We start from the raw sequence: 60,948 nt of genomic DNA, 5'->3' as shown, positions 1-60,948 counted from the left end.
TTCTCACCTAAGTCTGATTGAGCCCTGGGAGTGGGAGGCTGATTATCACCCATCTTTGGGAGCCAGTGTATCAATAAGTCAATAGTAGAGAGAGGGAGGAGAAGATGGAAACATGAGAAACATAGGCGAGAAAGGGAGCTGGTATATTTTCCTTATGAGGAAGTGGCCACTGGTTATAAGGCTATCTTTACAGAAACTTCCCCAACAATCTGCCCTCCAAATTTTGGCACAGGAAATCTCAGCCTTCCCTCTGAAAATAACAGTTCATATGAAAACTGAATGTCAGTGTTGTGTGTTATCTGAGTTTTGCATTCAGAAAGAAAAAAAGTCTCTTGCTATTGCCTGTGTCTGTTTCATTGTCCAGCTTTTGTAGCTCTGGTCTGTGAATGTCTGTGCCAGTGTGGATGCCTGAGAATGGATGCTTTATGTGCAAAGGAAGCAAGGCTTTTCTTTGGCTGGCTCTCTGAACCCAGCTGCCAGTCACAGGACTGGGTTCCTCAATCTACTCAAGTCTCACTTCAGTGTTCATCTCTGTATTGAGGAGGCTGCTAGCAGCCTTTCCAGGCAAGCCTACAGGACATTCCCTGAATCAAGTGTGCCCTGGGCCTATGGAAAGCCCAGGGCCAAGTTCCAGGCCACACAGGAAGGTCGTAGAGTCTGGTTATATCCTTCTTAGGAAGCAGTGGACAGTGAAAAAGGAGTCCAATAGAACTGAGTGACTCTATGTTCCCAGCTGTGTGATCTCAGACAAGCTTTTTGACGTCTTCTCCGTTTCTTCATCTGAGAGATGGGAAGAGCAGAACTGTTACCTCAGTAGAGTAGCTGTGAAGAATAAGCACAATAATGCCTACAGTCACATTTTGGGAACTGAAGGCTAAGTGTGTAAAGGTAATGTTTTGTTTGTTTTTGAGATGTAGTCTCACTCTGTTTCCCAGTGTGGCCTTGAGCACTGGGCTCAAGTAATCATTCTGTCTCAGCCTCCCCAGGAGTTGGAACTCATACCTGGATCCACATGTTGACTTTTGTATGTATGTGTGGGGGGAGGGGGCTAGGAATCAAATTTAGGGTCATATGTCAATTTTTTATGAATGTGATAAGAAGTTAAAATTAAAGCTTTCACTGAGGCACAAAGGTACAATGGCTTAACTGGGCAGGGTGGCTCAAGCCTATAATCCTAGATTGGAAGGTGGAGATTGGGAGGATCTTGGTTCTAGGCCAGCCCAGGAAAAATTCACAACATCCCATCTTAACCAATACCTAATATGGTGGCATATTCCTGTCATCCCCAGCTACATAGGGAAGCACTTTATGGACAGTCTGGGTATAAAGCAAGACTCTGTCCCCAAAATAACCAACACATAAAAGACTGAAGATGTGGCTCAAGTGGTGGAGCACCTGCCTAGCAAATACGAGACCCTGATTTCAACCTCTAGTATCACCAAAATTAAAAAAAAAAAGATACAACAGCTGCTGCTCTCCATAGGTTGGATAAGAAAGGCCAAGTGCAAAAGAACGATATCAAAACTAGTTGTGCACTTCTCAAAGCTCTTCACTTCTTTGGAGGGTAGAAAAGGATTGGGGTGTTGACATTTAGGGAAGAGTGTGTGAAAATGGCTTTGGAAAAGAGTTTTTGCCAGTCCTGACCTATGGGGACTCTCAAACATCTTGTTTTGTATGCCTTGCTGCTGGGGGGACACAGTGGGCAGGACGGAAATGAAACACAGAACAGGGGAGAGGATGTCACATTTGGACAAGCGCTTGGGGAGTCAGCCTTGGGTCATGGTGAAAAGGATCCTGTCAGGGAGGAAGGACCCGAATGGAGAGGCCAAAGGGGGGAATGGAATGAAAAACCTGCATATGTTAAGGAAGTTAGGGGGTCACAGGTAGTATACAGGCCTGTCTCCAGAATATAGAGCACACAGGAAGGAAAACACCAGCTTAAAACACCTGTCGGCCTTGAGAGGGCAGAGACAATTCACTAAGAACTTCCCCATCACCCTACCTTCTTTATCCCTGTTTGATTGTTGAAGGGACCAGAAATTAGGTTTTCATGCTAATGGAAGAATGGAAACGTGAGATCTCCAGGTTCCTGCTGGCAGCAGGCTTAGCAAGAAGAGGAGTAGAGATGTCCATAATAAATCGAGGAAATGTCTCCAACTTAAAGTACCACAACACCTTTTATTATCTAGCAGAAATAAAAAAACTCATGGACCTGTTCATAGGCTTGTTTAGAAACAGGGACAGATGGCACGCAGTGATGAGTTTTTAAGGGAAATTGGCGACAAAAGTAAAGTTGCTTTACAATTCCTGCTTGCTCATCATCTTGGATGCTTTATTATTATTTTTTCAACCTGAATATGCACTTAGCACTGTGCACAGTGCTTTATTCTTCCAAAATAACTAACTCATTTTGCAAAGGAAGAAACTGAATATCAGGAGGGTTAGATAACCTGAACTGGGTGCAGAGTGAGTGAGATGGAGCCAGGATTGGGAGTCAGGCTGCCAAGCTCTAGAGCTGGCAGCCTACCCTCTCCCCTTTCTGTGTCTCAGGAAATAGATCAGACAAGGCATTTGGGGAAGGACTAAAGTCCCTCATGCCTCCAAGTGCACTCAGCTAAAAATACTTGTGTTCACAGGAATTCTCACCAAATCCTTTGGGGAAGGATTTCAGGTGACATACTGTTTTGATTAGAATGACTTGGTTTTAAACATTGAGACCCACTCGAGTTAGCTTAAGGACAAAGAACATAATCATAAAGATACTGGGATGTGTTCTGAAGTCTGTCCCAATTCTCTCTGCCACCATCTCTCTCCTTACTCATCTTTCTTTTCCCTCTGCACATTCCTCAGTCTACTTTGCCCAACATGACTGCCCCAACTCCTGGGTTAAGGGAACATTAGCTCCTGCTGAAGGATGACCAATTGGCTGAATCCTGACTGAAAGTGTAGAGAAAGATGCAGTTAAAAAAATACCAAGTGCCTAAGACAGCCAGGCTTTATTTTAGGCACTTGGGATATAGTGTTGTGCAAAATGGGGGAAAAAAAAAAAAAAGGAGGAAATTCCTGCCCTTGTTTAGGGGGTGGGCATTCCTCCCAGGGAGATTCTGATTTGGTCTTCTTAGGTCAGCTGACCACTTCTGACCTAATCATCACTGTCTGGGGGTGGGGCCACAGAGTAGAGCCTGTGGCATGGCTCCAGTACCATGGAGGCAGATGGCTAGAGACAGGTCCCTGGGAGTCAGCCAGGTGTGGAATCCAGGGATACATGTCCTGGAAACCTTCTGGACCAGATTTCAATATATGGTGAGCTGGTTCTAGTCAATTCTTCCCTAGAGGTAGCTGCTTTCTGCAAGATCCTATTGGCTTTCTCTCTCAGGAGGGCCCATTCCTCATTAGCCTCTCTCCAGGAACCTTCATACCAGGAACCTTCATACTGGGTTAGACACACAGTTGTCTTTTATCCCACCCCTTGTTGTGTTGGATTAGCCATGTTGAATTTTTTCCATTGCTTTTTGTCCTTTTGTACATCCTGACTGAAACTTTTTAATGGGGAAATGTCCCCTGCCCTGGCACAGGAAGCAAGGAGATGACAGAACACACAGAAAGGACAGATTACACTAGCTGTTGTCCCCCACATGTGCTCCTCTAGGGCAGTGACACTGCTTTGTGCAGCTGGGCCTGGCTGTAGGAGCCTAACTGAAAGGGCCTGGTTAGAGTGTCCTTGTTTTTCTTGCCCTGCAAGCTGGTAGCAATGATGACCTGGACATTTTAGCTCCTTTTGTGCTTCCTGTTTGATGGTCACTGTGATCAGTTTTGGTAGTGCCATCTGCTGCTTTTCAGTTGGCTGGATTCTGGGCATCCTTGCCTTCCCACTATTTCTACAGTCCTGTTATTTTTTAACGTGAGCTACTGCACATTCAGAAATGAAATAGCCTACAGATACTGTGTTTCCCAGCCTCAGCGCTAAGCCACATGTCTCACTGCTGCAGCTGAGGATGCTAACCTGATTGTGTTATGATGGAGTTCACACTGCAGACACATTGTTTGGGATCCCTGAGTTTTGTTGGTTGAGAAGTATAACACTGTCTTTTCCTGGTTTTTAGACAGGAAAGCCCGAGTCAAAGAGACTAGGATTCAATCCTGCTGGGGCAAGTTTCCATACATTAACTTAACCTCAGGGGGGCCCAGTTTCTCAGGAGAATGAAGTTGATAATGGTTTCCTCACGGCATCACTGTGAATTGAAATCAGGATAATGTATGTGAGGGGTTTATATCAGGGTTCCTGGCACGTAGTAATGGCCCAATACCCATCAGCTATTGCTAATGTATTTGGTGCACTGCCTCTTGAACTCTGTCACACACATACTCTGCACGGCTATAGTTACAGTGTGCAGAAACAAGACTTCACAGGTAGACAGACTTGCAAAGTTGTGACAATCACCTATAACCCCCAGGGCTGGTATAGCCCTTCACACACATCTTACTCATGTAATCCTCTCAGCAACTCTAAGAGATAGGTAATATTATATGCATTTTACACTTGGGGAAACTGAGGCATTAAGTTACTGTCTCAAGCTACAAACTAGTGAGTGGATGAGGCAGGAAGTAGGTTAAATTACCAGCCTATTTTCTGTGAGGACTGCTTTTGTCTACTTTATGGTCTAAAGTGCCTGGCACTAATAGTTTTAAAAATGTGAGTTACATTTCTACATATTGCAGATGTAAACATGACAAGATTAAAAGGAAGCATGGAGGTTTAGGGCAATATCTGTGGGAATGATTAGGGAATAAAGTCAGAATGATTAGGGAATAAAATCAGTGCTATGACCAAATAAGTTTAAGACTACCTACTGTGTGCCAGGTGTTGTACTGAAGGCTTAGCATGTATAATTCACTCTAATCCTGAGAACCGTGTGTGTGAGAGAGATGAATTGGTTCTGTCTACTCACATCTCTAAGACTATCAATCTCAGATTATACGTGAAAAAAACATTGACCCCTATGGCCAGCCCCAATCAAATAGCAAACAGGATATGCAAAGATTTGAAAGGACGACCTTGTCACAGCCAAATTTCTAGCTTTATTTTCCACTAGTCCAGAAAAATACATGCACTGAGCAAAGCAGTCTTCAGTCTGGGAAGTGGAGGTGTCAATCAGCAGCTAGGAGGAAACAGATGGCACGCTCAAATTAGGCAGGATTTGAGGAGAGTTTAATAAAGGAGCTATTTACAAAGGTGAGGGAGACCCATGAGATATAGTGTGGTTGGTCCCTGGGGCTGGTGCCCAATGCTGTCACCACCCCTAAGCCTGAGGGGACAGGAGACAGAAAGCACTATGTGCAGGGGACCACCTGGCAAGGCCTTTGATGGAGGGATTCAGGCAGCCTATCGTGGCCCAGCAAGGCATAGGCAGGGGTGCAAATACACCAACTTCACCCTGACCTCGGATCCCCGTCTCCTGTCTGGGCTCACCATTGTTGAAGTCCAACCAGGAGTCACACGGTAAAGAAGCACCATTGATTCGGTATGCCCAGTCCAGCCTCCCAGGGTCACAGAACAGGCTGGCAGAGGGTGGAGTGTATGCAGGTCTGCAGAGGCAAAAGGAAGATTTTGGAAACACTGGAACCACAGAGTGGCCACTGTCACCTGGTAACTGAACATTTGCAGGGAAAGCCAAATTTGGGACCCCAGTGATTGTGGCTTCTTTCTGGGATTCAAGGTGATAGAAGCATGAGCAGGTTTGTGCGAGTCAAGCTGGAAGCCGACCTTGTCTTCTTTCCCTCTGTACTTGGGATGGATCTTTCAACCCACCCAAACTGAACAGTGTATTGAATCTAAGTGTTCTCTACGGTCGTACTCTTAAATGCAAGAAATAGCTGAGGAGGACTTTATGAGCTCAGAGAGTGACTTTGATTGCAAACTACTTCAACCCTGTCTTAAATTTCACTTTTCCCCTGGTTGTATCTGTTTTACATACAAAAAATAAAATAAACTTGTCCTTTGATATCTGCCAGGGAAGGATTGGTTCAGGAAGCAACTGTCCCCCCATACCAAGATCTGCTCATGTTCATGCCTTTTGCAAAATGGCATTGTATTTGCATATAACCTAAGCACACCTTCCTGCACACCTTAATCGTCTCTGATGACTGCAGTGCCTAATACAATGCAAACACTACATAACTAATTGTTTCCCTGTGATGTTTAAGGAATAGTGACAGGGAAAAAGTCTATACATGTTCAGTACAGGCAAAATTGTTTTTCAAATAATTTTGATATTGGATTGAATTCATGGATACTGGACTCAATGATACAGGGGGGCTAAGCATGTGCATTTAAACTACAGATGCCCTGCATGACATGTTTTATTCATCTCCGTATGCCCAGACCCTGACATATTGTGGACTAGCAATAAATATTCGTTAAATCTTTATGTCTCTGTAGTCCTCATTCCAATTTAACCAGCATGTATTAAGCCCCAGCTACTTTCCAAGCCCTGGGTCGGGTCGTTTTCATACTGATTTTTCTAATGCAATATTCTCAACTGGCTATAGTATCCCCATTTTTCCAAATGAAGAAACTGAGGCTCAGAGAAAAGAAAGAGGCAGAATGTGGATTTGAATAGAGCTCCGCTTCCCTGATCTAATGCTCTTTCCTTTTCTGCTCAGAAACTGTCCCTTGATTGGCCACTGAACAGTTGCTGCATGCATATGCATGAATTGACGGCATGAATGAGCCCAGTAGAGCCTCTGTGTATGTGTGCTTTGTGAAGCTCTGAGCCTATCATCCAGGGTCTGGCCTGCTTTCAATGCTGGTCTCACTTTCTTTTCAAACATTTAAAAATTTCAATTCACATATAACTGTACATGGTATTTCAATACCTCTATATGATCTGTACTGATCAAGTCAGGGAATTAATGTTTCCATGTCCTTATCTTCATGTTTGAAGGCTTCTAGATCCTCTCTTCTACCTATTCATAAAATCTATAGTAGGTTATTGTGAGGTATGGGACACTAGAACTCATTCCATCCATCTAAATGTGCTTTGGTAGACAAACTGCTCATCCCACTTTGATGGCAGCTGCAACAAGAGCATTCATAGTCTCCCCCAAAACCCAGCATGAGATCCAGGCAGGTGGATGCTGCTCTTGAACTTGGTTCTGAATTAGCCGCAAGGAGCCCAGCTCTGTCATACCCGGCTTGCTCCCATTCATTCGGGACACACATATTCTTTGAGTGTCCTCTGTGGAACAGTGAAAACATAAAATTGTTAAGTGCCTACCGTGTCACTGCTCTGCAATGCACTGGCAAAATTCTAATTGGCCAGTAAAATCCAGTTGTCTTAGAAGATCCCCAAATGCACAACAACTTTTCACAAGAGAACAAAAGTTAAAAGCTGGTCCTTATGTGTATTCCAGATGCCCTGAACTTGCTATGGTTCTCTCAATTAATCTTCATAACAGCTCTGAAGAGAGGAACTACTACTAGTTGTATTTTGTAGACACAGCCCTGAGGCTTTGGGGTGATCAGGCACTTGTCCATAGGTCACACAGGTAGGAAGTGGCAGAGTCAGGACCTTATGGCATACCTGAATGTCTGGTTCTGGTCCATGGACAAGATCAGCCCTGGGGTGCTTTCTACTGTTCTGAGCCATTGGCCTCAATCACAGGTAGCATCACCTCAACTCCTCACCATGTTCTGCCCTATTTTACTAAGGATTCAGGGCAGATTTGTATCTGGCCTAGAAAAATACCTTCCTGACCCCTCAGAGAGACAGACAGAGACTAGAATGTGTTTCTAGGCTGTTCTGTAAAGCCTAAGACAACTTTCATGACAACTACTTCTTCCTTTTAGGACACTTTACCTGCTCCTTTGATGACCCTTGTCACAGGCTGCCTTGTTCTTTTCTGCGCTATCTCCCTTTCTGTGTACAGAGCTGTCCAAGGGCAAGCCCACATCTGGTTCTTCTTGCCATTTGCATGGCCAAATTCTCAAAGTCCATCAGACATTTACAGAGTACCAATTGGATATGAAGTGGCAAATGAGACAGTCTCACAGCTGTGACTGTTTCCTCTTTAGGGCAGTTCACATGGAGTTGATTATAGGGGTGGTCCATTTCACAGATGAGGACTTTAAGGCTGGGAGGGGTGAAAGAACTTGCCAAGGGCCACAGAGTCAGTAAAGGTCAAAGCTGCAACTTGAGCATGGGCCTGCTTTACTCCACTCTAGTGATCTTTCTGCAACAGCACAGTTGCTTAATGAGCAGCTGATGCTCATTAAAAGGATGACTGAAAAAGGAAGAAGGTGAAGGGGGAAAGGGATATTGAAAAAAGTGTCAAAGATAGCAAAAGAAGAGAAGCAAGTAAATATTTCTAAGCAGCAAATTAGTGGAAGATTAGAGAAATGGGTCTAGGGTCTCACTCCCTCTCTTCAGAGGTAAAAAAAAAAAAAGGCCCACACCCAAGAGCAGAGAACAAGAAACACAGAAGTAGTCATTATTTTAGCTGCAGAGTGAATTTTCCACTGGGCTTTCTGTGAGAATGGAAACAGTCGGAGTGTAGTCACACACCAGCATACACTGTGTAGCATGTGTGCTCTATAGTGAAACAGTATCGTTCTTTGCAATGAACTTGGGTAATTTATATATACCAAAGACATACGCGCATGCTATACCTGTGTGAGTAGAGAAGTTGCTGCCCTTGGAGTGACATGACCATGGTTCAGATTCTAGGTCTATCATTTCCTAGCTGCCCAGCCTTAGATGAAACCTCCCATCACTCATCACCTCAGTTTTCTCATCCATAAAATAGGTATGACAAAATTCCTTACTCATGGGGAGAGGTTAGTAGATCGAGTTAAATGGTGACTAGAAACACCAAACAGGGCTTAATCCAATGTTTCCTATGTCATTCTATCTAGCTCATTTTTTGTGGTGCTGGGGTTGGAACTAAGGGCCGTGTGCATCAAAGCACTCCACCACAAATTACATCCCCAGTCCTAACCAAACTGGTGTCAAACCAGGAAAAGCAAGGTAGTTCCCTCTGCTACCAGCTTCATGTCCCCACCTGGGTTAGCACCTGGAGCCATTCAGATAGTGGGGAATCCACAGACTGGAGCCAGGATGTTGGGGTTTAAACCTAGCTTTGCCTTTCCTAAACTGACTGACTTGGGGCAACTTGTTTAACCTCCCTTTCCCTTGGTTTTCTCATCTGTAGAGTGGAATCATTGTAGCACCTCCATTTTAAGATTTCTTAAGAACAGTATAGTTCCTTGGAAAAAAATGTGCCTGTCGCATAGCAACTGCTCAGAAAAACTCAGTTATTCCAATACTGTTATCTTTTTGTGCGGGGTGTTTTCTTATTGCTGCATATCAACTGTTGCACAATCCCCTCCCCCAAACTCCAGCTGCACAGCCTGAGGACCCAGATCCCCAGGGCAGTGAGGGGAGTGCCTCAGCAGCTTGCAATGATGTCAGGAAGGCTCCTTATCAATAATGGGGCAGTGTTTCCAGGAACCCAATCTAGAGCGCACAGCACCCTGGCTACAGCAGGACTTGGCTGGCTGGTGTTCCCGGAAGGTTCCGGGCAGAGGGGGATCGTTATCTGGGTGCTGGTCTTGCCTGCTCTGTGGGTGTAGGAGTCTGGTTGCCTCCCATCAGCTCTTAAGCTCTGCCCCAGGTCCTGCTGTCATAACCCAAATGACCATCCCTCTTCCTCACCTGCTAAGCTCCGGTCAGGAGCCTGGAAGTCACTCAGAACAACTGCCCTCACTCACCACTTACTCCCAAGCCATCAGCAAATCCCCCCATCCTCACTGCCACCAACCTTGTCCAAACTGACACCTGTAGAAGCATCTCCTTGGCTTTTCTGATCCTCCCTGAACCCCTCCCCTCCCTCCACACACACATGCATGCACACACGTAGGCACCTGCACATGGCAGCTAAGACTAATCTTTGTAAAGTGCAAATCTGATCTTGTCACCTCCCTGCCTCTGTGTTGCTCTTAGGAAAATGCTTAGCCTCTTCACTCCTTCCTGAAGGCCTGTAGCCAACTTCTGTCCCCCTTCATCCTGAGCCCTCTAGTCTTCCTCCATGACCTTCATGATGCCCTTATCCCTATCCCTGTCCCTTTGTGCCCTTGCTCTTTTGTTCTCCACCATGCCTGGCTCTTATCTATCAGGCAGTTCTCAGATAATGTCACCTCCTCCAAGAAACCTTCCCTGTCTCCTACCCGAAGCAGTGATTTCATGTTCTCAGCCTTTCTTCCCTGCCATTGTCCCTAAGTATTTCTACCATAAGACCCATCCCAAGAAGAATGATTTTGTCAACCTGCCAGTTTTCTTATTTGTCATCTGTCTCTCCTACTAGAAGCAAGCCCCTTGGAGACAGATCCTGTCTGGTTGACTAGCTCACAGCCAGATCCTTGGGACCTCCAATAGCCCCTGGTATCTGGCAGGTGCAAAGTAGATATTTATTAAACAGACAGAGGTTGTGTGGTGGAGTGGGGGGAGACTGGTCCCCCAGCTGTTTACTGCTCTCTGTGACCGAGCACACTGTTGTAACTCTCTGAAGAAGAACTGGAGTCTAGCCCAGACCCTTCCACTCCCTTGCTGTGTGAGTTTGGACAGCTCACCAAAAATCCTCCTTTCCTCATCTGTCAAGTGGGGCTTGGACTTCTTGCCTCACAGAGAGTTGTCAACATTCCAGGAGACAAAGTGTGTGGAATCCACACATAGGTAGACACAATCTGGGCAGGGTGGTGGAGCCTGGGGCCTCTGAATACCATAGGTTTTTTTGCACTGAATAGGGTCAGAAAGATCCCTTTTTGCTCCACAGAAGGCAGAACCAGAGGGGCAAAGGGCAACCATCCAGCCAAAAATCTGGTTAAATGGCTCCCTACTTTGAAAGAACCAAAGCAACAACACCCAGAGCGTTCACATCCTCCTTTCAGCAAAGGAGGACTCGCTCTAAGTTTACCAAGTTTCCCTTTGGACAGGGTTGCCAAAAAGCTCAGAGAGACCTCGAACACACAACTATAAGCTTTTCTTCTTAAGTTTGAGTGTCCATCTTGCAAAATGGATATAATTTATGGTATAAAATTGGCATTAAGGAGTTCACCTCCTGCCCAGCAAACCCCTAGGAAAATAAGTCAAAATTCTTTGAAGTCATGATGTTTGCTTTGTTGGAGAGACTTTATCGTCACCTATTGGAAAAGATGATAAGAGGATATGAAAATATGTAAAATGCTTAGTCCCAGTGTCAGAGCTGGTAACGATAAGAAGAGTGCCTATAGCTTTTAGGTTTTATGGCCATGAACTCCCGGCTATAAAAACACCTTTACTGTTGGCATTCTTATAGGAAAAATTATTTTTGTTATTGTGACTCTAAATCTTTCTAGTACAGGCCCCTCCCCCCTTTCAATCTCATTGAAACCATTTATTTTATAACCATGACCTGGAAGTCATGGTTTCTCAGGCTGGAAAGCCAGAAAGGGTCATCGATGCTTGCAGATATGCTTCTGCCTGCTGGCTAGAATGCTGCATCATTGTTTTTTCTAGAGAAAAAAAATAATGTGGGAAAAGAACTTAACACAGAGCCTGATACGTAGTGCTTACTATGTATAACCATTATCTGTTAGGTTTCTCTCTTTTTTTTATACAAATGCACTTTATAGCCTCCATTCCTTTTTTTTTTTTTTTTTGAATGAGATTAGTACAGAAATTCTAGGAGTCTGGTGTATGTCTTATATATTGCCTGGATGGAGTGAATTTGGCTCCAATGCAGGTGACCCTGAACACAGTTATCCTACATCTATCTACCAGGTGACACCTGGCTGTCTCTCTCTCCTAGTACTGAGTGATAAGAAGTGCCCAATTGGATGGAAGGAGGAAACACATACACCTTAAGCATGTACCAAGCTCCTCCACACACCTTATCACATTTAAGATTCATGGAAGTCTTGGGGGGAAGAACAGGGAAGGTTCTCTCCAATTTGTGTATAAAGAAACTGAGTCTCAGCACAATTTAGCAGCTCACCAGAGGAGCTAGAATGTGGACAGGCTGGATTTGAGCCTAGATCTTTCTTGACTCTGAAGGCTGCAAGTCTCTGCCGTCTGGAATGAAGCTCAGGCTGCGGCTCTTTCTTTAGAAGCCTACAGGAAGTTTGAGCTTGCCAAGTTTGCATTTTTTTCAAAAGGACATCCTAAACTGTGACTTATTTTCTAGTGCCGGTTCCCTGTTTTGTGAGCAGCCCTGCCCCAGGCCTTTGACTTAACTGCCTTAGCTGGTCAGGCCTCTCATCTGTAACCCAACCCACAATCCTAACAGAATCCAGTCCAAGTAAGTTATCTGCTGTCAGAACTGCTTAAATATTTCATGGTGGCCTAGATCACTCTGTGTTGGGGACACACAAGGCAGCTAATGGAGCAGTCATAGGCACCAGATGTCCAGAGGTCAGGGATTGGTAGATGGCCCAGGGGATGAGGCAAGCAGACCATGGATGCTTCACACGCAGCATCTTGCTAAGGACAGGCAGGGTAGCTACAAAGGATCAAATTTGAAAATTCCCAGTTTAGGAGGGTCTTAGAACCTGGACTTGGAGGGAAAGCTGTTTTTATTACCCTTCTATCAACCCCTGTCACGTGATCCTTCATTTATTTATTTTTGTTTATTTTGTGGTAGTGGGGATTGAACCTAGGGTCTTGTGTATTATAAGCTCTCTACCTCTTGAGTCACACTCCCAGATCTTTTATTTTATATTTTGTTTTTGAGATAGGATCTCACTAACTTTGCCCAGTCTGGCCTCAAACTTGCAATTCTCCTATCTCTGCCTCTTGTATAGCTGCCATTACAGACATGTTCCAGCATGCCCAGCTGTACCCTCACATCCTCATGTGATTTTTTTAAAGGAACACCACACACACATACACACACACCATAAGGAGCACTCTTATCTGCAGATGCATAAGTTGAGTCTCACAGAATGGAAATCATGGGCTCTAAATGACCCTGGAGCTGATGAAAATTTTAGATCCTAGTCATCTCTGTCCTGATCAAAGGGAAGTAATCTTATCATGAAGATATTGGAATACAGAGATGGGGGAACCTGGTTCTCATGTCTTCTATCACCAGGTCACTTCCCTGTCTGAGCCTCAGTTTCCATCTTCTGGGGGATTTATTGAGTTCATGATGATGACATCACCATGGCTTCTTCCCTCCAGCAGCAGGTTAAGCAGGGACTGGTGACAGAGAAAGCAGAGAGGTGACCAGAGGGATAACAAGGCCATTCCAATTGACGTCCAGGATCTTGACCTGGAGGCCACAGTCATCGGTCTGTTTGTGTGTTGGTTATCTGTTTTTAAGAGTTCATCTGCAGAGAGAGAATAATGGTGGTTGGGAGAATAGCAGGGAGGTTGACCTACAAGAAGTTTTGTCTATTCACTGTGAAGCCAGTTGCTTCTAGGGAAATAAGGAGCCTGAATCCAAAAGAGGCTAATGAAGATTTCTGACAAGTGGTGTCTAGCAAACTGGACAGGGCTTGGATTTAGAATGCCAGCTGTCCATTTCTCATCATTCAGAAATGATTTACTGAGTGCCTACTCTATGCCAGGCACTGAGCAAAGTCCTGGAGACACGGAGTGAAGACACACACGTCCCTGCTCTGTCAGGGTCTAATGTCTCTAAATAAGAGACAGCTAATGAGTCCCAAGGCCTCCGCAGGAAACAGAACAGGGTGGGATGGAGTGAAGGACCAGAGAAAAGCCACAGATAACAAGGAAATGACAGGGAGTCACTTTTAGCTAGATCTGAAGGATGAGGTAGAACCAGCTTCAATAGAGGGTCACATAGAAAAATAGCAAGAGGCAAATTCTGAAGCTGAGTGTGAACTAGGGGACCTTTAGCTGGAAGTAGCAGGAAGGTAGCTTCTATGATAAGGTCAGTTTTCACCCCACCAAGCTGGGAGTGTTCCAGTAGAAGGGTGAGAAGTGGGAGGACACAGCTCTGCTCCGGTATCATAAAGTCCAAGGGCTCCTTCCGTGTCACTGGTCTGCTGACCCCAGTAGCATCCCAAGATTGGATCCCCTCATGGGACCTAGGAAAAAGAAGAAAACTTTTGCAGCCACTTTCTCCAGGTGTTCTCCAGCCCCAAATCCTTCAGACCGGAAGTGGCTCACAAGCCCAACCCCCAGCCATCTAGAACTGATGGGAATGCCATGGTCTGTTCCTATACTGGAAATCTAATTGGGAAGAGGTTATATAACCTCTCCTGGATGCTTCTATGAAATCAGAGTCCTATTAATCAGAAGGGAGAGGAAGAGAGTACTAACAAGGCAGGCAACAGTATCCAGTGCAAGCAGGAACAGGCTGGTGGGTGGAGGTGAGGTGAGATGGCAAATATAGAATAAAATGTCCTAGGAGGAATGAGGTCATGAAGGCAGGCAGTGAACCCTTAATTTGCTTGTGAACAGGCAAAATTGCTCAGCTGTGAGACATGAAGATAAGAACATACCATCATCGCTTGGTATCTGTAGGGGTTTAGTTCTAAGACTACCCATGGGTACCAAAATTAACAGATGCTCGAGTATCTTATATAAAATGGCATAGCATCTGCATATAACCCACACATCCTCCCATATACTTAAAATCATCTCTCAATGACTTATAATACCTAAGAAATACTCTGCAAACAGTTGCTACACTATTGTTTAAGGAAAAAAAATCACAAAAAGAAAAAAAAGTCCGCACATGTTTGGTACAGACACAATTTTTTCCCCAAACATTTTCCATCTGGACATGAAGAGTCATTATATTCTCTAAATATAAGGCAGTAACAATGATAGGCCTCACCGATCATTTTGTGTATCGTTCAGAAAGAACAGCCAAGTTCAATTAAACTCTGACATGTGACTAACTGTCAAACATGCTCTGATTTCTGAGATATTAAAATGTGATAAAAGAGTATGTGGGGACTGCTGAAATATGGCAGTGCCAGTTTCCAGAGCAGAGGAAGAACTGGAATTAAATCCTGGCCCCTTTTTTTCTGTTCCTTTGTTCCTTCTTCCAGTATGATGGCAAAGTTTCTGTAGGGTTTGTTGAGACCATACCTAGAGTGTGGTGCTGTGTTCATCTCAAACAGTGGAATGGGGAAAAAAAATGCTCTGTCTTAGAATGAAATCAACCTAAGTTTGACTTCCTCTCAGGTCCCCCCAGTTAGGAGAGGATGTTGGGCAAGTCTCTTCCCCACCAAAGATGTGTCCTCTCTGTCTCCTGTGGTTTCTGTGAAGATGTGTGTGCCGAGGATGTGCAGAAGCACAGTGGCACATCACGCCACACACAGGCAACTCCACCACCTCCCTTCCTTTCCCTCTTGCCACTGGGGAAAGATTCCAACATGGCTCCCCAGAGGGAAAAATCACCTTTGTCCCCCCCAACCCCAGATGCCCCAATGAAGCCCCCTCCTGCCTACTGCCTTTGTGTCAACAGTCCTCAGAAAAGGGCACCACTTTGGACCACTCTCCACCGTGACTAATCATCTCACTCCAATCTGTCACGTGCAGCCGGATGCACTTGTTAATTCAGTCACAGTCACTAAGTGCCTCCATCTAAACCTCCCGAGGCTACAAGGTACGGAATGTTTTGAATTAATTGGCTTCTATTTTTCTTCCTGCACGTGTGCCTTGGTGCCTTTTTAGAATAAGATTGACTGGAGAAGTCCTTCCTGAATTCTGGCAGGGCTGATTCAACTTGGAGTTAATTATCTCTAATATGCTGTACAATTCCCTTTGTACCTTTTATGACATGGAGTTGAGGCATAATTTACCCAAGTCTATCACTGGAGAATTTTTTTTATAGAAAAATAAAAATAATGTGTGTGCCTTCGAAAGAATCCATTCAGTCAGTCAGTTGCTTGTTCACTAGTGTTACCAAGGACATACCTCTGGGCCAAGCATTGCACTAAGTCCTTTATAACTCATCATCAAGTTCATGTCTTACCAGCCTCTCAGGTCAGTGTCATCTTCATTCCCAGGCAGTGGTGGAAATGCTAAATTCAGAATGGAGAATAACTTGTTGTACTGGTTACTCTTTATTTGATTTCTCCCTCTGCCCTCTTTGCCCTCTCTTTGTTCCTAGCTCTCTTGCCCTTTGGCTTTCTGCTGGGTTTAGTTCATGGGAGGCATCAGCAGGAGAAGGCAGAAGTTGAATTTTTCCTTACCCCTGCCTGGTTGGTACCACAGGTCTACCAGCCTGTGTCCCTCGGTGACCACCATTCCTGATAGACTTCAATAACAACACTTCTGTCTTTGTTCTCTTAACCCTGTTAGTACCACCTTCCTGCTGTTGCTTCTGCAAGCTTCACGATCCTTGGTGTTCCCCAACTCTCCCTCACCGCCCATTTGTGGTCCTCCTCCAGACATCTGCAGCAGGACCTTTTCCTCCAGGAGTGACAAGCTGACTAACACACTTGCTTATGCAAGACCATGGAGGCTGGGACAGTGCATGCTCCATCTGTCCAGGGGCCGTGTCATTCTGCCCTCCCACCCCTGTCACCCTGAGAACTTATTATTGTTGATTTATTTTTGGATGAGGTAAAGAGAAGCATGCGTTATCTTCAAGTTTCTCCATATTTTTATAGGTCCTTAAAAAAAAATAATGCCTTTTTAGGATCCAAAGCATGTGTTTGCTTCCAAAATTCTATTCAGGTTCACCCAATTAAAACTGGTCACCTGGTTCCTTCTGACAGACCCCTGTCCAGCTGTAGATGCAAACATGAAGCAGTATCGCCAGCTTGACTGCTCTGACAAAGCATCACAAACTGGGTGCCTGAAAACAGCAGAAATGCAGTGTCTCCCAGTCCTGAAGGCCACATGTCTGAAGTCAAGGTGTCAGCAGAGCCACACCCCTTTTGAAGTAAAATATTTCCTTGCCTCTTTCTGGCTTCTGGTGATAGCTGTCAGTCTTTGACATTTCTTAGCCTACAACTGTGTCAGTCTACTGCCTCCACTGTCACAGGGCAAACTCCCCTCAAGTGGATCTGGGTATCTTCTTACAACACATCAGTCATATTGGAATAAGGGCCCACCCTACTCCAGGATGACCTCATCTTAACTAATTACATCTTCAACAATAAGGTCATACTGCAAAGACATGGGGGGTCAGGACTTTAACAAATCATTTTGGGCAACACAATTTAATGTATGAAAGAGCTAGCACTGAAGAATGGCAATCCACTCCGTGGGGGGTCTGACTGCCCTTTTAGACGATTTAAGAAAACAAAAAGATCATGAGTTATAATAAACATTGAAGGGTAACCCATCTCTTTTTTCCTTTCCTTTCTTTATTTTTTTAATGACCACCCATGACATTGTTTTCAGAGCAAAACAATGTTATATAGACTGGTGTGCATGGATGACTGTTCCCATCTGGAGTGACAGGGATGGTTGTGGTAGAGGCCCAGGGAGACAGATGATTATCATTTTCATGAAACTAACAGGACCCATGGATCCTGTCAGTGTGACCATGTGTGCTGGTGACTAATGGATGAAGGGAAGCTTTAAGAAAAAAATTCCTTTCTTTGTCTTTCAGAGCAACAGTTCTGATCCACAGCAGCCTGTCAATCCTCAAGAGTGGGAGACCACAAGGGTGGAGAGGACACAGGCCCTGGGGGTAAGGGGAGAAGGGGCCAGAGGAAGAGAGGCTTTGGATAGGATTCTACAGAGAGATGGAAATCAGTACCCCTGCCTCCCTCTCCCTTGCTTCCATCAACTCCTCTCCCAAGCTCCATCTCCCCTCCTGACTGGCTCCCAACATGCACTAAAGATAGATTAGGAGTTAGAACTTGTGGAAATCACATGTTAAATGATTCAGCTAAACAGAAGCAGAGCTGGGGAGGGAGGTGAGTAACAAGGAGGCTGTGAAAATGTGTGGGGCTTGTCCTATTCAGCAATCAGGGGACATTGCCTGAGCTGGCTCCAGTCTGAGCAGGTACTTAATGAACAAATACCAAGACATCCTACCATCTGGGAGGGAACAGTGAGAGCCTTACCATGCCACTGTGTACTCTTTTCAAAACTTCTTTTTAGAGCCCTGCTTGGTGAATCCCAGCATTCTGGAGGCAGAGGCAAGAGGATCTGAGTTCAAAGCCAGCCTGGGCCACATAGTGAGATCCTGTCTCAAAAATAATTAATTAATAAATGAGCTTCTTGTTGGAGGAAAAAATGAGATTTACATTTTTTGTAGCTGTGAATTATATTAACGACCAACTATATTACCAAGAATAGCCTCAACATTTGAATTCCACTATTTTTCTTTTCTTTCTTTCTCTTTTCTTTCTCTTTTTAGAGAGAAAAATAGCTAGACAGTACCAAAAAGCAAATAGTGAAGCACACATTTCCTTTCCAGATTCCTCATCCCCAGAGACAGCCTCTATTAAGAGATTTTCTTTAATTAACTATCTTAAAAAAACAAAGTCAAGATCTTCTTTGTTGGTAGTGTAGTAACTGTTCCAACAGAAAGTGCTCTAAAGCAACACAAGAGAGGGTTTTTTTGTTTTGTTTTTTTCATCAAAAATAAAACTCCCTTCTCTAGGGACTGAATAAGGTTTTCTTCTACTAGGTTATAGCACCTTAAGGTTAACCAACAAGGCTAGGATGCATGACCAAATAAGCCTAGAAATACTTTGTGGGGTATATGATGTTAGTCTCATTTGCAGTTGCAGCAGTCCCATTTTACTGATGAGGAAACTGCATTCCCAAAGGTCAAGTGACTTACCTGAGGCCCTAAGACAGACAATACCTGACTACAAGTCTGCCTGGCTCTGATTCCAAGATTATTTCTCTATAGCATGGCTAACAATTTCCAAGTCGATGAATAAGTATATGACCAAGTCAATTAATTGATCAACAAATATTCATCAAGTACCTATTTTTTGTAATAGATGACTCAGGAGGATGTGCAAGTAAGGGATGGTACATACAAAGATGGCAGCCAAGTCTTTGCCTCCCTGAGTTCTATTTTGAATCCAGACTGGCTCAGATTCCCTTTGGCCAATAGAATTCAGCCTAAGCAATGCTGTGTAACTCAGGAGGCTGGGCCTTGGGAGATCTGAGACTTCCCCTCTCACACACTGGATCACTCCCTTTTGGAACCCAGCTGCCCACACCTCATGAAGAGATCCCCTGGAGAACTGAGTCATCCAGGACCAACCACAGCCATAAGAATGAGTCATTTCAGTGTGTTGAGCCTCCAGGTGTCCACAGTCGGAGTCCACCATGAGGATCAGAACTGCCCAGCAGAGCTCACTCAAGCCACACAGTAAGAGTGGATAACACATGGTGTCTATGTTTAAACTGTTAAGAGGGATGGCTTATTACGTAGTAATAGAAGACGGAAACATGAGGTATGTCCTTCCTTGCAATTGCCTACAAACAAAACTGGTTGGTTTTGTGTGTGGCTCCATATCTGTTGGATACATATATTTTCTGTTTACAACTAGAGTTCTGATTGCAGTAGGAACTCTTTGGCTGCCAGAAGAGTCATTTGAGGGCTTTTATGCCAAGGGATGTAAGATTAAGTCTGCCTTGGCCATAATAGAGGATAGTTACAAGAAGAAGAAACTAGATGCAGGGGACCCTCAGGAGGTGACTAAATGATGGTGGTGGCACTGGCGGGGGAGTTGCCAGTAAGTATGTTGAAGGAATATTGAGAATACAGACTCCACAAGTCTTGATGATCTGAAGGTAAGAGGAACAGGTGTTCTTTCTGACTCCATCAGCTGGGTGGATGGCAGGGTCCTTGACAGAGATGGAGAACCCTAGAAGAGAAGGGAAAATATCCACCTCCTCCTTTCCTTAGCAGTCGCTGGTTTCAACTCAGCTCTCCAACAATCTAATTGTGGCACATCGCTAAGACCTTGTGTGACGTCCCCATTTCTCTGGGATCCAGTCGCAGTTCTTAGTGACTGGCTTCCTACTCTTCCAGTCTCACCCACAGCCTTTGCCTTGGAATCCAGGGAACATGTCAGTCCCAGCATGCACCAGACTGGTGCCTATGCCTGGCGCTTTTCTCCCGCTGTTCCTTTGGCCTGTACTTCCCTTCTACTCTTTGTTTGACCGGAGAATTTCAAGATCCGGTCATCACCTCACCCAGAGACTTTCCACCTCAGGGAAGGAGCCAGTTCTCCAAGATCTATCCCAGATCACCCTGTTTATCTCTAGAGCCACTGTCATGGCTACTTCTATGTCTGGCTCTCCCACCAGACTGAGAATTCCCTGAGTGTCTGTGTCTTCAGAGTGTCGCAGAGCAGGCAAGGGCTTTCCCAGGCATTACCTCATTTCTTAGTGTAGGATCATCAGCTCCATTATTGTCATTACGATGCTTCTCCTTATCAAGGGAGTAATCCTGAGCTACACCATCCAGAGGACTCCAGGCAGGGTTTCCACGTGCATGGGGGTTGGGGAGGGTGAGGGTTTCAGAACTGAAAACCAAGGTAAAGAAAGAAGCCTCAAGTTCATACAAAATTTCTTCTGCTAGTGGCTTACACGAGCAGACAATTGGTCCCCAGGTAACATTTTACAACTCAAACAAGTCTCAGGGGGCACATGAGGATGCAGAAGAGTGTGAAATTGCTGGGGGGAAGTTGGGAAGCTTCTGGGCAGTGAAGCAGCCCAGTCTGTCCCTCCCCTATCCAATCCAGACCCCTAGCCCAAGCTGCTTCTGAATTATACCTCTTGTCTTGGGCCATGTCCCATACTGCAGAGAAGTGATTGCAGAATGGAGTCAGTGCTGTGGACCCTATGGGAAAACTCAGATTCTCTCTGCTATGGTCTGGTAAGTGTCCCCCCAAAAGGTCTACATGTAAAGTCTTGGTTCCCCAGGGTAGTCCTATTGAGTGGGGGTAGAACCTGTAAGAGGTGGGACTAGTGGGAGGTCCTTAATCACTTCAGGGTGTACCCCTGAACAGGATTGTGGACACTGGCCTCTCTCTTTTTCTTGTTTTTTTTTTCCAGTACTGGGGTTTGAACTCAAGTTCTCATACTTGCTAGGCAGGCATTTTACCCTGTAAGCCATCCTACCAGCCCTTTTTTGTGTTGAGTATTTTCAAGATAGGGTCTTGAAAACTATTTGTCCACACTGGCCTTGAACTGTGATCCCATTGATCTCTGCCTCCTGAGTAGCTAGGATTACAGGTATCAGCTGCCAGCACCCAGCTTTCTTCTTTTACTTCCTACCCTGAGATGAACAGTTCGCTCTGCTCCCTACCATTGCTATTGGCATGACCTCCAGAAACTCAAAGCAATGGTTCTGCCTGATCTGGGCTCAAAACCTCCAAAATTGTAAGCCAAAATAAACCTTTCCTCTTTATAAGTTAATTACCTCAGGTGTTTCATTATAGTGATGGAAAATGGATTAATACACCTTCCAAAAGCTCCCACCACTAGCCCTTCCTCAAGGACTCTTGGCTGAAGGTTTGGGGGACTACATGAGGGAATAGATGCTATTGGGTCCCACCATCAGCATGGGGTGAGATCAGAGAGTATGGGGACAAAATGCTGGCTAGGAAAATAGGTGGTACAAATAGGTGAACTGGGCCAGGTGTCAGGTTGTGGAGAATGGTGGGCATTGAGAAATACCTAGAGGACCTATTCTAAAAAGAACAGTCATCACTCAGCTCTGACAATCTTGCCAGTAGACAATGTCAGTCCAGGGTGGCCAGACATTCTCATTTTTCTTCAAATTAGGGGTCCAGCTGGTGACCCATCTTCTAGTGACATTAAAATCTATATCTGAATGTTGGCTAGGCATAGTCACAGAATCAGCTGCTCGCACCTTGCTGGATCTGATAACTGAGAACTCTGCAGGTGTCCGAGGCAGCAGAAAGATATGAGTTTGAACCCCAGCTCCACATTTCCTGGTGTTCATGGACTTTACTTTTCACATCTGTAAAATGGGAACAGCAATGGTGACTGACAATATTAGCAGCTGCCAAAAGTCACCCCCTTCCCTCATCTCTCACCCTTTCTTGCTAATAGAAAATGACTTTGTTCAGGCATTGGAGGAGCAGCAGTGAGCTCAAGAGGATGAACTGTGCTCAGTTTATGTCTAAGTTACTGCAGGGAGTGGAGAACCCTGTTCAACTTTGCCAATGATTTTTCTAGGGATAAACATGGAATACAGGTTTGGGCAATAGGTTGGAAAGGAAAGTCTGCTGAGCAGTGTCTGACATATACTTTCCTCCCTGACAAAAAAGAGAAAGTGTCGAGGAAGAAGAGCCAAGCTGTCCTTCCTGTTTGGGTCACTGCAATGTGATTATGTGAGGCTTAAAGCTGTGGCAGCCATTTTGTGATCAAGAGGGAAAAGTGCAGAGTCACAGTGTAGAGTATTATTGACCTGGCTGTGTGGAGCCTGCTTGCAGACATTTTGTTCAGAAATAGTAAATGTCCTTATGGACATTTAAACCATTCTTTCTCAAGTGTGAACATGTATAAGAATCACTGGAAGGCTTGGTAAAACCAAATTGCTGGTCTCACTCCCTGAGTCTCTTATTCAGTGGGTCTGAGATGGGGCCCAAGTTCCTGGGTGATGCTGAGATGCAGGTGAACCACGCTCAGAGTCACTGTCAACTGGAGAGCTACCACTTGCTGCTGATGCCATGCCACTTACCCGAGGCATCACAGACACAAATGGCGAGGTCACACAGTTCAAGCGAAGGCACACTGTTTATTTGGGTGGACTTCAGTTTCCTTGTGCCTTTTCCTTTCGTTTAGAGATGCTATCATCCACACAGCCCATCCTCACACAGGCCCAGCTTGAACCAAGGGTCTCCCCAAACCACATAATGATATGCTGCTGATAAAGACGATGACATTTCCATGGTGTAACTTCAACAGACCCTCTTACCTCACATGTTTGAGAAATGGAAAAGGCAGACAGAACTGGCCTCTTCCTTCAGTGCAAAGGTCAAATCAAAACACTGGGAAATTTAATCCAGCCCTGATTTTATGAAGCATCTGACTAGCTATTTTTCAGAAACCTCCCAAGTAGTGACCGTGGACTTGTCTTATAGACCAAGATACTTACCTGGTCATGTCCAGAAACCAGTACAAACTGTTCCTTTATCAGAGTTGGAGTTTCCTTAAAACTTCCTGCCCCAGACCTGCCCCTGGACTCCTGGCCTTCTGTCCCCCTGTGACCATGTTCTGTCTCATCTTTTTTTCCCATTTCATGGATGTCTTCTACTTCTATGAAGCCTTTCCCTACCCCGCAAGACCTTGGCATTTTCTTTTAGTATGCAGGGCTGGCCACTTTTTGCTCCATTGGAAAGACTTCAAGGGGAGGGAGTGTGAATCAGTAGGAAGAGCCTGGTGCAGCCACCCTTTTGAGGGCCCCCTGATCTACTTTCTGGGCAGAGTCAGTAGGTCATGCGGATGTGCCCAGGAGCCTTCTAGGATCCACCAGTCTCTTCAGCCTAGTGTGTGTTGTCTACTCCTGAGCAACTCTGTGAAAATGCCAGTTCTGTCGGGTGTGGCCTGTGACACTACAGGTGCCACTGCTGGAACTACTCTACAGACACACTATGAGTCGCAAAGTTGCAGCCTTGCCCTGCCAAATAAGATGCCTGCTAGCTGCCAGTGGTTGTTGATGCCACTTCTAATTTGGGAAGGGCTGTCAATGCAGAATTCGTATACTGGACAGCCCCCCCAAAACTAAAATTGCTCATGAATATTTTCCATCACTGAATACGTGCTGGAATATATTTTGCATATACAAAATAATTTCCTCTGTTTCTTTTTACTCCCCCTCCCTTTTTAAGAAGAATAACATGGGCTACAAGTGTCTTTAAATTCCATGCGTGGTTTGCATGGCTCACATGATATTTCTATTAGTATCATTACAGATCACACTCTTTGAACACCTAAGAGGGACCTTGGATGCCTTGCCTGAATAGCCATGAGCTGATATATGGGCAGTGCAAGCACTCCTTTCCTCAGATCTGTCTTCCCAAGAGGGAGCAAGCTGCCCACATGCAAACCTTGAAGACCATTGGTGGCCAAGGGTGGCTGTTGATGAGAGAGGTGTGGGCCATGGGGCTTGGGCATGAAGCTGGGGTGCCCTCAGGTATTCTTGCCTGCATACAGACCAAGATAGGAAGAGGAGTGGGGGCAGGGACCAGGCTGGGGGCTGGGGACCAGTTCTCCTTTGTCACCACCCTGAGGTCCAGAATTCCTACGTATGTGAAATTTCTAGATCTGATCTTGGCCAGGATTGTTAGGTGGATATATTTGTCAAGATAGGTAGATACAGCATATTTTATTTAACAGTTTGTTAGCTTGGTTTATAACTTTTAATTTTAGATAGGTGATATGTAAGTCTCTATTTGTGCTCTTGCCCTGGGCAAATAAGGTAGACATTCAGGTTGATATAGACTGGGAGGCAGAACGTGTATGGTATGCAGTCAGAGTCCAGAGGGAGGGACCTGCTCCACCTGGTTCAGTGCAGTCTTTGAATGGCAATGAACCTACAGGGAAGGGTCAAGGCTAAGGGACTACTCTTACAGTGGGAAGAAGTTAAACCTATTTCCCCCCATGGTAGAAAGGCAGGAGAGTATCTGAGCATGTGGCTGCTGGGTTGGGGACCCTGGAGATCAGCACAACCAAGCAGCCTCACCTCCCTCCACTCCCCACATCTGCACCTGTAAAGCACCCATCCACTTCCCTAGAGTGAGCAGAAAGTGGATCAAACACTGCCAGGGCCTGAGCTTGCATGTGAGCCTTTCACCAACCCTAGTTCTTTGCACACCCCTGACAGTATAGACTGGATAGACTCTGGCCCAGACTGGACTTTGAATTCCAGGTCTCCCTCTCTGGGTCTGTTTCCCCATCTGTAAAACAAGTTCTTAGGAAGATGAGCCCAGAGGCTCTTTAGAAAGGACTGACACAACGGTGCTCACTTGCTTAATTTACAGATGGTCACTAAGGAGAGGTGAGGTCATCTTGCTGAAAGTCTGCATCTAGTTTCAGGACCATGCTGAGATTGGAGCTCAATTCTCCTTCATTCCAAAGCCCGTGCTCTTCCTCACTGTCACACTGCCTCTTACCACAAGCATTTCTCCACCACAAAGATAAAGGCGTCTCCTCTTTCATGCGGGGTGCATTCACTGAGCTGCAGAGACAGCTAAAAATAACACGAGGTGTAAATCTGATCCTGCAAGAAAGGGCATGCTTTGCTTGGGGTGGGCAGAGTGAAAAAGCTCAGCTCCCCAGCCCCTCCCTGACTTTGTCCTTTGGTCTGAAAACACCCCACTCTGTGATGAGCTTCTGGAACCCGTTATGATAACACAGCAAGGGATCTTGCTGCTTTCTCCAGCCTCCTCTCCTGTTCCCTTCATGCACACGACACCTGTCTGGTCCTGGAAGACGGAGCACCAAGAAGAAGGAGGAGGCTCCCAAGCAACCTCCTGTGCGTGCCCAGACCTAGGCTTGTCCCACATCATTTATTGGCTCAAACTTGCCAATTGAGAGACCCTGCAGGACCACACTATCTTGCCTGGCCTCTCTGCCAACTCTCTGTCACTCAGTCTTCAAGCACATGCCCTGTTCTGGCCTGTATAGCACTTAGCACAGTCGGAAACACCTCACCCATTATGTGCTGCGCTGTTTTTTGGCCCTGTGTCAGTGTGGTCATTGCTGTGTGTCTGGAGTCCCACACTATTAGTCTTCAGAAGAGGTTCCTGAGTAGATAATGCATGAGAGCTAAAATGAACAAGGGGGCGGGGGCGGGGGGGTGGCAGGAGATGAAACCTTGGCTCTGCTCCTCACTGCACCACAGCTGTCCTCCCCTCTCTGGCTTTCACTTTTCTCCATTACAAAATCAGAAGGTTGCACCAACTTGGGAAATTTCAAAGGGTGCTTTGTGGCAACACTGAGCGCTTAGGGAGGAGGGCCATGTTTCATATTTGCAGTGAAAACAGAAAGAAAACCACCATGGGACTCAGTAGAAAGTGCGTGGAAGGTGTCATTCTGGAGCCCAGGGAGGGGCCAGGAGGCTGTGACAGATATACAGGCCAGAGAGAAATGAGTCATCCAGGCTCATCAGGAGACAGCAGATAAGGTCCATAAACACTCTCAAGTGACAAACTGCTACTGGGGACTCAAGCAGACCATAGAGTTACATACGTGGTGGTTGAGGTTACTCTCTCTCTCTCTCTCTCTCTCTCTCTCTCATGCATACACACACACTTACATCAAACCCCTCCACTTCGTTATCATCCACATCCACTAGATTATGTGTTTGTAGCAGCTTAAAAATGTTTAGAATTGAACAAGTCGTCCTCCCAATGAATACTTACATATAAATTCATTTGTTTCCATGAGCAACTTACAATAACATATATAAAATTATGTATTTACAATAAAATATTGCAGTACAATGCTTAAATGAATTAGAAAACAAACCGGGATTAGGGAGAGACCAAGAAGGAAGTGAGACTATAAACAAGCAAAACAAGATTTTAGGCTTTTATCAAAGGTGAGCCACATCTGTGGTTTTTGAGCTTCCTAGTGGCCAAAACATGATAATGTATGAGACATGAAAAAATGTGACGCTATGCTATTTACATCATATAAGAAGAAAGTACACCAATTTCTCAGAAGAAAAAAATAGCACCTAAGTTGGAAAGAAGTAACACACATTTTTACCATGGATAACACCATTTATTTTTACAAACATAAATAATACATAGGCAAAATTTTTGAAGGCAATACACCAATCAGATTATTGATCAGAGCTTTCTAGGTAGAAGGATGGGAGTATTAGTGACTAATTAACTCCTTAATATTCTTCTGACTTACCTACATTTTATAGCAGGCATGGATATTGAGTTTATAATCAGAAACATCCAGTGAGCTGTTTTTCAAATTTTTTATGGTGGCAAAATACTCATCACATAAAATTTGCCTTCTTCATCATTCTTCCTTTTTTTTTGTTTTTTGTGAGACTAGGGTTTGAATTCAGGTGCTCTACCACTTGAGCCACACCTCCCATGATTCTTAAATATATAGTTCAGTGGCACTAAACACCTTCATAATGCTGCACGATCATGACTATCTTCCATCCTAACTCTCCTCATGTTATAAAACTGACGCTGTGCACAAACTCAGCAACATCTCCTGTCACCCTCTCCCACAGCCCTTGCAATCACCGTTCTACCCTGTGGCTAGGATTCTGCTACTCTAAGCACTCGTCATGGGTTTTTATAGGGAGAGAACTAAGTGATGTCATGTGTATTTTCCGATTTAACAGCTATTAGTTGTATTAGCAATCATCTTACACGAAGAATGATATTGCTTCATTAAAAGTGACAGACATAGGAGAAAGGAAGACTAGGCTGTGTATGTCAGGAGCACATGTTTGAATTTGGGGGTGTAAATCAATCCAACAATTATGAGTGTTAAGGTAAACATTACCTCTGTGTAAGAACGTGAATGAAAAGACCTACCACTTACTGAGTCTTTCGTATGTGCTAGGCTGAGCATGTGGCCTAGACGAGTGTGGCCTCCGCTAGACCTGAGATAAAGGATGTACATTCTGTGCCAGAACTGCAGGGCAAAAAGAGGGCAATCACTTCCTGCCCTTCATAAAAAATGTCACCACTGACATCCCTGCAACCAAAGACAGTTTAACAAGAGAAAAGCCTAACACATTGACTTAATCAAAGTTTTACATGCACGAGAGCCTTCAGAATGAAGACCCAAAGGTCCAGAGTCAATAATCCACTTTTATGCTTAGGTTCAATGAAACAAGGACAGCTGTATAGACACAGGACTAAACAAGTGGCGAGTAGGGAAAACCAGCTAGTCCTCTCTAGATTCTTCTTGGCCTTCAGTTGTAGCATTTCTTCTCTCTGACATGGGGCAGAAACCATCTGGAATTTCTTTATGGCCAGCTGTTATGTAGAGAAGCAGAAGAAAGTGAGAGTGACATTTTTAGGCTTCACGGCTGGTTTTGGGAAAGGGAGTTCTGGTTTCCATGACCTGCCTTAGGATGAGGAATTCTAGTTTCTCTGGCTTCCCTCAAGGGAGAATGAAGTTGGTGAAAGACAGGAGGAAAGGACAGAAAGTGGCTTTGCCCCTGAGGCTCTCATTTTTGGGTATCACTTTCTGAGTCCAGCGGTCCCATCACTGCCCAGGTTTGGTCAGTTTCTCTGCCCTGTTGGAGATCATATAGCAATTACATTGATCCTTCTGACCCAGATCCCTGGCACAATGAGACTCTTCCTTTCTTGGGTTAACCTATTAAATGTGCTAAGGAGATGGGTAATGGTTACAAAGCCCATTTTGTTTCACACTAAACCCCAAAGGAAGACTCTTGCAGATTTCACCCTAGAATGAATACACAAAAACATCCACATCAATTTCAGAGGAAGCAACTAACCAATTCACCAAGATATAGCTGTAGTAACTTTTTACCCAGAAAGAAAGAAAAGAAAAACAGGACATTGTAAGGTAGCACCCCAGCAGGAGGAGAGAGAGGATACTCTCACCCAGCTCCAGGCCACCAGGTGCTTAACTGGTCTATATTTTCCCTGGTTTGTCTGTATTTCACCTAATGCCTGCTTTGCTAAAAAACACACACTTAAAACTGAAACTCCTGTTGTTGGAAGAAAACATCCACAAAGCACTTATATGTTCACTGACTGCAACACTTATGTATAACCTTTGGGTTCTTGAGCCAGAAAGTACTGAGTTCAGGTTCTGACTGTGGCCTAATTAGGATGCTGTGGCAATTTATTTACTCCCTCTAATAATAAGAGTGCTGACTCCATAGGACTGTTGAGAGAGTCAAGTGAGATGCTGGCTGGTAAGTGTCTTGCCCCATGACTGGCACACAATAAGTGCTTAATAATGAGAGTTATAATTATTCACTAGTTTAAGTTACAGCCCAGCCCTGAACCAGTCACACTGGCCAGGGATATCATGCAGGCCTGAGTCATGGAGCTACGTTCTGAAAAGATGATGCTGATTGTAGCAAGGACCAGGGGTTGCAGAAGGCCAGGATGTGGAGAGGGAAGGCAGCAATTCAGAGCCTGTTGGAGGCATCCAAGCAGGAGACTGGAGAGGCTTGAGAGGCTGGTGATTATGGCGTCAGAGCTGAGAACCAGGACTGTGCTTCTGGTAAACTTCAGGGAGTGAATAAGAAGTTCTCCCTGGCCATACTGGTAGCTTTACTTCTCCATAGTGACAGGGAAGGAGGGTCAAAGGTTGAGTAACACTTAGCATCCATCAGGCTCCCTTTCTGGCAGCAGATCAAGCTACCATACATTGCTCTACTGGCATCTTAGATTTCTAAGAAAACAGAATACACCCAGAGAGGGTGTATTGTTAAGCCAGCAGCAGGCCCAAATGCCCACTACTGATCATGCTCTCTGCGGGCCACGGGCACCTTTAATGCATAGGGCATGGGAAACTATCATCCCCCATCTACTACCCATCCTTGATTACAAACAAGTCGTGGGTTTCAAAACAGGAAGTAGCCCAATTTGGGTATTTGCTCTTCCTGACAGCTTCCCTTCCTGGCAGCTCCTCCTCCAGACAGAGGTGAGGCAGCTGTTCTGCAAAGAGCAAGACAAGACCTTTCGCAGAACTCCAGGGCAGAGCTGCAGCATGACCCACAGCTTCTGCACAAGCATATACAAGCAGGGAAGCAACATGACAGGTATTGAGAACTGGCCTTGGGCTCATATTTTATCACGTGCCTTGATGATTCTGAGAAGTGGGCATTTTGTCTCTTGTTGGACAGGCTCAGAGTTAGCACAGCCAGGAATCACACTTCTGTCTGCCTCCAAAAGTACGGACTTTTCGTTAACCACCTGGTAGTTTATACTAACATCACAAGACTCCAGCTGACTTTTTTCTTCCCTCCGTGTTGTATGAACCAATGGGAAACAGTGAAGATCACTCAACATCCATTGCCAGGAGTTAAGCACAACTTGTAGCTGTGCGTACATCACATACGCATATATGCATACACTTTGCATATTACAGTGGGTAATGAAAATGTTAGGGCTTATCGCTATGAGCAGCACTGCCGTTTCATCACACCAATCCTTCCTTTAAATTAGGATGGTCTGATTTCCTTGAAGTCAGGAAGCACCTCTATCAGTTTCATCTTGCTCACCCAAAGGATGGTGCCTGGTCACTATCTCACACACGGCAGGTGCTCATACCACAGTGCTTTAAATGGAAATAAATTGAATGCATTTTTTATCTGTGTTCCACAGTTCTTTGGAATTTGAAAGATTGCCTCATCAATGTTAAAGAGCTTTTCAAGGGGGGAATGCTTCCTTCAAACTCTGAAAGGGTTGGGAGACATTTGTTTGAAGAAGTGTAAATCTATGATATTTGTGCTTAATACACTAGGGTAGTCTCTCAGCAGGGGGTTTAATGTCTAATACATGCATGACTGTGCTATGTTCAAGATATTCATTTTGCTTCCCAGTTTGACTTACATAAGAGCCTGACCAACATCCAAAGGCCTCTCCCGCTTAAACTAAGGCTTATCTTGCCAGAATGCAAAGTTCCCACCCATTAATCAATGTCTAGTCCCTACATACCAAGAATAGCCTACTTGCCTGTAAAGATGTTCAGGAAACTGCCAGTGGCTTCCGGTAATAGCTCCTGTGAGTGGGAAAGACATAAATTATTATGAGATGGAGGGGAGGGGAGGGTAGGAAATGAGAAGTCATTGTCAATGGCTTTATCCAAAGCAGGGGAGTCCTTGTTTTTCTCTCTGTTCTATGAGGCAAGATGTGATTGCAACTGAAGCACATTGATTAACCCAAAATAACTTTCCCTCAATTTGTTGGATACTCGAGAATTCTCTGAGGACCCTGCTTTTGTTTTGAGTTAGCCATTTGGGAGTTTGGCACCAATCCTTGGGTAAGTATTCAAGCTGAGTGAACCAGAAAAATTTCAGGAACTATACAAGGACATATAGTACAGTTTAATTAGTTTAGAGAGAGGGTGGGTTCCCCCCTTCTCCCTAAACATCACTCAAGCAAATTGTTTTTTTTATGGTCATGTTAAAATAATTTCATGGTTGCTGTTTTGTTCTCATGCTAACTGAGCAGGACCGCGTATGTTATTAAAAAGGTAGTCAGCCTGGCAAAGGTGGGTGCATTCTCTTTGCTTTTAAAACATAGGGATTTAATCACCTGCTTGTGCAATGACATATTAAAGAGCCCAATCTTGAATGTCAGCAAAAGGCTGAAGTGCCTTTTAATAATAGTCACTAGCTAGGAAATTCTTCTGTGACTTTAATCAGAAATTTTCCATAGTAACCAAGGCTGCCCATGGGTAGCTGGGCAGAAGGGATTTTCATTCCATCACGCACATTGTGCTTGGCATGGTGGGGAGAACATTGCTTACTGGAACACGTGAGCAGAGCTGTGCTCTCTGCAACTGCTCTGTGCTTTTTGTTCTTCCTCCTAGGGACAATTTCTTAAAAAGACCAGAAAATTGTCTTCTTTCAAGGAAAATAGGTCACCAGTTTCAAAATATGGGTCTGTGGCGTTTAACACCAGGCTCCCAAATCTTCCTGGCATCTCTCTGTCTTGTGATATAAATCTTGTGGTTGTGAATGAGATGGGCAGTCAGGGCAACCCGTCTACTTCTTGTGGGAGCCCGGCTCTGACCGCAGACTTATCCCCCAGCTGAAGAAACTTCCATGTCTACTCATGACCCTGGTGATAAAATTGGGACTTTTTAGTTGGATGTTCAAGGCTGTCCATGATCTGGCCACAAACTGTTTTTGGCTTTGTTTCTGTTTCCTTATCCCATCGCACGAGACCCTCACCACCCTGAGTGGATCTGGGGGGGGGTTCCTTCACAGAAGCCCTTGCCTTTGCTTTAGAACATTGTTCCCCATGTCTGTTGGACAAAATTCTTTTCAACTTTTGATTGGAAGCTCAAGTGGCATCTCCTGTAGGGAGTCTCCCTTGACAGACGCCTGGGCAGTAGAGACGTTGAAACCCCTCAGTAATTCTTTGATTGGTCACCCTGGTTAGAGCATTTGTAGTCTGTGTATGCTGGTGTAAAACTGCCCTTTAAGACATTCCAGACAGAATGGTGACTCCCCAGAGCTTAGCACTTCATGTGAAGCATGCACATCTGCATCACCTGGGAGTCAGTGTACAGTCAACCTGCGGGGTTCACAGCTTTGACATCTGTCAATTTAACCAAGCAAATGGAAAATATTCAGAAAAAAAGTGTGTCTTAATGGAACATGTATGGACTCTGTTTTCTTGTCATTGCTCCCTAAGAAATACAGTATAACAACTATTCATATGACATTTACCTTGCATTAGATATTACAAATAATCTAGAGATGATTTAAAGTATGCAAGGGGATGTGCACAGATTCTGTGCAAATGCTCTGCCATTTTATATAAGGGACATGAGCATCTTCAGATTTGGGTATCCTCTCAGGGTCCTAGAGCCAATCCCCTGTGTGTACCGAGGGATGACTTATAATGCACAGTGTGGGCTCATGCTGGATCCCCTGAATCAGAATGTGCACTTTGACCAGATCCCCAGCGAAATGCTTTGTGCTTTGGTTTAAGAAGCACTGACCTAGAGAACCTGGACATCATAAGGACAATCTTTAATTCCTTCATGCCACATGGAATGTTTTCAGTAACACATATACCTAGGCCTTACCTGATTCAGGCGATCTGGTGAAGCCTGAGCATATGTGTACTTCATACTCTACAAGGGATTATCGTGCGTGGGTAGGATAGAGTTATTTACCAGAACCACCCAGAAGACATGTTCATACATATTGCTGGGCCAGACCCCTGAGGTCCTGATCCAGTAGGTAGGTCTATGGTAAGGCTTAGCATTTGCATTTCTATTAAATTTCCAAGTGATGTTTATGTTACTGAGTAGGGAACTAGGCTGTGAGCCATTGCCTAAAACATAGGAAAGCATTTGTTGGCTGTGTAAAAGGAAGAGAAGATTAGAAAAAAAAAATAGATTCAAGAAATGCCTACTGGTTTATTCACCAATTGCTGTATAACTAGGCATCTCACAACATAGGAGCTTAAGACAACCATGGTGAATCGTCTCTCACAGTCCTGGGGGCTGACTAGGCTTGGCTGGGTGGTTCTCTCTCTGTGCATGGTGAAGTTGAAGGTGCTCGCCTGTGAAGCTATCTTCCACTGAAAGCTTGTCTGGAGCTACAGGGCCCAAGATGACTTCCCTACCTTCAAGGTCCCTCCCTATGAGTGGATTCTTCCCCTGGGCAGTGTGCATCAAGCTTCCTCAGAGCACACTGCTGGCTTCCTAGTGAGAGGAAACAAAGGTCATCTGTCCTAAGGCCTGGGTCAGGAAGCTCCAGGTTTATTATGGTCACATTCTATTGGTATAAACCAAGTCTCAAGGCCAGCTTAGATTTAAGGAAAGGGAGATAGTGTTCACCACCTAATGGGAAGAACAACAAATAATTTATAGCCCACACATTTAGTGTATTGCAGAGGGAAATCAAGGGAGCTAATAAGTACCCAAATTCCACCCATCCATCATTCGGTCAGATTCAGGATATCCACTGCAGCCATCTGTTGCTTTCTATGTTGAATCCACACAACTGGGAATTCCAAATGGTTGTCAGCTTCGCTCAGCATTCCTGCCTTCCTAGTGACCTTATTTTTGGGGAGGATCCAGGTTTTCCTGCTGTTTCATCAATTTTACCAAAGATGGAAGGGGCTTGGGAGAATAGCTCTGAGTATAAAACAACACTTCACAGAGTTCTAAGGGGCTCAAGTGCTGAGGTAGAGAATTAAGTTCTAATTAAGGCAATAAAACACTGTGATGAGTCTTTACTCTTGACCATGAGGCAGATGGTTAAAAAAAGAGAGAGAGAAAGACAGGAAGAGAAAAAGCTCAGGGAACAAATGAAAAGGAAAAACTACAACACAGAACACAGTACTCCATCCATGATCCATTCAACTGGAAGAAGTTATTAATAATGACATTGGTTTGTCTTTGACTACCTCAATAGCATGTTATTTTAATAGCTTTTGGTGCAGTTTATGAAGTCCTTTTTTCAGGGAAGTATCACATCTGATCCTTTGTAAGCATTCATCATTGCAGATGAGGAAACTGAGTTACTGAGAGTGGAAACAACCATCAGAATTCACACCCTGGACTTCCAGCCACAACTCTTTCCACAATTCTATTTCAGGAAAATCCAGGAAAGAGTTTGTTGAAAATCCTGTACTCTACCTAACAGATCAGAAGGAATCATAATATAATTTAGATCAGCCTGACTTAAAACATCATTTGAAAGTTTCTTGGAAATGCTAAATCTTAGGCTTTAGCCCAAAGTTGAGGAGTCAGTATGAGCATTTGAATAAAGTCTCTAGGTGATTTGCATGTACAAGAAGGCACAGCTTTGGAGCCACACAGGCTGGGGTCAAATCATGCCGTTGACAGTCACAAGCTGCAAGCCTTGGACAATGTTGTTCTCTGAACTGTAGTCTCTTTATTTGTAAAATACTAATTGGAAAAAATAACTGGCTACCCAAGGTTATAGTGAACATTCTACAATTCAACTCACATAAACTGCTTAGCAGACTGTGTGGCTTGGAGTAAGTGCTCAGCAAATGGGAACTACTAGAATTTTGTTAGAAGTAAAACCTTCCTGATCAGCCAGCCAGATGATCTGTGATTTTCCCGTGACCAGAAAAATTCTACACACACACACACACACACACACACACACAGCAAAAGAAAGAAATGATGGTGACTTTGCCTTGAGCAAAGCAAATTGCTCTTGCAGCAATGAGAAAGGGAAAACTAGAAGCTTAGAGAAACAGACAAGCAAGCTTCCTCTGCAGAGCATCCCCACAGAGCCTCCCACCCTGGCTGGCTAGATGAGCTGTGTGATGAGGTGTCACAAGGAGGAGGAATGGTTCTAGACTTTGTTAAATAACCAATGAGTCAGGGGTGACAGCAACCAAAGCGTGAAAGTGGAAATACAGTACGTACTTTCAAGACTCAGTGTGGCCATGCCTACCAGGGAGCACTGCCTTCTCTGCCTTCTACCTGGGAGAGCACAGAGAGGAATGAGGAGCTGGAGGCAATACCAGAAGGTGAGGGGGTAGTGTTAGGGGTCAGGGTTGGTCCTCCCTGGGGCAACAAGAGACACTGGGGCTTGGGAAGATAACTAAGTTAGGACCTACAAGCTGGGATCTTATCTCCTGGGGCAAGAAAAATGGTTTCCAAATGGGGGAGGTCTATTATGGTACCATAGCTGTCAAGAGTAGACTGGTGAGAACTCCTGGAGCGGTCTCAGAGTGAAGGTCAGGGTCCTGAATCATTTACAACTTCATTAAGTGTTTGGTATTTGACTCACTCTATTTTCCATTACTATAATGAAATTCCTCAAGCTGGGTATTTTACAAAGGAAAGAATGTTTTTTGCTCACAGTTTTTGTAGGCTGAAAATCCAAGATCAGGTGACCCCATTTGTTCTGTCTCTGTCTCTGGTGAGTGCCCCAAAATGTCATGGCTGATGGCATCATGGTAGGAGTGTGTGAGCAAGAATTAACCAAGATCCTCCTGTGAGAACTTCATTAATTCCTTCCAAGGGGAACAGCCCAGTCCCAATAACTTCCCACTAGATCCCACCTCTTCAAGGTTCCACCACCTCCCCAATTCACTATAATTCCAAAATACACTCAAGCCATATTCAAACCCTCGCAGTACCTGTAGCACTTTCAATGTATCAATTTCCTTCATTCTTGTGCCATATGCAATTGGTACCCTACAAACAAGGAAATTGAGACATAGAGATGCTAAAATATTTGCCAATGTCACACAGTGAGTAAGTGGCAGAACCAGGCCACTTGGTTCTCATAACTAATACTTTGAATTATTTAACTAGACTACCAGCCAGTCCTCAATGCTATTTTTTTAGTGGAACTGATTTGTGAGTGGGTCTATTTGGTTTAAAGAACCTGGGGAAGACACTTGGGATGACTCATGGCCCTGTCTTTTGAGAAGATACCAGCCTAGAAATGAGCTCACCCTAATTTCATTTAGTCTCAAGTTTTAGTTGACATCGGCCAGACAGTGACTAAGTGCCCATTCTGGATCACTCAGTGTGCCAGCCTCCTGGGAGACATGGTTGGGTAAGGCACTGTCATGTTTCTGAGGAGCTCAAGATCTCATAGTTATAATTGGAGCAGTATAGGTCAGAAAGGTGTAAACCTGGAGAGTAAGGAGAGGATGCTGTGGTTGCCACTTCTTAACCAGTGGCACTAAGATGGCAAAGGACTGACACCATCCTTCCCTTTTGGTTTCCAACTTCCTCTGTATCCTGTGTCTTTGTGACTCTTTCCCCCAAGTTCAATTCAGCTCTCTGATGCCTCCCCTTCTCACTTCTCCCATTCTCTACACATGTCTCCTAGTTTATGAAGATCACAGATTCGGTTGCAAATTAGGAAAACACTTTGATCAAATCTCAATTTCTTCAGCTGTGATTAGAAATAACCTGTGTTAACTTTCATTGCTGCAACAAATACCTGAGACAAGCAAATTATCAAGCCAATAGGTTTATTTTGGTTCACAGTTTTAGACATTGCAGTACACATCACTTGCTCCCCATGTTTTGGAGCCTGTGGTGAGGCAGTTTGTCGTGGTAGGAGCATGTGGCAGAGCAAAACTGCTCACTTCATGGCTAGGAATTTAAAAAGGGAAGAAGGGACTGAAGCCCACAATCCCCTTTGAGAACACACCCCCAATGTCCTGAAGACCTCCCAGTAGGCTCCACCTCTCAAAGTTTCTACCATCTCCCAATACACCAAGCTGTGGACCAAGCATTTAATACATGGGCCTTTTGGGTGCCCCAAACAAGCCATGAGATGTCCTGTGGGGACTGGTTAGCACCATCTGGGTAAAGAGGCAAGATGCTCTACACAGTGGTGGGAGGAGACGTGGATGTGGCTTGGAAGATCTCTGCAAATAGTTCTGAATCCTATTAGCAATAGGACTCTGCATAGTGACCATATTTAAGCCTAACTTCTCTTATGCAAAAATCTCTCACTTATCCCAATTTCCTTTAGAGATCCTACATGATCCAGGCCCTGCTAGCCTCTCCAGGCTCAGTTATCACAACCCTTCCATTAGTTAAGATATATTGACTTGCCAATGACAGATGAGCAGGGGCTTAAACCACAAGAATGTCTATTGTTCACTTATTGAGAAGTCTGGGTGTGCATGCTTCCAGGGTTACTCAGCAGTAGCTTGATGTCTACAGATTTGGTCTGTGTCTCTCCAAATCTCTTAGTCTTCTCTTTGTTGTGACAAGATAGCTGCCAAAGCTCCAGGCATTACACCCACATGAGTGCTGAGCTTTCTTCATGTAGTTCTCTGCTTTAATCGGGAGTTCCTAAGGAGACATCTCCTGGCATCTTTCAATATGACTGTGTCTTATAACCATGCTAGCTGGCAAGGGAGGCTGGTAAAGCATACATCTTCCTTTTGTTCTGTAATGTAAGGCTATTGAGGGTAAACTAGAGTGCAGAGGGCCACCAAGTGCCAGGCAACACTGTTTTCTCTATCCCCGGAAGAGATAGAGAGATTTTATTCCTCTGTCACACGATCTGCTCAGTATCCCCCCAGCTTCTATGCTTTTTCTCATGCTGGTTTCCTCTGCCTGGAAGGTCTTTCTTTCCCTTCATCTGGCGAACGAACCCCTACCTGTCTTCTATAACCCAACTCTTTGATACCTTCCTTTTATATCACTTTTGATCTCAGGTCTGGGTTAGATGGACCTCCCTCTATGGACAGAAAGTATCTTTTATTTAAAGACAGTAGAGTCTAGCGTATGACCATATAAAGCAGGGTCCATTAAATGTTCAGTAAGTAAATGAATACAGAACACAGTTGCCACCTTCCAGTCAACATAAAGTTGAAAACAAGATCATATGTGAAAAGTAATATAAATTTTATCAATGAAAATTGACATGATGACATTATTAATTTCAGCTAGCATCTATCATATGCGTTCTATGTGCCAACCACTGTTCTAAACATCCTACACAGCCAAAATCAAATCTTAACAAAAAACCCCATGCAGTAGGATAATTAACTAGCATACATTGGTTTTGCTAAAGTCAGAATTCTTAAGGCTCAGGGGTGTATATCCCAAAGCTATATTTCCCACTTATGCTAAGGTTCTTTGTGAGGTCAGGGGATCTCTAGTCATTGTAATCACTCAAACTGACCATCTGGTGGTTGTAACATCCAAGGCACATGGTTTGTTCATTAGTTTTCTGTTACTACAACAGAATACTCAAGGTAATCAATTTACAAAGAGAAAAGGTTTATTTTGGTTGAGAGTTTCAGAGGTTTCAGTCCATGATTGCTTGGCTCAGTAGCTTTGGGGCCTGCGGTGTGGCAGCACATCAAGGTGGGAGCAGGTTCCAAAAGAAGTATGTTCACTTCCTAGTTAGGAATGAAAGAGAGAGGAAGAGGAAGGGTCCAGGGTCTCACAATATCTTCTAAGGACACCCCCATGATGTAGGGACCCCCAACTAAGCTCTATCTCTTAAAGTTTCCACTGCTTCCCCATAATGCCAATCTGGGGACCAAGCCTTCAACACATGGGCCTTTGGGGAACATTTTAGATCCAGCATGGTAGAGGAAGATAACCTGAAAGACCCATTTCTCTGTCTGAAAGGGATGCACATTAATTCTAATACTTCATGGCTCCAAGAAAGTCAGATATTAATGCCCACCCAAGCTCAAAGAAATTGTTGGTAAGCTGGTCAAACAACAGGGGTGGAGGGTATCTGATAAATTGTCCAAGGTTACACAGCTGGCAAGTGATTGATGCAGGATTCAAACATGGTCTTTGTGATTTAGGGGAGAGGGTCAGAGAGTGAGTATTTTAGGTTTTGCAAGCTGTATGGTCTCTGCCCACACTACTCACCTCTACTGTTGCATGTCAAAAGCAGCCACAGACAACACATAAACCACTAGGCCTGACTGTACTGCAATGAAACTTTATTCACAAAACTGTGTGGTGGGCCATGATTTGTTGATCCCTAATTGAGAGGCTTTGCTTGTGACCTCAGGGTTACCCTGAGTTCTGAAAACTGTGAAATGATGAAGGAATGTGAATTCTAATCATTTTCTACTGAATATCTGGAACAACATTACCTCCCTAGCTGATCAGAGTTAAATGATTTCACAGACTTTAATGGGTCACTGAGCTGTCATGAAGCCAAGGTCAAGGGTAACCAGCTTCTCACTGAGGCCTGGCTAATTATTACTATTCAAGTTTAAAGAGGATGACTGGCAATTTTCTTCCTAAAAATGCAACAGGAACCCTACCAAGGACTAAGCAAGTCACTATTAACCCCCCATTAGCTATGTGGGGTCATTTCTAATGGCACATTCACCAATAGGACAATTGTTCTGCTGGTCTGTGCTAACCAGCAATTCAAATCAGTGGGAATCTCTGGGCACCAGAGCAGGTTTTTTCTGGGCCACCTAACCCAGACCTTGTTTTTCCAGCTGACACTCTGCCCGTGTCAGCTAATTCCTGCATTCCAGGGCCAACAAAGACTTTAAAGTCACACTGTTTTTTCACCATGTTATTAAAACCCAAATGGTTTTGCATATTCCTAACATGACCAGGAGATTCCCGGCATAGCTTAGAAATTGCTCGAATGTCACAGAGTCTGGATTTCCCATTGGGAAGACCAAGTCCAAGTCCATTTGTGGACTTGCTGTTTCTAAATGGCTCAAGTTCTACAAGGACCAGGAAGTGAGTAAGGGGCAATTGGAGGAGAAAACAGAGCCCACCATCGCCCGGGCATGCATGGACATCTGCAAATCTGTCAGACAGCATTCACCCTTACCAATCTCACCAGCTCCGGGATGCTGGGTCAATTGCTTCCCTTCCCAGAGCCTCAGTTTCAGCAGGTGGAAAACTGTGACAGTGAGTCTAACACCACAGAGTTGTCAGGAGGTGGCCACGTGTAAGGGCCCCAGAGGCCCTCCCTGAATGGCAGTTGGCATGGAAGCTGGAGGGCCTTAGGTTTAGCCAAATCAGAAACAGCAGAGAACTGACTCTGGAATACGCAAACAAACCCAAGCTAGGCTCCACAGGGCTAACTGGGAATCAATCAGTAGAAACAGCTGGAACAATTAGCAGAATGAGCTCATGGAACCTGCCCCACTGTGAGTCTTGCTCTTTCTGGGATGGCACCCAGTCCTTCCTAGGCTGGTCCACAGCTTCCTGGAGTGGGAGGCCTGCCTGGTGATGGGGGTTAGGGTGCAGAGGGAGAACTTGCCCCATTTCAGCTGCCTGTCTTCTCTGCCATCAATTCTTAGGAATGCTGCTCTGACCTTACTAGAGAGAGCAGCTGGGGCCACCCTTCAGTTGGAGGCCTGGGGAAACCTGTGATGTGGCCCCAGCAAGTGGGGCACTGAGGTACAGTGTAGATGTACACATTGCCCTGATCCCCAAATCCTTAGTGGCAGAGCTGCAACCCTGGGGCCAGAAGTTTACACTTTCTGGATGTTTTAGAAGCATAGTTGGACTCTCTGAGCTCATTAAGACTTTACACCCCTTTTTCATACAAGAAAACTGAGGCTTGGCGATGGATGCTTAGTGATTTGCTTAAGATCACCTAGATAATAGGGTGATGGCCAGGCTAGAATTGAACTTAAATGTCTTCCTGCAGCCTGTCTACATTGACACCCTTTAAAAATGGGGCAGGGCTGGGGAGTGTAGCTCATTGGTAGAGTGTGTGCTTAGCATGCACAGGCCCTAGCATCAATCTGTAGCACCACACACAAAAAAAAGACAATTAAAATTTAAAAAGGCATATCCTCAAGTGGAGAGGCTGAGGCTTTGCTTGAACAGAGGGTACAATGTAAGGTTCAAGCAAATTTCTAAAATCTGAGCTATATTCAAGGCTATTATCTGTCCCCACTAAATAATACAGACTTTAGAACAAAGGGCCCTCCCATTCCCTACCCCAGACTATATTTAAGGCAGAGGAAAGGTTACCTCTGGATCCAAAAGACTGAACACAAACACTATGTTTGCCAGATTTGTTTTGTAGACAATTTTCAACTCCTGGCCCTGCCATTTCCTGGCTGTGTGTCCTTGGGCGGATCACTTCCCCTCTCTGAGCTCTATTTACTCCTCCTTCCCCCTTGCAAAACCGAGGTAGTGGGAGAAGTAGATATCTTTTGTAACCTGCAAAGCAGCTTGTTTATTTATTGGTAAAGCAGATCAAGGAGAAGTCCCAGTTGGTAGCAGGTGTGTCTTCATTGCTTTAAAAGGGATAGAGAACAAATGCCAGCAGTTATTCTACAAAGCCTGGAGCCTCCTTCCTGTTTTAACAACCTCCCTGGAAACAGTCAGGGGGGAGCAAGGCCTCCCCGGCTGAAATCCCAGTCAATTGCATTCCAGGCAGACTCACCAATCATTAGCTATGCAGTTTTGTTTATCTTGCCCCAGCCTGCAATTTGACCTCTTACAAAATTCCAGCTACAACACAGAACAGGTTGGACCAAAACTGCTCAGTGAGCAAGGAAGGCTCCAGGAAGAAGGCTTGGGGAGTGGGTATTAAGGACACCAGCCCAAGGCCCGCCCTCCAGGCCTGGCAGGTGCCAAATGACCTTTAGGCTCCCTTGATTTAAGAGTCTAAGTAGTGACCTGACCCCCCCAGAGAGGATAACTCCTTCCCAATTTGGAAAATTATCTGGCTGCAGCCCAAAGTCAGGTCTCCACTGTCAATGATAGCAGCAAACTCGCCTTCACTTCTTTGCCCAATGGGGCACTGTCTGTAAGGCAGGGATGGTGCAATCCTCGTTATTTCTCTGTACAGAAGCAGAAGTTGGGCTTCTGATCCATTGAGTCACTTGCATAAGGTCCCAGGGAAGGTGGAGCCACTGCAGCTGCTTTCTGTATCTGCCTGTATACCTCCCTGCTTCTCTTCCCTTTCTTGTGAGAACAGAGGCTGCTGCCTGTCTTCATGGACCGGGCACAAGAGCCAGGCTAATTCAACAATGAGACCCCAACCTTCTGGCCAAAATAAGAGGGACACATGACCAAAAAGGTCCAATCAGATGCTGGCACAAGGATTTTGCCTCTAAGAACACATTTATGCCTCATGCAGCAGACTGAATGTTTGTGTCCCCGCAAATTTGTATGTTGAAATCCTAACCTTCACAAGGCATGGTGGCATATGTCCAAGACTCTGAGGCAGGAAGATTGAAAGTTCGAGGCCAGCCTAGGCTGTATAGCAAAACCCTGTCTCAAAAAAGAAATCCTCACCTCCAATGTGATGGTGTTGGGAAGTGGGGCCATTGCAAAGTGGTTTGGTTATGAGGGATTAACGCTCTAAGAGACACTGTGAGAAATAAACTTGTGTTGTTCATAAGCCACTCTGCCTATGATAGTTTGTTATAGCAATTCAAACTGACTAAGATACATTGTAGCAGCTCAGTGTTATAGATCCCCATTTTACAGATAGACAAACCAAGACAAAGCAAAGTTAAGTATATTGCTTAAAGTCACCAGGGCTAGGATTCCAACTCAGCAGCCAAGTGCCAAGGTCTACGCCTACAACCACTGAGTTAGTCTAAGTCTAGTGTGTCTTTTGTTCCACCACACATCAAGACTCTTGGCTTTTATGAAATGTCCTGACCCTCCTCTGTTCTGTGTCCACTGTCATTTCAACAGGTCAGTCAAGTCAATCTGAGTCACTCTCATATCCTATTGGATCAAGTCCAAGTAGTGGACCAGCCACGGGATTGGTTCTGCCTTCCCTCCACAGTTCCGCTTTACAAACACAGACATACACACACACAAACAGACACACAGACCCCAGCCTTGTAGAAACATCAGATCACCATGGTTTCTGAAAAATGTCGGCTTTCCAGGATAGCACTATGCTTATGTGCAATGCAAGCCACACTTCAAACTTTGTACTAGCCACATTAAGAAAGTTAAAAGAAACTGGTGAAAATAATTTTAGTGACCTATTCAGTATGATTACAGTCTTAACGCGTCAGCATGCAGTCACTATAAAACAAGTTATGAATGCGTTTAATTTGAAGTGCTGGTGGCCTGGCCTGTATGTTACGTTTTAGTTTGGAACAGCCATGTTTCTAATGGAAATGTTTCAGGCCACAGCAAATGTGGGAAGTGATGATGTTTGTATGGTATCTTGGAGTAAATAGTTGACCCTGCTCTGAGTCAGAGACAAAAGGAAAGATACCCCCACTTCCCACCCTGCCCTCCAAACAAATTCCCTTAAGGGCTGGATGTTTGGAGGTGTTGTGCGTATAAGGAAAGACAATGTGTTAGGAGATTTCAGCCCCATTTCCCCTTGAAGTAGGAGCTAGATATCCTTGTTCAGGGCACAGCCTGTATAGTTATCTTCAGACCCCACTGAGGGACAAGGGATCCATTTCTGGCATACATATATCCAGCAGTGGTATATAAGCTGGTAAGTTCTCAGCTGGAACTTCTGTTGCTTTTTTTTTTTTTTACTTCCCTTTCCTTTCTTTTTTTCCTCTACTTTTTCCTTTTTCTCTTCTCCTGTTCTACTCTTCCCTGCCCTTCCCTTCCCTTTCCTGCCCTTCCCTGCCCTTCTTTTCCCTTTCTTTTCTACTTTGCTCCTCTTGACTGTTTCTGCCAGGTTCATACAGTCCTCCCTGTTGTCTCTTAAGGAATAAGTTAGGTCAACATTTCTCAAATCACAGTTCCCAGAATAGTCAGTTACAGCCATCTATTAGAAAAGCATGTTCTCAGGCCCCATCCCAGACTGACTAAAGCAGAAATCTGGGGAGGGAGCAGGCTTTAACAAGCTTTTGAGAGATCCTGACTTCTCCAGGCAGGATGGTGGTAACCTCTCCCCCCTACACACTGTACTCTGGGAGTTTTCCTGAAACAGTCATTTCCCAAATGACTGACAGCCAATCAGATGGCCATAACTAGCTCCATGTTGCAGAAGTGGAAACTGAGGCAGAGAGATGTGTAATAATATGCCCAGGCCACACAGCTAGTATATGGCAGGCCAGGAAGAGACTGGAACCGCGAGCTCTTAGCTTCAGAGCCCATGCTGCAACTGCTCTGCCATATGACTTTCTTCTCTTTCTTCCATGCTACTTGATGACTTTGGCTTTAAAATATGTTGTCTTAATCTCCCCCCGCCCCCAATTCATTCACTCATTTATTCATTCCAGATTAGGCTCCTAATCTGTGCCAGACCCATACTGGGCACAGGGGCTCCAAAGAACACCAGGGAGCTCATGGAAGCATCGACTTGGCCATAGGGATCTGCAACAAACCAGGAACAGTCTGGATTAAGGTGGACAGAGGCCAACAGAATAGCTGGGAGTTATAGGGGTAGAGTTTCCTAGTAGGAACATGTGTGTTAGGATTTTTCAGGGTGGGGCTGATTATGGTTCTCCCTGTAACTATTTCTTCATCACTGATTTCTCTAGAAGCAGAGTTTTCATTGTATCACTTGAATGCTAACTTGGCCTCACTTTCTTTACTTGTCAGCTGACCTCTGAAAGGGCAAGGTTTGAGTGATTTCCCTGCATTATGATAATTTGGGAAATAGGAAGTGGTGCATGGTAGCTGACACTTTTGTAGGATCAGATATCCATTCAACCTGGATGACTACTTGGCATTCTTTGCCTCTTGGGAATGGCTGGTGTCTGTTAGGAACATCTTTGGCTGCACGTCACTGAAAACATGACTCTGTGGTTTATTCTCCCTATTTTTGACAAGAGTATAGAGTGGCACTGGGTGCCTTGGTTCAGCAGTTTACGAACACCAGGATTCAGAGTCCCTTGACCTCACCCCTCATGTTTGGGTCTCAGAATCACATGAAGCCCCCTGGCACTAGGCCACATATTTGTGTTCAAGGCAGGATGGAGGGAAAGGTGTTATGACAGGTAGACCATTTTTTGTAATTTGGGTAAATAAAAAATCTCAGAAGACTCCACAAAATACTTTCTCTTAAGCCTTATTGGTCAAAACTGTATCACATGACCTCAAGGAATTCTGTGAAAATATTGGTTACAACTGGCTCAAACTCAGTGATTTATCATAGAGGCTGGCATGGTTCTGTTGGCAGGGAACAGGAGAGAATGGACAATCTGCAGAAAACTCAACAGTGTGTGCTGTTTTCCTCATCTTCAATGTCATCATCTTCTATGTCACCATCATAACTAATACATAAGGCTCCTTGCCATGTGCCTAGAGTGTCTTACAGGTGTCTCCTAGGAAGTTAGTTCTCTTATGATGACCTTAGAGATAAAGGAAGAAGATCACATGGGAAGTTGAGTGACTTGCTCAATGTCACTCAGCTCCCAAGTGGGACAAAGTAGATTTGAATTCAGACTATACTTTGCCAGAACACACATTATTTACCACTTCACTGGGCTGTCCCCAGAGCAATGGGCATCTCTAGGAAGGAGAAGCTCAGTGTCATGGCCTTGAAAACCCAAAGCCCCTCTGCATCCATTTTTGTGGTTTCTCTAGAGCTGTGTCCCCAATAAAGCCCCTGGTGTCTCCAGTGGCTCTGTACAGCTTAATGCTTATTTTATGTCCATTTAGGCTGGAAACTGAGCACTGCTACTATTTTTCACAAAATACCAGCTGTCAAGAAGCAGTTAGTTAGTTGAGTAGTCTTTGCTGAATATTTAGGGTCAATGAAGGACTACTTCAGAGTATACAATCTTCCACCATCTTGCTGGCTCTTAAAGTGTCTCTTTCCCATCTCTGTTGCTTCCTCCCTCCTTCCCAGAATTCCCCAAGAATTCCAAATTCTTTTGCCTCTGTGATGCAAAGTAGTTGGATATTGCCATGGTTTGGGTGTAGTTAGAATGTATCCCAAAGGTTCATGTGTTGGGAGCTTGGCTCTCAGTGTTATGATGTCAGAAATAGGGGCGCTTTAAGAAGCGAGTCCTAGTGAGAGATTGTCAACCATTGGGGAGAGTTAACCCCAGAAGAAATTAAGGTAGTTCTTGCTGGATCCTGTTGAGTACTCACAAGAGCCCCTTTCTGCTCTCTGCCTTTCTGTCATGAGATCCCTCTCTTATGCACACTTCTGCCATGATGCTTTTCACCATGATGAGATACAGTCAAGAAGACCCTCACCAGAACCAAAACCATGCTGTTTGGACTTCTAGCTTCCAAACAGTGAGCTAAAAAGACTTCTTTCCTTTGTAAAGTACCCAGACTCAAGTATTTCTTATACCAATGATAAATGGACTAAGACATACCTCTTCTTCCAAACATGGGTGGCAGGAAGTAGCAGCTGGTGTCAGGGTGAATGGGAGCTTATAAGTCATGTATCCTCTGCATTCTTCCTGTTGTCCATCCTTCTGTGGGCTCCCTGGTCTGATCAGGTGCCTAGACTTGCACCTGCTGAGGCTAACTGTTCTCAACTGGCCTTTGGGTCACAGCGTGACCACCCATTGCTGAAGTCCATGGTTTTAGCTGTTTGCCTCTAGTTCTAAAGTCTACTCACGCCAGCCCTTCTCAGTGACTCAATCCCCTGCTGGGCCACTGGAAACTTGCAAATGCCTCGCACATGCATACTAGCCCATTTACCCAGCTGCTCTCTCTGCACAAGCTGTACTGTTGTCCCTGCCCCACTGGACATGGCCTTGTGTAGGGCTACTCTTCAGCTGTGCAGCCTGCTCACCACACCCAGGGAAACATGCCACAAGCTCCCATCCTGCTCCACCCATCTGTGTTCTCAGGATCCTCCTGGATGTTCCCACATGCCCTCCCCAGGTTTCTTGAACTGGAGAGCTAACTTCCTGAGTGGGTGCCCCCTTCATTCCCCCTGCCGCCTCCCCTGCAGAATACCCTCAGTGGGCAGAAAGAGCAGGGTTCTACTTCCCCACCTCCTCTCAGCTCAGGACTCATGCGAAGTTGAATCTTCTTTATGCTGAGTGACCTTTACCTTGTCCCCTCCCCTGAGGGCACAATAGACAGGTACTGTGAGTTGAATGTGTCTCTCAAAATTTCATGTGTTGGAAACTTAATCTCAAAACTTATATGTTAATGTTACTTAAGGGTGGGACCTTTGGGAAGTAATTAAAATTAGATGAGGTCATGAAAGTGGAGTCTCCACATAGACACTAGTGGCTTTATGAGAAGAGGAAGACACACCAACGTGTGTGTGCTTGCTGTGTGTCACCATGTGACACCTCTGCTATGTTTGACACAACACCAGGCCCTCAGCAGATACCAGTACCATGATTTTGGACTTCCCAGTTCTGGACTTCCAGAGCTAAATAACAGCCAAATAAACTTTTAATCTTCTAATCTGTATAAATTACCTGTTATAGCAACAGGTAATGTTTTGTTATAGCAAAAAATGCCCAAGAGACTAGGGTCCAGTCAGTCAATAAGAACAAACCCCAAACTTCCTAATCAATATTAGAAGATCCACAAAATTCTGTTTTCAGTTCTTTTCCAAACTTTTTAAGGTGCTTGGACAGAATAAGGGATCCCTTGTCACTCTCTTGGAAAAGTAGCCAGAGTTGGAAAGTTTCTCTCTGTTATAGTCACATTCAGTGGTGACTATTATAATATGATTATCCACTTATCCAAGAAGAGAGGTAAAATACAAACAATGCAATTAAGAAATGCACTGAATGTCCTCTTCTAGGTCTCCTATTCCTCCTGCACCTCAGTGAGGAGGTCCCTCCCTGTTCCTTATAGGGAGAGAAATTGACCCCTCCCAAACCCCACACCTCATCAAATAAGTGCAACCAAAATAACCATGCAGGACCAATTTGACCTATTCTGACAGAAAAGATAAATTTATCATAGCCTACACCTTTGGCAACGACTTGGCAGTGAAGAGTGCTATTAAATGCTTACAGCCTCTGACCGAGAATTTATCCTACAGAAATCATTCCCAAAAGGAAAAACCGTCACATCCAAATTCGTTATAGCAATAGCTATAGTGGCTCCAAATTGGTAACCCAAAATCGAATGACAGTGAAAGGAGAAGGCAAACACAGTACCTGTAAACAGGGAAATATTAAGCAGTCATTAAGAGCAGTGGGAAGATTATGTAGCAACACCAAAAGTGCTTGCAATTTTATGTTCTGTTAAAAAGGCAGAATTTCAAATTGCCTTTGTGTAGTTCTTCCAAACCCTCATGCCTTACATTCACCTGGTCTGCACTTTCCTTTCTGTTTTCCTCTCCAGCCCAGTGCAGACCCCTCCTTACTACTGCACTTAAGGCACACATGGGGATCTGCCTGTGATGATACAGAAGATAGGGAGAAAACATGAAAAAACGAGGTGGATCTGTTGGGCTGTCATGGAGTGAGATGGTGGGAAGGTGGGTTTTTTTTCTTTTTCTTCCCTGTTTTGTTTATCTTTAAATGTTAAGTTGTATTGAAAAGAGAGGAACCTAAGTAGGTTCCAAGTCCTTCTGGGGCTGAGTCCCATAGCCTGAGCATTTTAAAGGGAGGTAAGCCATGTTAGTTAACACTTCTTTCTTTATCTCTTTTTTCTTCACCTTCCTTCCTTCCTAACTTTCTTCCTCCCTTCTTAACTTCTTTCCTTCCTTTCTTCCTTCCTAATTCCTTCCTTCCTAAATTCCTTCCTTCCATAATTTCTTTCCTTCATTCCTAACTCCCTTCTTTCCTTTCTTCCTTCCTAACTTACTTCCTTCCTAGCTTGCTTTCTTTTCTTTCTTTCTTTCCTTCCTTCCTTCCTTTCTTCTTTCCTGAGGATTGATTCCAGGGCTTAATGCAAGCTAGGCAGTGCTCTACCACTTGAGCCACATCCCCCAGTCCAGCTCCTTTCCTGTGTCCCTGTTAGGGCCCAGAGGACACTCCATTCTAGAGACAGAGTTATGTGTAAGACCTGCCCATGGAACAGAAAGAAAGCATTGTGTATGGTGGTCTGCTGGTTAGTCAGGTTTACACAGCACAGGTTTGGTTGCTTGCTCACTCTTGCTGACTTTACTTCAAGCTGCACAGTTGACACTCCTGCACTGGTTTCATCACGGAGGTGTGTGTGATATGTGGCAAGGAGAAGAGGAGGAGCAGATGACAGTGCACCCTGTGGACACAAACGATCATGGAAATCCCAAGATTCGGAAGTCTCAGACTGTCTCTAAATGAATTTAAATAAAATAAAATTCAAGAAGGTATTCATCACACTGTTTGATGTTTGTGTCTTGTCTCATTGCTATACCACTCTGCTTGTGGGTTATGAAGTAATGTTTTTAATAAATCCTATAAATATCTTGTAAATACTGCATATTCATATTGCTTTGTGATTTTTTCAGTGTTGAAAGCAAGAATTTGATAAATGTTTAAAATAAATTTCAGTTTTCTTGAATTTATTTCAGCATATCTTCGTAAAAGTAAACCCCATGAAACTCACAATTTGAAGTGGCCTGGCCCCTTTCACTCCCTGAGAAATCCAGGACCCAACATCTGAGCTTGACTGGGACAGAGACTACCTCATCTTGGAGTCTTCAATGTGCTTGGAGATGGAATCTATTCTTTATCTTTAAAATAAGATAAAAGGGAAAAAGGAGAAAAGAAGACAAAGCAAAATCTAGGTGCTAATCAGGCAAAGGGGAACTTCCATTTTAAAATGGAAATCAACCCTTTTCATTTATATCTGCCTTCCTCCAACCCCACTAAAATTACTCAGAATAAACAAAAAGGGAGAAGTTTAGCAAGACAAAGGCAGTAGGAAAACGTCAGTTAACTTTTTTTTTCAAAAAAATTAACTTTTTTCTCAGAAAAGGGATGGATGAATAGTAATTTACTTGGTCAACTGGAGATAGCTTTAACCTAAGCCAGGAGAGAGGAGCCAGAGGACCCTAGAGCATCTCAGAAGTTGAAGGCACCAGGCACCCACCCCATTCCCACCAAGTGCGGTGGGGAGTAAGGTTGAAAACAGAAGGAATGGTTGAAGAAGCAGAAGATACCAGTGCTATCATCACCATCACCATCAGCACCATCACCACTATCAACACCATCAATCACCACCACTGCCATCAACACCATTACTAACACTACCACCACCCCCATACCATCACTATCACCATCACGACCACCATCACTGCTACCAACTCCACCATCATCACATCACTGCCATCACTGCTACTAACAGTGCCAACACCATATTACTGCTACCATCACCATTGCTTCATCATTACCATCACTGTTACCAACACCATTGCTGCCAACACCACCATCATCATCACTCCTTCCCCCAACCAGCAAATCCAGCAAATGTCCCTTCTCTATCACAACAAATTACAGAACTTTTTCTTTGCAGGAAGATGATTTAGATAGATACTAGGCACTGTCCAGGATAGGGGCAAAGACTATTTTATAGGACTATCAAATGATAATATCCTTAAATGAGATCCATACTGACTACAGGATGGTCACCCCCAGACAGGACTCTGGAAAGGTCATTTCTAGGGAAGCTGACCAGCCTAAAAGCAAAACTAGTTTGCTACTTTTTCACCAATATTGATGCTCACCAGTCAAAAAGCCCCACCCACAAGCTTCCAAATAGCCTTCCAGGGGCTGGTGAAATGGCTCAGGTGGTAAGAGCACCTGCCTAGCAAGTATGAGGCCCTGAGTTCAAACCCCAGTGCCACCAAAAAAAAAAAAAAATAGCCTTCCAACTCTTAGCACACCAGCTAAAGTCACTAGATACTCAAGCAAAGCCTCTGGAACAAGCAACAAAAATGACAACAACAAAACAGATAAAAGCAGCCCAAAGGTGACAGAGACAATGCTGAGGACAGAAGAAAACCACCAAGGAGCAGGATGACCAGCTGTAATATGCTAAGAGAAGAGTGAATATGAGGTCCCTCAGATAAGAGGCTATAAAATAAGAGATCAGAGACCAAGAAAGAGCTCTTGTGACAAAAGAGAACAAAAAGAGACTCTGAAATCCCTTTGCTCTGCCTGAGTCTAGGCAGGAAGACATGTTGGCAAAAAGGAACTCTCAGTGGACACAGAGTATCTCATTTCCATCCATCTATGGTAGAGACACATTTGAAAACTGGTAAATTTGGCTACCAATTTAGGCCCTAGTATTCATTGTGCATTTAACCTCCACAACAATCCTGCCATGTTTGAATTGTTATCCTCATCTTCACATAGTATCTTAAGAAGATACCTTATTAGATTGAACCATATGAAATAGTTACAGAACTCAGAAATAGCAGAATTCCTGCAATTCAATGATTCAACCTAATACATGGCCCAAGGTTGCTCTGCAATTTTTTTGGCTAAAGATATCAAATATTATAAGTCATCATCTGGGGCCTTGAGTGTGCTGCATTTTCACATTACCCTTGAGTCTAAAAGGAAAATAATAGAGATTGTCACAGTGGCTATTGGAGCCCTCTCTCCTATGTGGGCTGTGGTCAATCTACAGCAAAACCATACAGCAATGGTAAGTGTGTGTGTGTGTGTGTGTGTGTGTGTGTGTGTGTTTGTGTGCTTGGTGAAGAATCAAATTATATCCCCCTAAATGACAAAGAAACAGTATGAGCATTTGTGGGAGTGTGGGTTGAGAACAGAAATCCCATTGTTGGTTCACTTTGTTAGGCTAACTATGTAGGAGTAGCTCTTTATAGAAAAGAAGAATTTCTTAGGTTCCAATAAGGAACTTAAAAAATGACTGTTCTTATAAATGCTGGCTTACTCACTTTCTCCCTGCCCAGTTAGACAAAATCTTTGAGTGGTACAGACTCAGTCATAATTTCTTTGGTCATTCACCTTAGAGAATAATAATCACTTACAATATCAAGAATGGTCTCATTTCCACAGTAAATTTCCAGTCTTGCTGGGCATGGTCATGCACCCCTATAATTCCAGATATGTGGCAGAGGGTGGACGAGGGAGGTAGGAAGATCAAAGTCTGAGGTCCACCTCCGGCAAAAGGGTGCCTGCCTTAACAAGTGCAAGGCCCTGGTTTAAAACCCCGGTGCAGAAAAAAGAAGGAAGGGAGGAAGGAGGAAAGGGAGAGGGAGGGAGGGAGAGAAATTCCAGTCTGGGTAACCAGAGAAACTGCCAGTCATATTGAATGTGAGGTCATGACTCATATCTTCTCCCAAAGAAAAACACCCACTGTTTAAATGTGATAGAAGAGGGACATTTTCCTGGATTTACTGTTTGGGAGGAGTGGTGATGGTGGTGGTGATGATAGTGGTGGTGGTGGTGGGGGGAGCTGGGGCTGAGTAGTATGGGGCTGCTGAGACCCACATGGGGAAAGGAGAGAGGGGTCCTTTTACTCTCCTGACTCCTTTGGGTAGAGTGGAGGGTGGGGTTGAGGAGAGTGGACCTCCCTGATGCCCATGGAACCTGGGCTTCCTCAGAAGTTGAGGCCTAACTGTGTTTTGGGTACTCTGTGGGTTCTCATAGACCCCTGGAATTGGGGATCTCCCAGCTGCACTTCCTGGAAGGCAGGAATTCTTTCTTCTGTCTGGCTGTATACCAGTTCCTTCACCCTATACATGCTCCATCTTGGGATCATTGCACCTGGGTGGCCTCTTGGGGCAAATGCAGCCAGGTGTGTCTTGTGCATGGCCCACATTCGCAGGAAAGTTGGTCAGGCACTCTCTGCTCAGCCAAAAAACAAGCAGAGCTCCTGAGCAGCTGAAATGGTCTCTGATGGTGCATTCATGACACTCATGTGCACAACCTGTGTGCACTCTACGGTCAGCCCATGGAGTGCTGATCATTTCCAGCTCAGCACCTATCTCCTGCCAGGCTGAGCAGCCGGCTGGCACAGTCTCTTGTGGGTAGAGCTTTTGGGTGGGTGCAATCCCCAACCCTATATATTTCCCCCAGACTCCAGGGACACAGGTCAAGCTCTCTGGGATATCCTTTATAGATCTCCAGCTACAGGCTTAAAATGAAAAGGACCTGCTTCCGTATCATGCCCCAAGATGAGACCAAGAAAAAATCAACAGCATTCCACTAATTTTTCCCTAGAGCTCTTCCTTCTCCAACCTCTTCCATCTGTTTTCTTCAGCATAATGTCCTCAGGTTTCATCCATGTTGTAGTATGGGTCAGAACTTCCCTTCTTTTTAAGACAGGAAACCTTGCATTGTATATATAGACCACATTTTGTGGATCCATTCATCTGCTAGTGGACACTTGGGCTCTTTCCATCTCTTGGCTATTGAGAATAACACTGCTATGGACTTGGATGTGTAAGTAAGTGTTCCTTTGGACCATGCCATCACACTTTCATACCCCTGTGTGTAGGGTTTGGGGCTCAGGGTTGAAAAGCTAGGTTTGGCTAGCTTTCATCCTGTGTGGATGAAGTAGCATCTAACCTTAATGACTATGCTGTGGTTTAGTTTAGGCTTCTCAGGATCTCTGCAAAGTTACCATGGAAAAGGTCCCAATTTCACTTGTTGCTATGTAAACCTGCTAAATTTGTTGTAGGAGCTTGGTGGTTGTGGATAATGCGGGATTTGTGTGTGGGCCTACGGTGCCTGCAAAGTATGTAGGGCCAGCATCTGTGTGTGCATCTGTGTGTGCAAATGATCTCTGCGGGTCCATGCATGACACACGTGCGTGGTTGTGTTTGCATATATGTGTGAACAAGTGCTGAATGTGCACACACACAGCTCATCTGTAAACACCAAACCATCAGTTTCCTCCATGACTCCACTCACTCTTGTACACCAGGCCCCCTCCGCAGCCTTGCAGGCCTCTGCTAAGTTGTGGGAAGCAGCAGGTGCCAAGGCCAGAACATGGGCCCTCATCAGCCAAGGCGGGGAGCGGTTCCCGGGCTGTGAAGGAGCAGACAGATGGTGAAGGAAATGTGATTGCAGCAGCCCCTCTGTAGAGTCAGGCATTGACTGTCCCCCCTCCCCACTGCGTAGACCTGGAACAATGATTTGGCCGTAAAACCAAAAGCCTCCCTCCTGACTTTGCCTCATAGCTGAATGCAAGGGGGTGTGCAAGAGATTCCTGCCAAGACTGTGGCATTGTGAATCAGGACTTTCCCCATCCTTGCACAAGACGCACGAGCGGCCCATGAAAGGCTTCAGTGCCCACTTTGTGACTCACTCACTCTCCTGTCTGTTGTCACAGGGCAGTTTCAGCATCCACTGAGGACACTGAGTGCGTGTTTCTGGACCTCAGGGTGGACAACTGGATATATGAATGAACATTGCTGGAATATATCTTCCTGGAGTGCCAGGGGCCTGTTTCCATGGCAACTCACAGAGAAATCTAGGAATCAGCCAGCTGTTGCCAGATGCTGTGGTCAGGGGCTGGCTGGTGACAGTGCAGGAAGGAGAGAGCCCAGCTCAGTGGGCAGGCTGGGGGGAGATTTCTTCTCTGCTGGTAATCAATTTGCTCGTCGTTTTGCTGCATGGAACCAGCAAACCAAGTCCTGCAGGCATGAGTGTTTGTGCTTACACTGCCCTTTCTCCAGCATACTCAGGAGCCCCCATGGCACCCTGGACAAGCAAGTCTTGTTAGTAAAGGTGACAGCAGGGTGTTGGCTGCTAGGTTGCTCTGCAGGAGATCTGTGCAGAAATGGAGAAAGACCCAGTCCCTCTACCCAGGAAATCCACATGGAGCAGTTGATCTTGTGGTTATCAAACAGTCATGCCCTGTCTCATGGGGAAGACACAGTACCACGTGCTTCAGCCATTTATAGACTGACAGCTCAGGAATGCCACCAGGTCTTGGCCTCTTTGAGGTTGGGCACACTGTGACTGTTCTTTCACTCACTCACTGGACACATACTGACTGAGAACCTACATATGCTTGACACTGGGCTCTGGAGATACACAAGTCAGGAGCTCATGAGTCAGGCAAGGGCCCTGCCCTCTTAGATCACACACTTCATGAGAGCAATTAGACCATGAAAAAGATTAGTGATATTTATAGCATAACAGATGGTGATAGGCACTATGGACAAAAATTACAAAAGATAAGGGGCAGAGAGGGAGGCAGGGATCAGTGGAAGGATATGACTCCCTAAAGAGGGGCAGAAAGATCTCTCTAATAAGATGACCTATGAGTAGAGATGTGAAAGAATGGAGGTAGAAGGCTGTGGATGTATTAGCTGGAAGAAGATCTGAGCAGAGGGAGTGCAAAGGCCCTGAGATACCTAGGCTTATTCAAAGAACTGCAGAAAGGCCAGGAAAGCTTGAGCAGAGAGGGCCACAGAGAGAATTTAAGGCTACAGAGGGACCCACTTCAGATTATGCATACTATAAACTCTGTAAGAACTTTGCTTTTACACTGAATTAAAGGAGAGGCCATTGGGGAGTTGGATCAGAGAAAGGATGCAATCTTATACTATCAAAGGATCTCTCTGGTTGCTAATTTTTAATAAGCTGTTGAGAGGTGGGTTTAATATACACAGCAGGAAGAACATCATCAAGCAATAACAATAATCCAGCTTGTTCCAAGGTTGGGACTTGGAACAAGAGGGTAGCATGAAACAAAGTGGGTAGGCTCTGGATATATTTTTAAGTCTGAACAGATGGGGTTTACTGATACATTGGATGTAGGACATGAGAGAAAGAGCAGTTAAGGATGACTCTAAGGTGTGGGGCCTAAACAATTAGAAGTGGAATTGCTATGCACTGATGACAACTTTATTTTGGATGTATTAAATTGGATTTCTGTTTGTTCATTAAAATGTTGAGTTGGACCTCTATGTGGAGGCATGGAGTGGGAAGAGGACATTGAGGATGGATTTTGGGGGGAGGTGCAGGATGAAGACACAACACTTAGGTATCCTTGATGGATTCACTGTTTGTGAAGCCAGGAGCCTGGGAGTGAGAGAAGATAGAAAAGAGAAGAGGTCATCGCAGGGCCTACACATATGAGCACGGACAGAGTGAGATGAGGGGAAAGTCAGCAAAAGAGGCTGAGACATTCATGTTTGGGAGGTAAAAGGAGAATCAGGAGAGAGTGGTATCCCTGAAGCCAGGCAAAGAAAGGGCTTCAGGAAGGAACGATCACCATGACAAATGACACTGACAGTCACGATGGGAGTCACTGAATTTAGCAACGGGAAGGCCATCCCAGCGGTGGGCAAGGGACTTGGTCTGCAATGGAGAACACCAAATACACAGCCTACTTATAAGAAAGAAACAAATGTCTTTTAAACATTTGCTTCACTCATTTATTCCAACAGATTTCTTTTAGCACTTGTGCTAACAAAAGCACAGATTGAACACTTATCATACCATTTAATGTTTATACCATGTGCCAGGCACTGGGCTTTTCATGAGGATCTCATACAGTACTCAGCAGTCACCTAAGAGATGGTGAAATGATTGCTTCCATTTATGTGGGAATGGAAGTCACAACCCAGGCTCCTCTCCTGGAAATCTGCATTCTCTTTTCTTTCTTTCATTTCTTTTCTTTCTTTTCCTTCCTTCCTTCCTTATATAAATCATGGCAAAAATTCCCCACCTAACATGAAATTTGTCACCTTAGCCATTTTGAAATGTACAGTTTGGTAGTACTGAGTATATTCACACCGCTGTGCAACCAATCTTCAGAACTTTCCTATCTTCAAAGCTGAAATTCCATATTCATTAAACAACTCTGCTTCCTATCCCCCCAGCCTGGAGCAACAGCCATTCTACTTTCCGCCTCTATGAATTTGACTGTTTTAGATACTTCGTGAATGTGAAACCATCTAACATTTGTTTGTTTGGTGAATCACTTAGGCTAAAACCTTCAAGGTTCGTGCTGTGGCATGGATCAGAATTCCCTTCCTTCGTAGTGGAGTAATATCCCATTGAGCATTCAGGCCACGTTTACTTTATGTATTCATCCATCGGTGGACACTTGGCTATTGTGAATAGTTCTGCTATAAACATGGGTGTGCACATGTCTCTTCAGGATCCTGCTTTCAACTTTTCTGATACACATTGGAGGTCTGAGTCATTAATCTGTCCACTATTAACCCTTGGTCTCTTGGGACCAAGAGAAGGATGGTCCCAGATTCCAGGAAATACAGACAGTGAGCCAGCAATTCCATGTACTCAAAGTGCTGTGAATAAAAACCACACTGTTGAGGGACTGTACATGAGGAATGCCTATGTCATGAGCCAAAAGAGGAAAGAAGGATGAAGATCTAGACCCTGCCCCCAAGATGCCCACAGAGCATCAACCAGTAAGTGCTGTAGCTTGGATCTGAAGTGTCCTCATTTGTATGGTAAAAGCTTGGTCACCAGCCTGTGGCACTATTGGAAGTACAACTCTTAACAGGTGGGTCCTAGTGAGAGGAAGTTAGGTTATTGGGAATGTACACTTAAAGAGGATCTTGGGAGCCCAGAACCTTCCTCTCTCTCTCTCTTTCTTTCTCTCTCGGTTCCTAGCAGCAGTAAGGTAAACAGACCTCCTCCAACACATGCTCCCTGTCATTATATACTGTGCTACCATGACCCAAAGTGACAGGGCCAAATGACCCTGGACTAAAACCTCTAAACCTATGAGCCAAAATAAACCTTTTCTCCTTATAAGTTGATTAGTTCAGGTATTTGGCACAGTGATGCAAAGCTAACTGACACAGTAGCCAAACTTATTAATCAACTGATGGTCTCAATGTACCCAGAGCAGATGGAATGAATGTTTAAGCTCAACAGGAACAAAATGGCAACGCTGCAGATGGTAACTCTCCTTCACTGAGCGTTTGCCTTGAACCAGACACAGTGTCAAGTTCTTAACAAGTTTTATCTTATTGCACCCTCACAACAGCCTTGTGGTAAAAGTACTATAACTTGCCCCCTTTACAGATGAAGAAACTGAGGCTAAGGACATGAGCTCTTTGCCTAAGACAGAGCTGGTGACAGAGTTGGTTGGGATCCAGACAGTCCTGCCTGACTCTCAGGCCAGTGCTGCTGTAAGCCACCACCCCACCCAGGTTTGGGCCTCACCCTCAGATATCTATGCCTTTCCATCCTCTGAGTTGAGTGAATCAGGCTGAGGTCCAAGGTGGAATGCAGCCACGCCCCATCTCCTTCAGTGCCGAGCCTTTGTCACTGACTCAGGCACCAATGGATTTCAACATTGATTTCCTCATTTTTCTTTTCCAGCCTGTGGCTACTGGCCTGGTGATGTGGTAACAGCAGGGGCTGTGGGTGAGCAGGTAGAGATATGGACAGAGGCAGATCCACCTCTCACCTGGACAACCATGATGGCCACCCCACTGCTTCCACGCATCTGGCCTCATCCCTGGCCATCTCTGTGCTGCACAGCAGCCTGAGTGGGTGTTTTAAATTAGAAGTTTGATGTCAGAACCACAGCTACCACAATCTTTTTGTAGTTTGCTTACTCTTAGAAAGAAAGTTGCAGTCACTGGCCTGGACCACAAGGCCCTCCTTGCTGAGGCCCTGCCCACCTCTCACACCTGATCTCTTTTCACTCAGGCTCTTACACACTGTCCAGCCAAGCTGGCTGCCTCTGCTGTCTTGTCCTCTCTTGGCTCAGAGCTTCATTCTCCATGGCTCCCCACAGCCATGCCAGGCAAACTAGCACATCACCCAGCCCTGACCACCTATTTTCTGCCACATAACCTTTTTTTAAAAATCATACACAAACTCATATGTAAAACATGTTTGCAACAGTGGAACTCCTCTAGGGAACTCGGGGAAGGAGGGAAAGGAAAAGAGAATGGTAGAGCGTTGATATTATTGTAAAACTTAACACCTATGAAGGTAGAGGACGTGAGGATATGTACTGAAAGCTGTGGAAAAGTGGGTGGAGAGGTAATGAGATAAGGGAGAGCAATGGAAGGGTCTAAGGGACCAAAGTAAAGTGTACTCACAGCGGGGTACACTGAGAAACCCCTTTGAACAGTGACTTAGATATGAATAATGAAAGGCAGGACTGTAACTAGATATAGTGTGTGAGGAGTACTTGTGGCGGGGGTGGAATAAAGAAGATTAAGGTAAGGGTATGTACAGTTGATGGGCTTCATATACAAAATAGAACAAAGAACCTCTTTCAATGGCTTTAAGTGGGGAAGGGAGGGGGTCAGGGAGAGAGACAATGGCGCAATGTAACTAATGTACAGTATAAGCCCATTTGGAATTGTAACAGTGAGTCCCCCTGTACAACAAATATATTCTAATAAAAACGTCTTTTAAAAAATCAAAACATACTTTAAATTTTGGTTAAATATGCATACATAAAATGCCCCACTTTAACCACTTTTAAGTGCCAATAAAGGACACACACAGTGGCACAATGGCACCAACTCCACTGATCTCCCAACTTTTTCCTCATCCCAAAGAGAAACTCTATACCCATTAAATAATAATTCCTCAGCCCCTGGTGACCTCCATTCTCCTTTCTGTCTCTGTAAATTTGACCACTCTGGGACCTCATATAAGTAGAATCAAAAAGTGTTTGTCCTTTTGTGACTGACTTACTCACTGAACATAATGTCCTCAAGGCTCATCCATGTTGTACCATGGGTCAGAACTCCTTCCATTCAATGCTGCCATAAGCGTTTGCATACAAGGATTTGGTTGGTTCCTGCTTTTAGTATTACAAGCCCTCTGAGGTGTCTATGACATACCACCTGAACTTATCACGCATTCGCCTTTACGTACTGACTTGTTTTCCATTCCTCCCGTTCTCCTTGACACAGTCACCTGGTATGTCCGGTCCGCGACTGTTATTACAGTGACTATAACAGTGTCCAGCTCAGGGGGGGCACTCGTAACTATTTTTCAAATGAACGAATGAGTAATATGGCAGATGGGCCAGCCTGCTGGGCACGAGACTAGTCATCATTGCTTCTAAAATGAGGACACGTCTGAAACACTAAAATGCTTGCAGGCATTATTTTTTAGTTTTTTCTTGTCTTTATCAAATGTAATACAAAATATATTACAAAGTAACAGGTGCTCCCTGGGCCCTGGAAATGCAAGACAATTACACAGTCTCAAAGCAATGAAAACTTGAAGAATGAGATAAGTGGAGGAGGAAAAAACAGATGATTCTGCTGACCTGTCACAGCATGGCTGCCGCTTGGTAGGTAAGGTGGTTTGGAGTGTTAGAGACCCAGGGGCTGTCGCCCCTCCCTCAATAAGAACCAGCTGCCACCATCTTGAGCATGTGTGCCTTGTCAGTCCTCATCATCTGGGACTGTTTGTTCTAAGGATCAGACACTTTTCCAGGAGGGAGAGGTAGCTGTCCCTTGAGTCCCTGTGAAACACCAGCATCGTGCATGAAGCATTTGATCAGCATAGACAGGTGAGCAGGGGAGATCAGGATGCATACATTCAGCCTGCTTTGCCATCCTTAGTTGGGACCAGCTGGATTTGACTTGATCTCTTTTCTGTTCATGCCTTCTCCCTCTTTCCAAGCTAGCTGTGGTTCCAAGCATCTGTATGTCCTGTCCCCTGCATGCACACGTGTAATGTGAGGGGGTGTGTGTGTGTGTGAAGGGAAAGGGCAAGTGAGTGTGGAAGAGTGTGTGTGAATGTAAATGGATGTGCAGTGGAAGTGTGTGCACGCATTTGACTGTATGGTCTCTGAACACAGACCTGTATTCAATTACTATTGGACTCTGCCACTTATACAAGGTGGGATATTGTATAAATCCCTAAATCTGAGCCATTCATTAAAACAAATAAGTACAGATGCTCCTCCACTTACAAAGGGGCACTCCCAATAAACTCATCCTAAGTTGAAAATATCATTAAATGGAACATGTGTTTCATGCACCTGACCTGACTTAGCCACAGGACACTCTGTAGGGTTTCCCTTGCTTCCTGTGAATCTCTCAGCTAACGGGAGCTGCTGCCGCCCGGTATAATCAGAAAGGATCGTGCAGGGCAGAGCTAGCCTAGGAAAAATGAAAATTCAAAGTACAATTTTCTCTTGGATGCCTATC

At 44.7% G+C, this 60,948-nt stretch overlaps 3 long non-coding RNA genes across 4 annotated transcripts; 1 reads left to right on the top strand and 2 right to left on the bottom strand.

Moving 5' to 3' along the window:
- Positions 1-5,056: 5,056 nt before the first annotated feature.
- On the bottom strand, positions 5,057-12,169 carry LOC141417834 (uncharacterized). Its single transcript, XR_012442446.1, has 3 exons — positions 12,031-12,169; positions 5,471-5,586; positions 5,057-5,159 (listed from the first exon to the last, which is right to left on the bottom strand). It is a non-coding gene; the product is annotated as an uncharacterized lncRNA (long non-coding RNA).
- A 14,489-nt stretch (positions 12,170-26,658) lies between these two features.
- LOC141418027 (uncharacterized) lies at positions 26,659-46,770 on the bottom strand. The gene is made up of 3 exons (XR_012442664.1): positions 46,316-46,770; positions 30,620-30,665; positions 26,659-27,934 (listed from the first exon to the last, which is right to left on the bottom strand). It is a non-coding gene; the product is annotated as an uncharacterized lncRNA (long non-coding RNA).
- On the top strand, positions 29,477-49,210 carry LOC109699087 (uncharacterized). 2 transcript variants are annotated; one of them, XR_002213607.2, is made up of 3 exons: positions 29,477-29,703; positions 48,264-48,399; positions 49,038-49,210. It is a non-coding gene; the product is annotated as an uncharacterized lncRNA (long non-coding RNA). The 2 variants fall into 2 exon arrangements; XR_012442665.1 differs by lacking the exon at positions 29,477-29,703 and adding an exon at positions 34,952-35,137.
- Positions 49,211-60,948: the final 11,738 nt, after the last annotated feature.

The sequence above is a fragment of the Castor canadensis genome, chromosome 16 (assembly GCF_047511655.1).
Source record: "Castor canadensis chromosome 16, mCasCan1.hap1v2, whole genome shotgun sequence".
NCBI classification, from domain to species: domain Eukaryota; kingdom Metazoa; phylum Chordata; class Mammalia; order Rodentia; family Castoridae; genus Castor; species Castor canadensis.
This window is presented reverse-complemented; position numbering and strand designations above follow the sequence as displayed.